Source organism: Triticum aestivum, chromosome 1A, assembly GCF_018294505.1.
Source record: "Triticum aestivum cultivar Chinese Spring chromosome 1A, IWGSC CS RefSeq v2.1, whole genome shotgun sequence".
Lineage (NCBI taxonomy): Eukaryota > Viridiplantae > Streptophyta > Magnoliopsida > Poales > Poaceae > Triticum > Triticum aestivum.
This window is the reverse complement of record NC_057794.1, coordinates 425900886-425972974: the sequence shown is the minus strand read 5'-3', so window position 1 is coordinate 425972974 and position 72089 is coordinate 425900886.

Genomic DNA, 72089 nt, shown 5'->3' with positions numbered 1-72089 from the left:
CTCATATATCATAATATGGGCATCGGAGGGCCACCGGGGGCCCACGAGGCAGGGGCGTGCGTCCAGGGGGTAGGGCGCCCCCCACCCTCGTGGGCGGTGGGTGGCCCCCCTCAGGTACTTCTTTCGCCCAATATTTTTTATATATTCTGAAACGTGCTCCCGTGAAGTTTTGGGACTTTTGGAGCTATGCAGAATAGGTCTCTAATATTTGCTCCTTTTCCAGCCCAGAATTCCAGCTGCCGGCATTCCCCCTCTTCATGTAAACCTTGTAAAATAATAGAGAATATGCATAATGTGTAATAACAGCCCATAATGCAACAAATATCGATATAAAATCATGATTCAAAATGGACGTATCAACTCCCCCAAGCATAGACCTCGCTTGTCCTCAAGAGAAAGCCGAAATCGAAAAATATGTCCACATGTTTAGAGATAGAGGTGTCGATAAAATAAAATACGGACATGAGGGCATCATGCTAGAGTAACAATTCAATCACAATTTCAAGTATGAATCATAAACTTCATTGAGAACCAACAAACTCTAACCTCAGTCATTGAGGCAATTGCAATTTATCATAACATAGGAAAGAGTCAATATAAGAGCTTTTCAGCAAGTCCACATACTCAACTATCATTTAGTCTTTCATAATTGCTAACACTCGTGTGATATTTATGGTCATGAAGTTTTAATCGGACACATAGAAAGATAGGGGCTTATAGTTTTGCCTCCCAACGTTTTGCCTCAAGGGTAATGTCAACAATAATAGTTCATGAAAACTCACATCCAATAATCTATATATATCAGGATCTTTCCAACACATTGTGCTTGCCGAAGGATAAAATATAAAAAGGAAAGGTGAATATCGCCATGACTCTTTGCATGAAGTATAAGACAACAATAAAAGATAGGCCCTTCACAGAGGGAAGCAGAGGTTGCCATGCGCTTTTATGGTTGGATGCACGAAATCTTAATGCAAAAGAATGTCGCTTTATATTGCCACTTGTGATATGGACCTTTATTATGCAATATGTCGCTTTTATTTCTTCCACATCACAAGATCGTATAAAGCTTATTTTCTCCACATTAATAAGTCATACATATCTAGAGAGAAATTTTTATTGCTTGCACTGATGACAACTTACTTTAAGGATCTTACTCAATCCATAGGTAGATATGGTGGACTCTCATGGCAAAACTGGGTTTAGGGATATTTGGAAGCACAAGTAGTATTTCTACTTGGTGCAAAGAAATTGGCTAGAATGATAGGGAAATCCAAGCTCAACATGTTGGATGATCCATGATAATATAATTTATCTCACACGAAAGAAAACATAACCCATTACGTTGTCTTCCTTGTCCAACGTCAACTCTTTAGCATATCATACTTTAATGAGTGCTCACAATTATAAAAGATGTCCAAGATAGTATATTTATAGGCGAACCTCTCTTTGTTTATTACTTCCTATTAATTGCAACGATGACCAAAACTATGTTTGTCAACTCTCAACAACTTTTATTCATCATACTCTTTATATGTGAGCTCATTACTCTCCATAAGATCCATATGATCTATTTATTTCTTTTTATTTATTATGTTTTATTTTATTCCCTCGAGATCATAGCAAAATAATCAAGCCCTTGACTCAACACTAATATTTATTATATATAGCTCACGGACTCGATTACATAGAAAGGTCATAAAGCAAAACTCACAACTAGATCATACTAAAACTTTATTCTACTAGATCAAGATATTATCAAAAGGATCGAACTAGGAAAAATGAGAAAGATAAAAGTGATAGTGATACGATACCGGGGCACTCCCCCAAGCTTGGCAGTTGCCAAGGGGAGTGCCCATACCCATGTGATTATGTTTCCTTCTTCAGGGGTGGTTATGTGATATTCTTGGCAATGATGCCCCTCAGGATATGATTCTCTTCCTCAAGATTATTGACTTGCTGCTTGAGGTTCATTATTTCCTTACGGAGCTTGCCAATGACAGCTAAAGCTCCTTTCACCCAAGGATGTTGCATAGCTGCAGGAGAACAAGTAACACTCTTTTTCATATTTTCATAAGAAAGAAATCTAACATTGGAAGGGATGACCGAGTTTGGAATAGCTGAGCTCTGTAGTTCCCCCATTGTGAATCTTGCCCGGAAACGAGAAGTAACTTCTTGATCCTCCTCCATGGCATCTATCCTTTTCAAGTCAGCTTCCATCTCTATCTCCCTTGAGGGCCCAAGGTGATAGGCATCGCTGTTTGCCCCTGGACCTGGTGTCGGATGAGACACCCGACTCTCCCCGACTGACTCTTGAGAAGTAATCTTGCTCTAATCTGTGGCAGAAACAACTCGAAACAAAGACAAGAGATATTTGCATGATACGGTGGTCAAAACCTTCGGGAGATTATATAATGAATTTTTACTGACCAAAAGAAGTATCGTGCAAGAAAACGGAGTCCGGAGAGCACACGAGGTGCCCACGAGGCAGGGGGCACGCCCAGGGGGGTAGGGCGTGCCTGATGACCCACAAGTATAGGGGATATATCGTAGTCCTTTCGATAAGTAAGAGTGTCAAACCCAACGAGGAGCAGAAGGAAATGATAAGCGGTTTTCAGCAAGGTATTCTCTGCAAGTACTGAAAAAAGTGGTAACAGATAGTTTTGTAATTGGATAAATTGTAACGAGCAACAAGTAACAAAAGTAAATAAAGTGCAGCAAGGTGGTCCAATCCTTTTGTAGCAAAGGACAAGCCGGAACAAACTCTTATAATAGGAAAAGTGCTCCCGAGGACACATGGGAATATTGTCAAGCTAGTTTTCATCAGGTTCATATGATTCACGTTCGCTACTTTGATAATTTGATATGTGGGTGGACCGGTGCTTGGGTGCTGTTCTTACTTGAACAAGCATCCCACTTATGATTAACCTCTATTGCAAGCATCCGAAACTACAACAAAAGTATTAAGGTAAACCTAACCATAGCATGAAACATATGGATCCAAATCATCCCCTTACGAAGCAACACATAAACTAGGATTTAAGCTTCTGTCACTCTAGCAACCCATCATCTAATTATTACTTCCCAATGCCTTCCTCTTGTCCCAAATAATGGTGAAGTGTTATGTAGGCGACGTTCACATAACACCACTAGAGGCTAGACAACATACATCTTATCAAAATATCAAACGAATACCAAATTCACATGACTGCTCATAGCAAGACTTCTCCCTTGTCCTCAGGAACGAACGTAATTACTCACAAAGCATATTCATGTTCAAAATCAAAGGGGTAATAATATGCATATAGGATCTGAACATATGATCTTCCACCAATTAAACCAACTAGCATCAACTACAAGGAGTAATCAACACTACTAGCACCAATCCCGGACTTTGAGACAAGAATTGGATACAAGATATGAACTAGGGTTTGGAGATGAGATGGTGCTGGTGAAGATGTTGATGGAGATTGCCCTCTCCCGATTAGAGGAGCGTTGGTGATGGCGATGGTGATGATTTCCCCCTCCGGAAGGTAAGTATCCCCGGCAGAACAGCTCTGGCGAAGCTCTAGATTGGATCCGCCAAGGTTCCACCTCGTGGCGGCGGAGTCTCGTCCCGAAAAGTTCCCTCTTATTTGTTTCTCAACGAAAGACCTCATATAGGAGAAGATGGACGTCGGAGAGCCACCAGGGGGCCCACGAGGTAGGGGGCACGCCCTAGGGGGGGCACCCTCGTGAGAAGGGTGTGGGCCCCCTGGCCTTCATCTTTGGCGAGGATTTTTCTTTATTTCTTTTAAGATGTCCCGTGAAGTTTCAGGACTTTTGGAGTTGCGCAGAATAGGTCTCTAATATTTGCTCCTTTTCCAGCCCAGAATTCCAGCTGTCGGCATTCTCCCTCTTTATGTAAACCTTGTAAAATAAGAGAGAATAGCCATAAGTATTATGACATAAAGTGAAATAACAGTCCATAATGCAATAAATATTGATATAAAATCATGATGCAAAATGGACGTATCAACTCCCCCAAGCTTAGACCTCACTTGTCCTCAAGCGAAAAGCTAATAACAATAAATATGTCCTCATGTTTAGAGATAGAGGCGTCGATAAAAATAAAATACGGACATGAAGGCATCATGGTTATTCTCATAACAGCAACATATATAGATTCTGTCATATGATTACTTATGTTCAAGTGATGATCTATTCACAATGCAAAAGTATAAATCATAAACCTTATTGGGCTCCAACAAACTATAATCTCAGTCATTGAAGCAATTGCAATTTATTATAACATCGGAAAGAGTCTATGTCAGAGCTAAAAAGCAAGTCCACATACTCAACTATCATTTAGACCTCCATAATTGCTAACACTCACGCAATACTTGTGGTTACAGAGTTTTAATCGGACATAGAGAAAGATAGGGGCTTATAGTTTTGCCCCACAACCTTTCACCTCAAGGGTATTGTCAACAATAATGGTTCATGCTCCCCTACATCCAATTAGATATATATATATATATATATATATATATATATATATATCATGTTCTTTCCAACATGCTGAGCTTGCCAAAGGATAAAATGAAAAAGTAAAGGTGAAGATCACCGTGACTCTTGCATAAGGTAGAAGATAATAATAAAGGATAGGCCCTTCGCGGAGGGAAGCAGAGGTTTCCATGCGCTTTTATGGTTGGATGTATAAAATCTCAATGCGAAAGAACGTCACTTTATATTGCCCCTTGTGATATGAACCTTTATTATGCAGTCCGTCGCTTTTATTACTTCCACATCACAAGATCGTATAAAGCTTATTTCTCCCACACCAATCAATCATACATATTTAGAGAAATTTTTATTGCTTTGCACCGATGACAACTTACTTGAAGGATCTTACCCAATCCATAGGTAGATATGGTGGACTCCCATGGCAAAACTGGTTTAGGGTTATTTGGAAGCACAAGTAGTATTTCTACTTGGTGCTGAGAATTTGGCTAGCATGAGGGGGAAAGGCAAGCTCAACAAGTTAGAGGAACCATGACAACATACTTTATCTCAGATATACAAAAGACATAACTCATTACATTGTCTTCCTTGTCCAACATCAACTCTTTAGCATGTCGTATTTTAATGAGTGCTCCCAATCATAAAAGATGTCAATGACAATATATCTATATGTGAAAACCTCTCTTTCCTTATTACTTCCTATTAATTGAAACAATGACCAAAGCTATGTCTCCCAACTCCTAACAACTTTTAATCATCATACTCTTTCTATGTGAAGTCATTACTCTCAATAAGATCAATATGAACTTTTGTTTCTTTTTATTCTTTTTCTCTTTTCTTTTATTCACCCAAGATCATGGCAAAATAGTTAAGCCCTTGACCCAACACTAATCTTTATTATATATAACTCACGGACTCGATTACATAGAGAGATCATAAAGCAAAACTCAAAACTAGATCATGCCATAAACTTTATTCTACTAGATCAAGATACTACTAATAGGATCGAACTAAGAAAAACGGTAAAGATAGGAGTTGTGATTGTGATACGATACCAGGGCACCTCCCCCAAGCTTGGTAGTTGCCAAGGGGAGTGCCCATACCCATGTGATTATGTCTCCTTCTTTGTTGTCGGTGTAATATTCTTGGCGATGATTCCCCTCAGGATGCGGTTCTCCTCCTCGAGCTTATTGACTTGCTGTTTGGGGTCCATTATTTCCTTACAAAGCTTTCCTGTGACAGCTAAAGCTCCTTGCACCCAAGGGTGTTGCATAGCTGTGGGAGAACAAGTGACACTCCTCTTCATATTTTCGTAAGAAAGAAATCTAACATTAGAAGGGATAACCGAGTTTGGAATAGCTGAGCTCTGTAGTTCCCCTGTCGTGAACCCAGCTCGGAGGCGAGAGGTGACTTCTTGATCCTCCATGGCATCTACTCTCATCAAGTCAGCCTCCATCTCTTCCTCCGTTGCTGGCCCAAAATGGTCAGCATCGCTGTTTGCCCTTGGTTCCGGTGCAGGGTTAGATACCCGGCTCTCCCCGATTGACTCTTGAGAAGACATCTTGCTCTAATCTGCAGCAGCAACAGCTCGAAAACAAAAACAGAAGAAATTTGCGTGATACGGGAGTCAAAACCTTCGGGAGGATATATAATGATTTTTTACCGACCAAAATACGTAACGTGCAAGAAAACATAGTGCGGAAGGCACACGAGGTACTCACGAGGTAGGGGGTGCGCCCACCACCCTCGTGGGGCCCTCGTGTCCTTCCCGGACTACTACTTATTTTTCCTTTTTTCTAAATATTCCAAAACGGAGAAATATTGCCTTAAAAATTGTTTTGGAGTCGGTTTACTTACCGTACCACATACCTATTCCTTTTCGGAGTATGAAACGTTCCGGAAAGTGTCCCTTATGTATTCTTCCGGGGTTATGGTTTCAATAATATTGGTTTCAACATTTATGGGATTACCTGAGATATAATGTTTAATTCTTTGACCATTTACCACCTTCGGATTTGTGCCCTCGAAGTTGTTGATTTTTATGGCACCGGAACGATAGACCTCCTCGATGACGTAGGGGCCTTCCCATTTAGAGAGAAGTTTTCCTGCAAAAAATCTTAAACGAGAGTTGTATAGCAATACATAGTCACCTACATTAAACTCACGCTTTTGTATCATTTTGTCATGCCATCTTTTAAATTTTTCTTTAAACAACTTGGCATTTTCATAAGCTTGGGTTCTCCATTCATCAAGTGAGCTAATATCAAATAACCTCTTCTCACCGGCAAGTTTAAAATCATAGTTAAGCTCTTTAATAGCCCAATATGCCTTATGTTCTAGTTCGAGAGGTAAGTGACATGCTTTTCCATAGACCATTTTATACGGAGACATACCCATAGGATTTTTATATGCAGTTCTATAAGCCCATAATGCATCATCAAGTTTCTTAGACCAATTCTTTCTGGACCTATTAACAGTCTTTTGCAAAATAAATTTGAGCTCTCTATTGCTCAATTCTACTTGACCACTAGACCGTGGGTGATAAGGAGATGCAATTCTATGATTAACATCATATTTAGAAAGCATTTTATGGAAGGCACCATGAATAAAGTGTGAACCACCATTAGTCATTAAATATCTAGGGACTCCAAACCTCGGGAAAATAACTTCCTTAAGCATTTTAATAGAGGTGTTATGATCAGAACTACTAGTTGGAATAGCTTCTACCCACTTAGTAAGGTAATCAACAGCAACTAGAATATGTGTGTATCCATTAGAGGCAGGAAAATGTCCCATATAATCAAAGCCCCAAACATCAAATGGTTCAATAACAAGTGAATAATTCATAGGCATTTCTTGACGTCTACTAATATTACCAATTCTTTGACATTCATCACAAGACAAGACAAACTTACGGGCATCCTTGAAGAGAGTGGGCCAATATAAACCAGATTGCAATACCTTATGTGCAGTTCTATCTCCAGCGTGGTGTCCTCCATAAGACTCGGAATGACACTTGCGTCGGATTTGTTCCTGTTCATGCTCAGGTACACAACGTCTAATAACACCATCTACTCCTTCTTTATAAAGATGTGGATCATCCCAAAAGTAATGTCTTAAATCATAGAAAAACTTTTTCTTTTGTTGGCATGTGAAGCTAGGTGGTATAAACTTAGCAACAATATAATTAGCATAATCAGCATACCATGGAGTACTACGAGAAGTACTTATAATATTTAATTATTCATCAGGAAAGTCATCATTAATAGGTAGTGGGTCATCAAGAATATTTTGTAACCTAGATAAGTTGTCTGCAACGGGGTTCTCAGCTCCCTTTCTATCAACAATATTCAAATCAAATTCTTGTAGCAAGAGAACCCATCTAATGAGTCTAGGTTTAGCATCTTTCTTTTCCATAAGATATTTAATAGCAGCATGATCAGTGTTAATAGTTACTTTAGAATCAACAATATAAGATCTAAACTTATCACAAGCAAATACAACTGCTAAAATTTCTTTTTCAGTAGTAGCATAATTTCTTTGAGCATTGTCTAGAGTCTTACTAGCATAATGAATAACATTTAATTTCTTATCAACTCTTTGCCCTAGAACAGCACCTACAGCATAATCACTAGCATCACACATAATTTCAAAGGGTAAATTCCAATCAGGTGGCTGAACAATAGGTGCAGATACTAATTCTTTCTTAAGTATTTCAAATGCTTCTACACAATCATCATCAAAGACAAATGGTATATCTTTTTGCAATAAATTAATCAAAGGCCGAGAGATTTTTGAGAAGTCCTTAATGAACCTCCTGTAAAATCCGGCGTGACCAAGGAAACTTCTTATACCTTTGATGTCCTTGGGACATGGCATCTTTTCAATAGCATCAACCTTGGCTTTATGAACTTCAATACCTCTTTCATAAACTTTGTGCCCCAAGACAATACCTTCATTAACCATAAAGTGGCACTTTTCCCAATTCAGGACAAGATTAGTTTCTTCACATCTCTGCAAAACTCGATCAAGATTGCTCAAGCAATCGTCAAAAGAGGAACCATAGACGGAAAATTCGTCCATGAAAACCTCACAAATCTTTTCACAAAAGTCAGAGAATAAAGCCATCATGCATCTTTGAAAGGTAGCAGGTGCATTACATAAACCAAAAGGCATACGTCTATAAGAAAAAGTACCAAAAGGGCATATAAAAGTAGTCTTTGATTGATCTTTAGCCGACACACGTATTTGAGAGAAACCAGAATAACCATCTAGAAAGCAATAGTTTGTATGTTTGCACAATCTTTCTAGCATTTGATCAATAAAAGGTAAGGGGTAATGATCTTTGTTAGTAGCTTTATTTAATTTGCGGAAATCAATTACCATCCTATAACATATGATAATTCTTTGTGGAATCAATTCATCTTTATCATTAGGAACAACAGTAATACCTCCCTTCTTAGGGACACAATGGACAGGACTTACCCACTCACTATCAGCAACGGGATAAATTATACCTGGCTCCAGAAGCTTGAGTATTTCTTTTCTTACCACTTCTTTCATTTTAGGATTCAGACGTCGTTGAGGATCATGAACTGGTTTGGCATCTGCTTCCAAATTTATTTTATGTTGACATAAAGTGGGACTAATGCCCTCAAGATCATCAAGAGTATATCCAATAGCAGCACGATGCTTCTTCAGATTTTTCAATAATCTTTCTTCTTCATGCTCTAAAAGGTTAGCACTAATAATAACAGGATATATCTTCTTTTCATCAAGATAAGCATATTTAAGATTATCAGGCAAAGGTTTAAGTTCAAACACGGGATCACCCTTGGGAGGAGGAGGATCCCCTAGGATTTCAACAGGCAAATTGTGTTTCAGAATAGGTTCCTGTTTAAAGAATACTTCATCTATTTCCCTTCTTTCATTCATGAACATATCATTTTCATGGTCTAGCAAATAGTGTTCTAAAGGATCACTAGGAGGTACGGAAATAGAAGCAAGACCAATAATTTCATCCTTACTAGGTAATTCTTCCTCACGATGTTGTTTACTAAATTTAGAGAAATTGAACTCATGAACCATATCATCCAAGCCAACAGTAACAACATTCTTTGTGCAATCTATGGTAGTATTGACAATATTCAAGAAGGGTCTACCAAATATAATGGGACAAAAGCTATCTTGTGGGGAACCAAGAACAAGAAAATCAGCAGGATATTTAGTTTTCCCACACAAGACTTCAACATCTCTAACAATTCCCATTGCTGAAATAGTATCTCTATTGGCAAGTTTAATTGCGATAACAATATCTTCTAACTCAACTGGTGCAATTTCATTCTTAATTTCTTCGTATAAGGTATGCGGTATAACACTAACACTAGCACCCATATCACATAAGCCATGATAACAATGATCTCCTATTTTAACAGAAATAACGGGCACGCCTACCACAGGTCTATGTTTATCTTTAGCACAAGGTTTAGCAATTCTAGCAGTTTCACCTTTGAACTGAATAACATGCCCATCAATATTATCAGACAAGAGATCTGTAACAATAACAATATTAGGTTGTACTTTAACTTGCTCAGGAGGTGTACAAGTTTTAATATTGCTTTTACGAACAACAGTTGAAGCTTTAGCATGATCCTTTATTCTAACAGGAAAAGGTGGTTTCTCAACATAAGAGGTAGGAACAATAGGATCATTATAAGTGACAGTCTTTTCTTCAACTTTAATAGGTGCAACTACTTTTACTTATATGAGAGGATGATATTTAAACCACTTATCCTTAGGGAGATCAACATAAGTAGCAAAAGATTCCCAGAAAGAAGCTACTATCTCAGAGTCAAGACCATATTTAGTGCTAAACTAACGGAAAATATCGGTATCCATAAAAGATTTAACACAATCAAACTTAGGTGTCATACCTGACTCCTTACCTTCGTCGCGGTCCCAATCTTCAAGGTTGCATTTAATTCTATCCAATAAATTCCATCTGAATTCAATAGTCTTCATCATAAAAGAACCAGCACAAGAAGTATCGAGCATGTTGCGATTGTTTTCAGAGAGCTCATGATTGGGGCATGAATATAACATTGATTTAAGCCTCCCCCAAGCTTGAGCGATGCTTTCTCCTTTGCGAGGCCAGAAATTATATATATAATTGCGATCACGATGAACAAGATGCATAGGGTAATACTTTTGGTGAAATTCCAACTTCAATCTTTTATAGTCCCATGATCTCATATCATCACATTGCCTATACCATACCAATGCGTCTCCCTTCAAAGATAAAGGGAAGACCTTCTTAGCAACATCATCAGGTATACCTGCAAGCTTAAATAATCCACAAACTTCATCCACATATATTAAGTGCTCATCAGGATGATTTGTTCCATCTCCTGTAAAAGGATTAGCTAGCAGTTTTTCCATCATAGCCGCAGGAAATTCAAAAGGAGTTTCATTTTCAATAGGTTCAGTAGGTTGAGGAGCAACTCTTTGCTCTACTGGAGATGGTGAAGATACCCCGAACAAGCCCCTCGGAGTATTACTTTACATAGTAACAAGTGACAGTAAATTTCAACACACTATATAAATTTTTCCTTACCAAATTCCACCTACCAAAGGCGCTACACTCCCCGGCAACGGCGCCAGAAAAGAGTCTTGATGACCCACAAGTACAGGGGATCTATCGTAGTCCTTTCGATAAGTAAGAGTGTCGAACCCAACAAGGAGCAGAAGGAAATGATAAGCGATTTTCAACAAGGTATTCTCTGCAAGTACTGAAAAAAGTGGTAACAGATAGTTTTGTAATAGGATAAATTTTAACGAGAAACAAGTAATAAAAGTAAATAAAGTGCAGCAAGGTAGCCCAATCCTTTTGTAGCAAAGGACAAGCCGGAACAAACTTTTATAATAGGAAAAGCACTCCCGAGGACACATGGGAATATTGTCAAGCTAGTTTTCATCACGTTCATATGATTCGCGTTCAATAATTTGATAATTTGATATGTGGGTGGACCGGTGCTTGGGTGCTGTTCTTACTTGAACAAGCATCCCACTTATGATTGACCTCTATTGCAAGCATCCACAACTACAACAAAAGTATTAAGGTAAACCTAACCATAGCATGAAACATATGGATCCAAATCAGCCCCTTACGAAGCAACACATAAACTAGGGTTTAAGCTTCTGTCACTCTAGCAACCCATCATCTACTTATTACTTCCCAATGCCTTCCTCTAGGCCCAAATAATGGTGAAGTGTTATGTAGTCGATGTTCACATAACACCACTAGAGGCTAGACAACATACATCTTATCAAAATATCAAACGAAAACCAAATTCACATGACTACTCATAGCAAGACTTCTCCCTTATCCTCAGGAACGAACATAATTACTCACAAAGCATATTAATGTTCAAAATCAGAGGGGTAATAATATGCATATAGGATCTGAACATATGATCTTCCACCAATTAAACCAACTAGCATCAACTACAAGGAGTAATCTACACTACTAGCAACCTACTAGCACCAATCCCGGACTTTGAGACAAGAATTGGATACAAGAGATGAACTAGGGTTTGGAGATGAGATGGTGCTGGTGAAGATGTTCATGGAGATTGCCCTCTCCCGATGAGAGGAGCGTTGGTGATGACGATGGTGATGATTTCCCCCTCCGGGAGGGAAGTATCCCCGGCAGAACAGCTCTGCCGGAGCTCTAGATTGGATCTGCCAAAGTTCCGACTCGTGGCGGCGGAGTCTCGTCCCGAAAAGTTCCCTCTTATTTTCTTCTCATCGAAAGACCTCCTATAGGAGAAGATGGGTGTGGCCCCCCTGGTAGGGGGCGCGCCCTAGGGGGGCGCGCCCCCCCACCCTCGTGAGAAGGGTGTGGCCCCCCTGGCCTTCATCTTTGGCGAGGATTTTTCTTTATTTGTTTTAAGATGTCCCGTGAAGTTTCAGGACTTTTGGAGTTGCATAGAATAGGTCTCTAATATTTGCTCCTTTTCCAGCCCAGAATTCCAGTTGCCGGCATTCTCCCTCTTTATGTAAACCTTGTAAAATAAGAGAGAATAGCCATAAGTATTGTGACATAAAGTGAAATAACAGTCCATAATGCAATAAATATCGATATAAAAGCATGATGCAAAATGGACATATCAGCGCCCTCCACCCTCGTGGAAGCCCCGTGTCCTTTCTGGTCGGCTTCTTCTTTTCCTATTTTCTCAAATATTCGAAAACAAAGAAAAATTGCCATTAGAACTGTTTTGGAGTCAGTTTACTTACTGTACCACGTACCTATTCCTTTTCAGAGTCTGAAACATTCTAGAAATTGTCCCTTATGTATTCCTCCGGGGTCACGGTCTCAATAACATTAGTTTCAACATGTATAGGATTACCCGAGATATAATGCTTGATTCTTTGACCGTTCACCACCTTCGGATTTGTGCCTTTGAAGTTGTTGATTTTTATGGCACCGAAACAATAGACCTCCTCGATAACGTAAGGACCTTCCCATTAAGAGACAAGTTTGCCTGCAAAAAAATATCTTAAACGAGAGTTGTATAGCAATACATAATCACCTACATTAAACTCACGTTTTTGTATCCTTTTATCATGCCATCTTTTAACTTTTTCTTTAAACAGCGTGGCATTTTCATAAGCCTAGGTTCTCCATTCATCAAGTGAGCTAATGTCAAATAACCTCTTCCCACCGGCAAGTTTGAAGTCATAGTTGAGCTCTTTAATAGCCCAATATGCCTTATGTTCTAATTCAAGAGGTAAGTGACATGCTTTACCATAAACAATTTTATACGGAGACATACCCATATGATTTTTGTATGCAGTTCTATAAGCCCATAATGCATCATCATGTTTCTTGAACCAATTCTTTCTAGATCTATTAACAATATTTTGCAAAATTAATTTAAGCTCTCTATTGCTAAGTTCTACTTGACCACTAGACTGTGGGTGATATGGGGATGCAATTCTATGATTAACATCATACTTAGCAAGCATTTTACAAAAGGCACCATGAATAAAATGTGAACCACCATCAGTCATTAAGTATCTAGGGACTCCAAACCTCAGAAAAATTAACTTCTTTAAGCATCTTAATAGAGGTGTTATGATCAACACTACAAGTTGGAATAGCTTCTACCCACTTAGTAACGTAATCGACAACAACTAAAATATGTGTATACCCATTAGAGGAATGAAAAGGTCCCATATAATCAAAGCCCCAAACATCAAATGGTTCAATATCAAGTGAATAATTCATAGGCATTTCTTGATGTCTACTAATATTACCAATTCTTTGACATTCATCACAAGATAAGACAAACTTACGGGCATCCTTGAAGAGAGTAGGCCAATAAAAACCAGATTGCAATACCTTATGTGCAGTTCTATCTCCAACATGGTGTCCTCCATAAGCTTCGGAGTGACACTTGCGTGGGATCTGTTCCTGTTCATGCTCAGGTACACAACGTCTAATAACACCATCTACTCCTTCTTTATAAAGATGTGGGTCATCCCAGAAGTAATGTCTTAAATCATAGAAGAACTTTTCCTTTTGCCGGTATGTGAAACTAGGTGGTATAAATTTAGCAACAATGTAATTGGCATAATCAGCATACCATGGAGCAGTACGAGAAGCATTTATGACATTTAATTGTTCATCAGGGAAGCTATCATTAATAGGTATTGGGTCATCAAGAATATTTTCTAACCTAGACAAGTTGTCTACAACGGGATTCTCGGCTCCCTTTCTATCAATAATATGCAAATAAAATTCTTGTAGTAGGAGAACCCATTATATTAAGTCTAGGTTTAGCATCTTTCTTTTCCATAAGATATTTAATAATAGCATGATCAGTGTGAATAGTTACTTTAGAATCAACAATATAAGATCTGAACTTATCACAAGCAAATACAACTACTAAGAATTCTTTTTCAGTGGTAGCATAATTTCTCTGGGCATTGTCTAGAGTTTTACTAGCATATTGAATAACATTTAATTTTTTATCAACTCTTTGTCCTAGAACAGCCCCTACAGCATAATCACTAGCATCACACATGATTTCAAAGGGTAAATTCCAATCAGGTGGTTGAACAATAGGTGCAGAAATCAAGGCTTTCTTAAGTATTTCAAATGCTTGTACACAATCATCATCAAAGACAAAAGGAATATCTTTTTGTAATAGGTTAGTCAGAGGCCGAGAAATTTTAGAGAAGTCCTTAATGAACCTCCTATAAAAACCGACATTACCAAGGAAACTTCTTATACCTTTGATGTCCTTGGGACACGGCATCTTTTCAATAGCATCAACCTTAGCTTTGTCAACTTCAATACCTCTTTCGGAAATTTTATGCCCCAAGACAATACCTTCATTAACCATAAAGTGGCACTTCTCCCAATTCAAGACAAGGTTAGTTTCTTCACATCTCTGCAAAACTCGATCAAGGTTGCTCAAGCAATCATAAAAAGAGGATCCATAAACAGAGAAATCATCCATGAAAACTTCACAAATCTTTTAACATAAGTCAGATAATATAGCCATCATGCATCTTTGAAAGGTTGCAGGTGCATTACATAAACCAAAAGGCATACGTCTATAAGCAAAGGTACCTAAAGGGCAAGTAAAAGTAGTCTTTTCTTGATCACCAGCTGACACAGGTATTTGATAGAAACTAGAGTAACCATCTAGAAAGCAAAAATGTGTATGTTTGGATAATCTTTCTAGCATTTGATTAATAAAAGGCAAAGGGTAATGATATTTTTAGTAGCTTTATTTAGTTTGCGGAAATCAATTAAAATCCTATAACCTGTAATAATTCTTTCTGGAATCAATTCATCTTTATCATTAGGAACGACAGTAATACCTCCCTTCTTGGGGACACAATGGACAGGACTTACCCACTGACTATCAGCAACGGGATAAATTATACCTACCTCAAGGAGCTTTAATATTTCCTTTCTTACCATTTCTTTCATCTTAGGATTTAGCCGTCGTTGGTGATCAATAACTCGTTTGGCATCTTTCTCAAAATTTATTTTGTGTTGACATAGAGTGGGACTAATGCCCTTAAGATCATCAAGAGTATATCCAATATGGTGCTTCTTCTAAGTTTTCCATAATCTCTCTTCTTCATGCTCTGAAAGGTTAGCAGTAATAATAACAGGATATATCTTATTTTCATCAAGATAAGCATATTTAAGAGTATCAGACAATGGTTTAAGCTCAAACACAGGATCACCCTTGGGTGGAGGAGGATCCCCTAGGATTTCAACAGGCAAGTTGTGTTTCAGAATAGGTCCCTGTTTAAAGAATACTTCATCTATTTCCCTTCTTTCATTCATAAACATATCGTTTTCATGGTCTAGCAAATATTGTTCTAAAGGATCAGTAGGAGGCACGACAATAGAAGAAAGACAGATAATTTCATCTTTACTAGGCAAGTCCTCATCACGGGGTTGTCTACTAAATTTAGCAAAATTAAAATCATGAGACATATCCCCCAAACCAACAGAAACAATATGCTTATTGTAGTCTATCTTAGCATTAACAGTATTCAAGAAGGGTCTACCAAATATAATGGGACAAAAGTCATCTTGTGGGGAACCAAGAACAAGAAAATCAGCAGGGTATTTAACTTTCCCACACAAAACTTCTACATCTCTAACAATCCCAACTGGTGAAATAGTATATCTATTGGCAAGCTTAATTGTAACATCAATCTCTTCTATCTCAGCAGGTGCAATATCATGCATAATTTCTTTGTATAAGGAATGAGGTATTGCACTTGCACTAGCACCCATATCACATAAGCCATGATAACAATGATCTCCTATTTTAACAGAAATAACAGGCATACCTACAACAGGTCTATGTTTATTTTTAGCATCAGGTCTAGCAATTCTAGCAGCTTCATTGCAGAAGTAAATAACATGCCCATCAATATTATCGGCCAAGCGATCTTTATCCATAGCAATACTAGGTTCAACTTTAATTTGCTCAGGGGGTTTAGGTGTCTTAATATTACTTTTGTTGACCACAGTTGAAGCTTTAGCATGATTCTTTATTCTAATAGGGAAAGGTGGTTTCTCAATATAAGCAGCAGGATCATCATAAGTGACAGTATTTTCTTCAACTTTAATAGGTGCAACTACTTTTACTTCAATGGGAGGATTATATTTGAACCACTTCTCCTTAGGGAGATCAACATGAGTAGCAAAGGATTCACAAAAAGAAGCTACTATCTTAGAGTCAAGTCCATATTTAGTGCTAAATTCATGGAAAGCATTAGTATCCATAAAAGATTTAACACGATCAAACTTAGGTGTTATACCTGACTCCTTACCTTCATCGAGGTCCCAATCTTCAAAGTTGCGTTTAATTCTTTCCAATAAATCTCATTTGAATTCAACAGTCTTCATCGTAAAAGATCCAGTACAAGAAATATCGAGCATGGAGCGATTACTGAGAGAAAGCCGAGCATAAAAAGTTTGAATAATCATTTCTCTTGAGAGCTCATGATTGGGGCATGAATATAACATTGACTTAAGCCTCCCCCAAGCTTGAGCGATGCTTTCTCTTTCGCGAGGCCAAAAATTTTATATATATATATATATATATATATAATTACGATCATGATGAACAAGATGCATAGGATAAAACTTCTGATGAAATTCCAATTTCAATCGCTTGTAGACCCATGATCCCATATCATCACATAGCCTATACCATGTGAATGCCTCTCCCTTCAAAGATAAAGGGAAGACCTTCTTCTTGATAACATCATCGGGCATACCTGCAAGCTTAAATAATCCACAAATTTCATCCACATAGATTAAGTGCAAATCGGGATGTGATGTTCCATCACCTGCAAAAGGATTAGCTAGCAGTTTCTCTATCATACCCGAGAGAATTTCAAAGTAAACATTTTTAGTAGGTTGAGGAGCAACTCTTTGCTCTACTGGTCGGGTGAAGATACCCCGAACATGCCCCTCAAAGGATTATGTTCCATAGTAACAAGTGACAGTAAATTTCAGCACACTACACAAATTTTTCCTTACCAAATTCCACCTACCAGAGGCGCTTCACTCCCCGGCAATGGCGCCAGAAAAGAGTCTTGATGACCCACAAGTATAGGGGGTCTATCATAGTCCTTTCGATAAGTAAGAGTGTCGAACCCAACGAGGAGCAGAAGGAAATGATAATCAGTTTTCAGTAAGGTATTCTCTGCAAGCATTGAAATTATCGGTAACAGATAGTTTTGTGATAAGGTAATTTGTAACGAGTAGCAAGTAATAAAAGTAAATAAGGTGCAGCAAGATGTCCCAATCCTTTTTGTACCAAAGGACAAGCCTGGACAAACTCTTATATAAAGGAAAGCGCTCCCGAGGACACATGGGAATTATCGTCAAGTTAGTTTTCATCACGCTCATATGATTCACGTTCGGTACTTTGATAATTTGATATGTGGGTGGACCGGTGCTTGGGTACTGTCCTTACTTGGACAAGCATCCCACTTATGATTAACCCCTATTGCAAGCATCCGCAACTACAACAGAAGTATTAAGGTAAACCTAACCATAACATGAAACATATGGATCCAAATCAGCCCCTTACGAAGCAACACATAAACTAGGGTTTAAGCTTATGTCACTCTAGCAACCCATCATCTACTTATTACTTCCCAATGCCTCCCTCTAGGCCCAAACAATGGTGAAGTGTCATGTAGTCGACGTTCACATGACACCACTAGAGGGATGACAACATACATCTTATCAAAATATCGAACGAATACTGAATTCACATGACTACTAATAGCAGGACTTCTCCCATGTCCTCAGGAACAAACGTAACTACTCGCAAAGCATATTCATGTTCATAATCAGAGGGGTGTTAATATCCGTAATGGATCTGAAAATATGATCTTCCACCAAGTAAACCAACTAGCATCAACTACAAGGAGTAATCAACACTACTAGCAACCCACAAGTACCAATCTGAGGTTTGGATACAAAGATTGGATACAAGAGATGAACTAGGGTTTGAGATGAGATGGTGCTGGTGAAGATGTTGATGGAGATTGACCCCCTCCCGATGAGAGGATCGTTGGTGATGACGACGGTGATGATTTCCCCCTTCCCGGAGGGAAGTTTCCCCGGCAGAACAGCTCGGCCGAAGCCCTAGATTGGTTCCGCCAAGGTTCCGCCTCGTGGCAGCGGAGTTTCTTCCCCAAAGCTTGCTTATGATTTTTTCTTGGACGAAAGACCTTATATAGCATAAGATGGGCATCGGAGGGCCACCAGGGGGCCCACGATGCAGGGGCATGCGCCCAGGGGGGTAGGGCGCCCCCCACCCTCGTGGACGGTGGGTGGCCCCCCTCAGGTACTTCTTTCACCCAATATTTTTTATATATTCTGAAACATGCTCCCGTGAAGTTTCAGGACTTTTGGAGCTGTGCAGAATAGATCTCTAATATTTGCTCCTTTTCCAACCCAGAATTCCAGCTGTCGGCATTCCCCCTCTTCATGTAAACCTTGTAAAATAAGAGAGAATAGGCTTAATTATTGTGACATAATGTGTAATAAAAGCCCATAATGCAATAAATATTGATATAAAAGCATGATGCAAAATGGACGTATCAATGATCCGCGGAGACAATCCTCCATCATGGGATCCTCCGATCAGACTCGGAATCCTGGTGCACAAGACATTTCGACAATGGTAAAACTAATCCAGCAAGACCTCCCGGCGTGTCAACACCCTGATAGTAGCCGCGCGTATCTTGTTTCAGGCCACGACTGGATAAGCGAAGCGTACAGGATCCAAATACCCCAAGTTGCCTAGGGGTGGTCCCGCACGGTGCTCTAGTTTGGGACCAACATGCCCCCCTGCTACGTAGAAAGAATCCCCGGGTTCATGACGCACTATGCCAATTAATTATTTAGTTCAAGTATTATTATGGCAAATGTTAAAACCAATGTTGGGCCTTGCTGGAAGAGCTTTATTCAAAGCGAACTGTCAAGAGGGGCCCATAAACCCTCACCATGTTAGGGACGCAAAATCAAGGAACATAACACTGGTATGACGGAAACTAGGGCGGCAAGAGTGGAACAAAACACCAGGCATAAGGCCGAGCCTTCCACCCTTTACCAAGTATATATGTGCATTAATTAAAATAAGAGATATTGTGATATCCCAAAATATCCATGCCCCAACATGGAACAACCTACAACTGCACCTGCAACTATCAACGCTATAAGAGGGGCTGAGCAAAGCGTAACATAGCCAAACAACGGTTTGCTAGGAAGGGTGAAAAGGTTAGAGGCTAATCATGGCAATTTGAGAGGCTTGATAAACAAGTGGTAGGTAGCGCGACACATCGATAGCATCGAGATAACTAGCATAGCAAAGATAGTAGTGAGATCCAAGGTGATGGTCATCTTTCCTGAAATCCCGCTAGGAAGAAGAACGAGTCCATGAAGAAGACGATCCCACGTAGTCGAACGAATCCTCACAATCGCAACGAGATAGGAACTATCGAGAAGGAGCACAACTGGAAAGAAGCAAGCAACATGGTAAACACACAACACATAAACATGACATGATGCTCAACCAAGTATGATGCATGGCAAGGCTATATGATGCTACTCATGGTAAGATATGATGCCTATAAGAACAACACATCAAAGCAAGTTTAAATGAGGCCGGAAACAACATATAACAATTCCCGTAAGTCCTCATATGTAAATTTCGAAATTGGTACTGATCTGAACAAAAGCTTATGTTGAAGTTGTTAAACATCAAGTTAAAGTGCACCAAGATGATCTACACGGTTTTCTAGGCAAGTTACATATAAAGTTCGTTTAATTTGGAGCTACGACCGAGAAGATATGAGCAAAACAAGTTAAGCGTGGCATTGATTGCAAAATGCAAGAAAAACAACATCACAAACACTCCAAAATAAGGATGCAACAAGGCAACATGAAACTACATGCAAAACTAAGCAATTTTCATATAGAGCATGCTCCAAACAGAGCCACGGTTCAACACATACACTCAATTCAAGTTTCAAACACAATTTGCCCAAAACATCAACTAAGCACTTTGCAATCAAGGAAACAACATGCTACAGGAAACATATGGACACAAACTTGACATGCACTCAAAGTACAGATTACATGCTCCAAATAACATTAAGGTTCAAGTTCATAGGCATCAGGATTAATCCAAGATGATCAATGCGAAAAGCAACTTGATAACACAGATTATGACTTAGTGAAAAACAGAGCATATGCATGAGAAATAACATGTTGACATGTTGGATGCATGAAACAATGATGCTACAGTGCAAGAACATAACAAGCAAAAGCATGGCATGCTAGTGCAGGTTGAACATGGCAAAACATGGTTACTAAGCATCTCCATAAGAGCCCTAGATCAATGGCAACCAACAAGACAAGATGCAACGAGATATGAGATGATTCTTAGACTAGAGGAAATCTGGGAATGCAAAACAATAACATTATGATGCTGACTTTGGAGGAACATAACAGCAAGCATAGAAACTTAAGTAATCATGCAAAAGACATGGGCATGTAGTAGACATGATATAATTTAACTTAGTCCATGGGCACAAGTTCCTATGAAGAATGGAGTAATTACTATGATTCATGCAAAAAGGAACATGTTGCTAACAGGATAACAGATTTAGCATGATGGCAACTTGAGAGGAAGAAAGAGACAAAGCTACAACAAGTTATATGGTAACCAAGGGCATGTCAACAAATTACACATAACAAAGAGCAAAAAACATCAAGGCATCATAACCATATGTGTCATGGAATTGTCACGGCAGATGTCCTAGTGAAAGGACATAGTCATAGGGCCATCGCAACTAGGAAGCTTAAAGGGGTTAATCGGGACAAAGGACACGAGAGGTTTTATACTAGTTCGGCCCCTTACAATGAAGGTAAAAGCCTACGTCTAGTTGTGTTTGGAATTGTTGTGGTTTCGAAGACCAGGGAACGAATATGCTTGTCCTGGCTTCGAGTTGTTGTCTCCTCACCTAAGCCGTCGTCGGGTCGTCCCCTTATATTACACGGGTTGACGCTTGGCGGCCTACAGAGTCCTGACCGGCTTATAAAACGTGTCCGGCTCGGTGAATTCTTTTACATGCCTTTCTTTACAAGTTTTTCCTTACAATGGTAGTTTACAATATTGGGCCTTAAGCCGCCTCTAGGCTTAGGCCTTCTATAAGTCTTAATAAACTATCGCCTTGAATGTTACTGGGCTTCTTTTGTAACCCGCCATTGGGGCTGACCCGGCCCCTCCTAGGCGGGTCTTACCTGGTATCTATATTCCCAACATTAGGCCCCAGGTTGACTTTGAACTTTGTTCCTCGCCAATCTTCAATACTTAGATGAAATCCATCTTCCTCTCTCTGTAAAAAATCTAAAACTCGTCGTGACCTCATCTTCTGAAAACACAAAAAACTATTATGACGTCATCCTCAACAGATCTTTATCTTTTAATGTCTTCCGGGAATCGAGGCGTCCGTTTAGTTGGATAGTCATTATTTGGGTCTTCCTCGATTTTCGCACCCGCCTGTTCACTTATCTCCTTATAAATAGGCACGCCCCAGTCTTTCGCATTCTTCTCTTTCTCTGTCTTCTTCCTCTCGCAACCCTACCGCCGCTCGATCTCCGCTGCCGTCGCAGAGCTCCTCGTCTCCATTGACCTTGACCGCTGCATCAACCTAAATCAGTCCAGAGAACAGCGGCGACCTCCGCAGAAGATCCGTGGTTGTAAGTTTTCACCTTCCTGCTCCTCAGATCCGCATTAGGGTTTCTAAGTTTCCTGTGTGTTCTTCATAGTTCGTCATGGGTTCGTTGTAGTTCTTCCACTGCAGCTTCTTATTGATCCAAAAAGAAACATATAATCATCCGGTAGTTGTTTTGTGCCCATCCTCGATACTAGTAGATTCCTTCTTATGGTAAAAAGGGTTTCATTAGAGCTCACAAACTCTTCTCTGCCAGACTTTTAGGTCTAGAATATTTTTCATTTTGAACGATCACTCGATCCAGAATAATATCAAGAATTTAGGAAACCTGTTTGCCTCAACACTTAGCCAATTCTGTTTTCCTTCAAATGTCTGTAGTCATGGCGGCTTATGACGCCGGCTTACTTTTCCCTTATATGACATTAGCCCTTACTTAAGTCGCCATTACCTATTTGCACCATCATCATTTAACTGTTAATTTCACCATTGAATTGAACCGGCACATTACTTTCTTTTCAGTTCGTCTTTTGATCAACATGCCATCAAAAGCACCGACCGTCTGCAACTGGGTCCCTTCCATAGTAAACAAGGACAACTTGAAGGAATTCTTCACCATAGGTTTTTTGCCAGGGAAGAATGTTATGTCTTACCGTGCACCTAACCCAGACGAGGAATGGCCTAACCCCAAAGATGGTGAAGTTATTGTCTTCTCCGACCACATGAATCGGGGCTTTTCACCACCCGGCTCAAAGTTCTTCAGAGATGTTCTCCATTTTTTCAAACTCCACCCTCAAGATCTCGGGCCCAATTCCATATCCAATATCTGCAATTTCCTAGTTCTCTATGAGGTGTACCTTCAAGAAGAACCGACTGTGGAACTCTTTAGAGAGTATTCTTATCTGAATCGCCAGAACAAGTGTACCAATGGCCCCAGCTTGGAACTTGGAGGTATCTCAATTCAGCGTCGACAGGGCGCCATTTTCCCCCTAATAGTCTTGCCGAGTCATCCCAAAGACTGGAATCACACCTGGTTCTACTGTCAAGACACTTCACCAGCCAATGAGAAACCACTGTCGGGTTATCGCGCGTATCATCTAGATTCCAAGTTTGCGATCCCTGACAAGCTTACTGCCGCCGAACGCAAAAATCTTATTCCATCAATTAAAAGGATTAACGCCTTACTGGGAAACGGCTTAACCGAAGTTGATTTGACTCGTTGCGGTGTCTAGTGGCGGGTCATCCCTTTAAGCTGCCGATCCAAATTGATGTATGAATATGGTGGAGGCCCAGATGACTCTCTTCGTCACAGCTCCATTCAACAAACTGAAGAAGATATTGTTTCAATGTCGACCCTTCTGGTGAACGGAAAATATGAAGACTGCAGTAAAGTCGGGTTAAACCCCTTCTGCAAATTTAACCCGGCGCCAGAGGTAAGAAACCCCTGACCTCATTCTCTTTGTATTTTCGTCAGCAGTTTTAAATACCTGCATGACCTTGTTTACTTGTTCACAGGCTAAATCTGACTTCTGGAAAGCCAAGTATGACCATGAAGCCGCCAAGAAGGCTAGAGCTGCCGCCATAAATGCCAAGAAAACGACCCGGAGGTCCAAGAAGCAAAAGAGCACCGCTGAGGACCTGTTAAAGCTTGATGATATTTCTGAGTCGGAGGTAGCCCTTGATCCCCTTGGCCAGTTTTTTAATAACCTTATTGACACCGACTATTGCCAGGACAACACGGGGGCCAGTCAGGCCATGGAAGAAGAGGTAACTATTTCTAACGACTCAGCCCATTTGCCAAGACAGAAACTTCGACTGGTAACCCAGAAAGTAAGGTTTTCACACCCTTTGGCTTATTTGGACCCTCATTTTCTTTTGAAAAAGCAGCAACATGAGAGCCGCCGTCAGGCCCGGAACGAGGATGAACCGCCTTCTGTTCTTCAACAAACTCCTCAAAAACGCCACATTATGGTCCCTTTTATCTTCATCTTTTACTTTTGATTAATGGATCTTCTCCCTTGCATTACTAACTTTATTTTATCTTTTGCCGGAGGTGTCTCGCTCTTCTGGCGGCTCATCTCAAACTCAATTTCCGGCTTTCAAGACTGCCCATGGGTAAGGAAAAAATCATCTTTCCTCCATGTCTTTCAAACTGCATTTTTGTACTAACTGTCTCATAACATCTTTCGTAGTGGCCAAGCCAAGTCCAAGAAGGCCAAAGTAACTAAATCGGCGGAAGACCTATCAGTCCTTGATCCTGAACCGACCATGCCAACTTCTCCCCCTCGAACTGAAGCACCCGAAGACCCGGCTGCTGACACTCAATTAGACCTTCCTGAGCCGTCAGCTAATGACACCGTTGTTAACCCCTCTACTGCCGAACCATCCAGCTCGGCTAACCCGCCATCATCTTTTGATCATGATGTTCTGATCACTGGAAGCTATTTTGTTGAGCCGGGGACTCCCACCGTGTTAGCTCGACACACCGCTAAACAAGAAGCCCTGGAGAGACAGAAAGTGCGTTTTGATATCTCTCACTGCAGTCATCTGAATGCTAATGACATATTGTCCAGCTATCTCAGCCATGTTCATTCCAGCTATGAGTTAGAGATTGAGATGGTCAAGCAACTTCAGCTAAAATATGAGGTATGTTCTCCAGTTTACTTATACTCTGCCAACCCCCAAGTCTTCAGATGATGATTCTGAATGATCTGGAGACTTTATGATATAGATGGATACTTTCTCTCTAAGTCTTTCAAAAGTCCAACAGAATAGTGCAAACTTCACCTATAGTCCCCAAGGGCCGGTTCATTTGATCATAAATGAGCCGGTACTTAATTTCATAACTGTCTTGTGCCAGTCCCAATAAATATTGTAATCTGATTTAATCTTGAGAGACTTTCTAAATGTCATACATTAGCCCCCAAGTGCGAAGTGTTGTTACTTTGTAAGGTACTTGGGACTTGAAATATATAAAATTCATAAGAAATTGTTTTAACAGACATTAGCCCGCAAGTGTCAAGTGGTATTGCAGTGCAAAGTACTTGAGACTTGAATCTTTATAACTTTTAGTTTAAGCCTTGACACACATGTGTATGTCTTGTAGAACACCCTATCTGAATTGGGCTCCCAATTAACTGAGGCAAAGACCCGGCTGGCGGATCAAGAGGCAGAAATCAAGTCTGTTGATTCTAAACTTCAATTGAGTCTTGCTGAGACGGAAAAATTGAAAACCAGCTTGACGGCCAAAAAGAAATCATGGGCCGAAGAAAAGACACAACGCGCTGAAAAAGCTGAAGCGGCTCTTGAGGAGGTTACCACGGAGCTTACCAGCTTAAAGAACCGGGTGTCTCAAATGGTTTCCGCCATCTTTGGTAACCCATCTGTATTGATCTTTTTGTACCTTCTTTCGACCCGGAATATGAACCGCCTGCTGACCCCTTGTTTAAAAAATATGTGCTGGCCCGCGAAGCAAAAATCTGAGCCAAGATAATGTGACTAAACTAAAGGCGGTCTATACCTTAGTGGAACAGTTGTACACTGGCACTCAACGGGCACTTGCTGCTATCTCTCCTGCCAACCAAGGACCCAACCGGCTGAGTGATGTCTTGAAAAAATTGTCAATCTTACCCGCTAGGTTTCAAGAAGTCAAACGATCCTATGCCAGAGCCGGAGCCTTGACTGCCTCGAGCCGCTCCAAAACTTGGGTGCCAGATCTAGACCCGACGGATGTAGCCAGGGGGTACCCTTCCGTGAAGGAAGACGGGTCTCTATTTGAGCAGGATGACTTCGTTGCTTGCGTGAGGGGAGTTCGACCTTAGGCTACCATTCTTGGAGATGAGACCAACATTGACAAATATTAGCCGGGTTTTGATTTGGAGAATAAGAAGATGGCGACTCCCTCTTACAAGGTGACAGACCTTATCCCGCCGGTTCGTCAACATACGTTTGCTCCAGAAGTTGATCCGGCTGGCCTGATTGATGATGAAGCAGAGTTCATTGCCGTGAACGGCTTTGACTGGTCCAATCCCAGCTTCCAATTAACAGAAGGAGGTGAACCGGCGAGGGAAGAGTGAGAACCATCTTTGTGGGCTCTTTAAAGCCTTGTAATAGATTTAGCTTGAAACAACTTCATATTTTGCCTATGCCATCGTGCATAAGATGCCGTGTGTGACTCTTTGCTTCCTGATGTCAATATATGTGTCACATTTATGGTTATCTCTATAATATTTTGGCTATGTTCCTGTAGAAAAGGAAAAATCTGGCTTGGCGGTTTAGCACCGAACAGGTCAGAATACCCGGTACATGACCAATGGTTTTATTATAGTAGAAAAACAGAACCAAACGTGAAAATAAACAAGGTTGAAACAACCTTTGATTAACACAGAAAGAAACTGTTCATAAATAAACGCCATACCTGTATCTTTTGTATCTGGACCACCGGTTTACATGACCCAGTCATTTTTTTGAGAAGTCAATGCTTCTTCATGCCTGATGATCATCATGCCTTGGCGGCTTATTGTCAAATAGTCAAGCCGGTGAAAAGACTGTGCTGATCGTTTAAAATTGAGACAATAAAAGACCAATAAGGCAAATAACAATTTGCAAACAATATAAATTAACCTTGTAACTGAAATTTGGGGGTTTCTGATTCGAATACGATCAGTAAACCGGACCAAAGGGGTTAAGCTAAGATTTGAATACGATCATATAGCCCCTAGTGGCTTTTGGCGTTGTGCTGATCAAGAGGGTATCGACAGCTATGTTCTCTTTGGTTCGAATACGACCTATGTTTGAACAGGAAGCCCCCAAATGACCTTGAGAGGTTTTTAACGACCCTGATTCAAATACGATCCAAGTTGGACCCAAAAGGGGTTAAGCTATGATTCGGATATAATCAAGAAGCCCCCTAGTGAGTCTAGCTTTGAGCCGATCAAGAGGGTTACGACAGCTATGTTCTCTTTGGTTCGAATACGACCTATGTTTAAACAGGAAGCCCCCAAATGACCTTGAGAGGTTTTTAACGACCCTGATTCAAATACGATCCAAGTCGGACCAAAAAGGCTAAACTTGATTCAGATATGATCAGCTCCTTAATAGTCATTTATATAGTGAAAAAGAGTAGAGGTATATAATCTTTGAAAAAGGAAAAGGACAGAGGTCCTGCTTTATTACTTATCATAGTATATACAATGTCAAAGTATGTACATGACGAGAGCCGGTGGCTCAGGTGTAGTATGGCCGAAGTTGAGCAATGTTCCACGGCCGGCGGGACTCCTCCTCCGACTTACGTGAGTCTTTGTGCTCTCGAACATCGATGAGGTAATACGACCCGTTGCTTAAATTCTTGCTGACCACAAAGGGTCCTTCCCAAGGAGGGGATAGCTTGTGTGCATCTGACAGGTCCTGGATGAGCCAGAGCACCAGGTCACCTTCTTTAAATGTCCTGGATTTAACCCGGCGGCTGTGATAACAGCGCAGGTCCTGTTGATAAATTGTGGATCGAGCCGCTGCTAAGTCTCTCTCCTCATCTAACAAGTCAAGTGCATCCTGTCGGGCTTGCTCGTTATTAGCTTCAACGTAAGCCGCCACACGAGGCGAGTCATGACGGATGTCACTAGGCAGCATCGCTTCCGCTCCATAAACCATGAAGAAAGGTGTATAACCTGTAGACCTGTTAGGAGTGGTGTTGATACTCCACAGCACCTAGGGTAACTCCTCTACCCAACAACCCGGCGTCCATTGTAAGGGAACCATAAGCCGGGGCTTGAGACCTTTTAAGATTTCCTGATTTGCTCTTTCAGCCTGACCATTGGATTGAGGGTGAGCTACAGAAGAAACATCAAGCCGAATATGCTCCCGTTGACAAAACTCCTCCATAGCCTCTTGGGATAAATTAGTGCCATTGTCAGTGATAATGTTGTGCGTAAAACTAAAGCGAAATATCACCTTTTTCATGAACTGAACCGTCGTGGCAGCATCACACTTATTCACCGGCTCTGCCTCAACCCATTTTGTGAATTTGTTAACTGCCACTAAAAGATGTGTCTTTTTATACTTAGACCTTTTGAAAGGTCCAACCATGTCAAGCCCCTAGACTGCAAACGGCCAAGTGATTGGAATCATCCGCAATTCCTGAGCCGGCACATGCGCTCGTCGTGTAAATTTTTGACATCCATCACATCTACTAACCAGATCCTCTGCATCACTGTGAGCTGTCAACCAGTAAAAACCATGATGAAAAGCTTTGGCCACAAGAGATTTTGACCCGGCGTGCTGACCACAATCCCCTTCATGGATCTCATGAAGTATTTCTTGGCCTTCTTCAGGAGAAACACACCGCTGAAACGCTCCAGTGATGTTGCGATGATATAACTCTCGATCGGAAATTTTCATTTGACTTGGACCGCTAGGTTATCTATCGGGCCAGGGTCTCATCCTCTGGCAACTCGCCCCGGGTCATGTAAGCCAAGAACGGTACTGTCCAATCTGGGATGACGTGAAGAGCCACCACCAACTATGCCTCCAGGTCAGGAACGGCCAAATCTTCCTCTATACGTAACTTAGTAGACGGGTTATGCAAAACATCCAAAAAGGTGTTAGGTAGCACCGACTTACGCTGAGATCCCAACCGGCTTAAGGCATCGGTCGCTTCATTCTTTCTACGGTTAATGTGTTCCACTTGATAACCCTTAAAATGTCCTACAACAGCGTCGACTTCATGATGATAAGCCGCCATGAGAGGATCCTTGGAATCCCACTTGCCTGACACCTGTTGAGCCACCAAATCTGTATCGCCAAGGCACCGGACCTGGCTCAGACTCATTTCTTTAGCCATTCGAAGACAATGGAGCAAGGCTTCATATTCTGCTGCATTGTTAGTACAAGGAAACATCAATCGCAGCACATCACAAAACTTGTCACCTCGAGGGGAAGGTAAAACAACTCCAGCCCCCGAGCCTTCCAACTGTCTGGACCCATCAAAGTGAATCGTCTAATATGTGTTGTCTGGTTTCTCCTCTGGCATCTGCATATCTGTCCAATCATTAATGAAGTCAACCATCGCTTGAGATTTGATCGCAGTATGTGGCACATACTTCAACCCATGAGACACAAGTTCAATGGCCCACTTGGCGTCTCGTCCAGTAGCTTCTCTATTTTGAATTATGTCTCCCAAAGGAGCGGATCTAACCATAGTGATTGGGTGACCCTGAAAGTAATGTTTGAGCTTCCGGCTTGCCATGAACACCCCATACACGAGCTTCTGCCAATGTGGATATCTTTGTTTAGATTCAATCAGCACCTCACTGACGTAGTAAATCGGCCGTTGAACCGGATGTTCCTTGCCAGCCTCCTTGCGCTCCACCAAAATGGCCACACTAACACCTTGTGAGTTAGCAGCTACATATAATAATAGCGGCTCTTTCTCAACTGGAGCAACAAGAACCGGCAGCTCAGCAAGTTGTTTCTTCATATCCTCAAAAGCCGAGTTTGCAGCATCACTCCAAACAAAGTCATCCGTCTTTTTCATCATCTGATACAAAGGCATCGCCTTCTCCCCTAACCGGCTTATGAACCGGCTTAAAGCAGCAACACGACCCGCCAGCCGTTGAACGTCATTGATGCACACCGATTTGGCCAGGGAGGTGATTGCCTTAATTTTCTCCGGGTTAGCTTCAATACCTCTGTTAGACACCAAAAAACCCAAGAGCTTGCCAGCTGGGACTCCAAAAACACACTTGGCCGGGTTAAGCATGATTTTGTAGACCTGAAGGTTATCAAAGGTCTCTTTCAGATCTGTTACCAAGGTTTCCTCTTCTCTGGATTTCACCAGTATATCATCCACATAAGCATGAACATTACGCCCAATCTGATTGCGAAGGCAATTCTGTACACATTATTGATAAGTCGCCTGGGCACTTTTAAGCCCAAAAGGCATAGACACATAGCAGAAGGCTCCAATCGAAGTGATGAAAGTTGTTTTCTCCTGGTCCTTAACTGCCATCTTGATCTGATGATAACCTAAGTATGCATCCAAAAAACTCAAACGCTCGCAACCCGCCGTAGCATCAATGATCTGATCAATACGAGGGAGAGCAAAAGGGTCAGCCGGACAAGCTTTATTCAAATCGGTGTAATCCACACACATACGCCAGGTGTCGTTCTTCTTGAGTACAAGCACCGGGTTAGCCAACCACTCCGGGTGAAAAACTTCAATGATGAACCCGGCCGCCAAGAGCCGGGCCACCTCTTTTCCAATGGCCTTGCGCCTTTCCTTGTTAAATCGTCGGAGAAACTGCCTGACCGGCTTAAACTTCGGATCAATATTAAGAGTGTGCTCAGCGAGTTATCTTGGGACACCCAGCATGTCAGAAGGTTTCCATGCAAAGATGTCCCGGTTCTCTCGGATGAACTCGATGAGCGCGCTTTCCTATTTTGGATCCAAGTTGGCACTGATGATGAACTGCTTGGATGAGTCGTCAGGCACAAAATCGACCGTTTTAGTGTCATCAGCTGACTTGAATTTTAACACCGGTTCATGCTCCGTAGTTGGCTTCTTTAAAGACGTCATGTCTGTCGGGTCAACATTATCTTTATAAAACTTTAACTCCGTTGTTGCACAAACAGACCCAGGATAAGCGGCATCTCCTTCTTTACACTCCAGGGCTATTTTCCGGCTTCCATGTACTGTAATGGTGCCTTTATAACCCGGCATCTTGAGCTGCAAATATACATAACATGGCCGAGCCATGAACTTGGCGTAAGTCGGCCGTCCAAACAGAGCATGATATGGGCTTTTGATCTTAACCACCTCAAGAGTTAACTTCTCAGCCCTGGAATCATATTCATCCCCAAAGGCTACTTCCAGTTCAATCTTACCAACTGGTACACCGACTTGCTAGGCACAACACCATGAAAAATAGTGTTGGATTGCTTAAGACTCTTATCAGTCAATCCCATCCGACGGAATGTCTCATAGTAGAGGATGTTGATGCTACTGCCTCCATCCATGCGCACTTTAGTGAATTTATATCCACCAACCTGAGGTGCTACTACCAAGGCTAAGTGACCCGGATTATCAACCCAGGGAGGACAATCTTCTTTGCTACACACAATAGGTTGTTCTGACCACCTCAAATAACGTGGAATCGTCGGCTCAACGGCATTGACAGCCCTCTTATGAAGCTTATGGTCCCTCTTGCAAAACTAGTGGTAAATACATGGTACTGCCTACTATTCAACTATTTTTGGTTGCTCTGATATCCGGACTATTGCTGCTCATTACCTTGGCCGGGTTGTGGATTATAACCTCCCTGGTTACCTAGATGGCCCTGACCGTGCAAACTGCCTCCACCTAAACCGGCGCCCGGGCTATGAAAGCCGCCTCCGCCTGAACCGCCGCCAGGCTCGTGACTTCCATCAAATGTGTTGGAATTTTTAAATGCCTTCATGATTGTACAGTCCTTCCACAGATGGGTGGCTGGCTTCTCCCGGGTGTCTTGTCTTGGACAAGGTTCACTCAATAGTTGCTCGAGGGTGGGACCTGACCCGCCTATCCGAGGGGTTCCCTACCCTTGCGCCGTTGGTTGTTGCCCTGTGCATTGGTGTTAGCCACAAATTCGTCAGCCTTACATTTATTACCTCCTTGGTTTGTCGGGTTATGCTGGTGACCCTTGTCGTTGCCGTTCTTCTTTCCCTTCCCTGTTTTTTCTTCATCAGACACAAGATCCTTGGTACTATCAGAATCAGCATACTTGACCAGAGCCGCCATCAACTGGCCCATGTCATTGCAGTCACACTTGATCCGCCCCAGCTTCGGCTTCAGAGGTTCAAAACGGCAATTTTTCTCCAACATTAAGACTGCCGAGCCGGCATTCATCTTATCATATGAATGTATTATCTCCTTGACCCGGTGCACCCAATGGGTTGTGGACTCACCTTCCTCTTGCTTACAATTAGTCAGGTCCACGATTGACATAGGTTGTTTGCATGTGTCCTTGAAGTTCTGAATGAACTGGGCTTTTAATTCCGCCCATGAGCCGATGGAATTGGGGGCAATCCTTTCAACCAAGTGCGAGCCATTCCATCCAACATCATAGTGAAGTACTTAGCCATTGTTGCATCGCTGACTTCCAATAGCTCCATCACCATCTCATAACTCTCAATCCAGGCCCCAGGCTGCAAGTCGGCCATGTAATTAGGCACCTTACGAGGCCCCTTGAAGTCTTTGGGAAAGCGCTCATTACGTATAGCTGGCACCAGGCAAGGGACACCTCCTATTCTTGTGGCTACTCCTTCCTCAACAGAGGTTGCTGGATAAGCTGGAAAAGCCTGATGAGCCGCATGTTCAGCTGCTAGTTGAATCGCCCATTCAGCCCCTTGACGGATCCTCTCCTGATCCGACAAGTTAAGGGCTCCGCCCTATGCCGGCTCATGCCTGCGCGGTTGGTTACGGCGTTGAGCGTTGCTTGACATTTCGGCTGAGTCCATATGCCTGCTATAGCTCGGGCTCCGGCTTGGGCAAGGGGTCGAGTGGATTCTGTCTTGACTGTAAGAGTACGCATCTTGCTGCGCTAGAGCCGTCTGAAGAAGTTCTCGCACCCTTCGTGTTTCGATTGCTGTCAGAGAATCGCCGTCCATCGGGAGAGCTGCCAAACGAGCCGACGCAGCAATGACATTCTCCAAAGGATTGGAAAAGTGTCCCGGTGGTATTGGTGTATAATTAGGCGGAGCGGTATTCGTACGAGGCGGCTCCATGGCCCGTGGCTGAACCGGTGCTCCGGGTGTCGTGATCTGATTTGCCTCTGGCGGGTTACTTGGGCCAGCCCCAGGTGTGTGGGAAAGGTTCCTGGGATCGAATGTCAGAGGTAGACGTGACTGAGTTTTCTGGTGCCTTCTCCTCATGACCTCGTTTGACGTGTTTAGATCCACCGAGAGCCGGAAAGTCTCCGCTTGAAGTTGCTGAGCACGGGCGTCCAAAGCCGGCCGCTCTGCAGCCATCCCGACCTCTTCTGCCGCTAAATTTTCCTTGGCCTGTGCCATCTCTTCATGTATCTGTGCCACCTCCGCGTCATGCCGGGCCTTATCCGCCGGTTCCACCACAGCAGTCAATAGAGCCGTCAACTTATCCATGTGGTCCATTAGCATCTGAGCCGGGGGCACGCGGGATCTCCTGACCCGGCCGTTGCCGACCCGGTGGTTGTTGCTGCTGCTGCCATGGAGTTCTGCCTAGGTTGAGTGCCAGCCATGAAGACTCCGGCTCGATTCAGCGGCTCAAAGGGGTCCGGAATACTGCTGCCATTGGAACAGCCCCCGAGCATGCCATCTTGCAGTTGGTACAAAGAATCTGCCTCGCCTGTTGATGACGTAGCGTCAGAACAGATGGCCGTCTCATCGCCATCCGTTGATCCTTCAGAGTATCCACCTCCATGGACGCAACCCACGAAGGCATGCCTCACGGCGGGTTGAACCCGGTCGGATCTCGTGCGCTGAGCCATCTCGACGAGGTTGGTGTGGACATCCGGCTCAGGGCCCAATTCGCCGATCTGGCCGATGAAGACATGAATTCCACTGAAGGGACCCGGTACCCGTACTCAATTGAGCCGGCCACGGGGCCCCAACCTTCGTCGTCGATGTAGAGTTTGTCGTGACGACTCTTGGTCATCCGGCCCACGGCGTATCCCTTGAGCCCTTCGAAGTTACCCTTCAAGAACTCGAATCCACCATGCGCTAGCCCCACGGTGGGCACCAACTATCATGGAATTGACACGGCAGATGTCCTAGCGAAAGGACTTAGTCGTAGGGCCATCGCAACTAGGAAGCTTAAAGGGGTTAATCGGGACAAAGGACACGAGAGGTTTTATACTAGTTCGGACCCTTACGATGAAGGTAAAAGCCTACGTCTAGTTGTGTTTGGAATTGCTGTGGTTTCGAAGACCAGGGAACGAATATGCTTGTCCTGGCTTCGAGTTGTTGTCTCCTCACCTAAGCCGCCGTCGGGTCGTCCCCTTATATTACACGGGTTGACGCTTGGCGGCCTACAGAGTCCTGACCGGCTTATAAAACGTGTCCGGCTCGGTGAATTCTTTTACATGCCTTTCTTTACAAGTTTTTCCTTACAATGGTAGTTTACAATATTGGGCCTTAAGCCGCCTCTAGGCTTAGGCCTTCTATAAGTCTTAATAAACTATCGCCTTGAATGTTACTGGGCTTCTTTTGTAACCCGCCATTGGGGCTGACCCGGCCCCTCCTGGGCGGGTCTTACCTGGTATCTATATTCCCAACAATATGACTCATGAGCTAGTAGGAACCATCAAGACAAGTTTGAATGTTACAACAGTTTCGGCAAGTGTAAAACAACAACTTCAGCATAGCATATTTGCAAGCTTGGAACAGAGGTCATATGAAGTCTAAATTATCAAACTTGGCATGTGGACAAAGTACTCTTAGCCTACTTCAAATCATGTAATTGGAGCACCTCCAAAAGAGACATAGTTTAATTAATAACAAGCTCACAACATGGCATCATGAAGTTAATAGAAAATGGTAACATCATTTAGGCATATTCATGGCAATGAAAACATATGCTATAGGACATATATGAGGCATCAAATGGCATGGCATGATAGAGCTAACATGAACATCAAAACATGTCAACTAGGCATCTCCAAATTATGCATGGATAGATGGTAGCATCAAACTAACATGGCATCACAATGTAACAATTGCAGACTTAGAAAAAATCACCAAGTATCAGCAGCAACATCAAGTAGCACACTTCACAAGCTTGTGCTAGTCACAACAAGGCACATAAAAATACATAGATTGCCCCTCTGTAAAGATGGCATGAAGATGCTCCTAAACCATGTTGACATGATGCTCAAAAGATGAACACACAAAATACTATGAAAAAGACAAATCAGCAAGTTATAACAATTTTCAGTAGTTAACAGCACATGGCACTCTTGCAACAATGATTAAGGCATCAAGATTAACATTAACATGCATGCAAATGACACTAGCATGTAGAGCATTCATAGATGAACAATTTGACATAACATGCACGCAAAACGGAGCAATATGCGTGAAGTTACGACATGATGAACATGCACACATGATGTTGGAATCTGGGGACTTGGCAGAAATTATACCCTCCGAAAAAGTCTACGCGGGACGAGGAGAAGCGGGACGGAGGGATCCGGGCATGGAGGCGATGTTTGGTTCGGCGAATCGGTGGATCTGGTCCACCTCCAGATCTGGCGACGGAGGAGGACGCCGGCGAGGCTCTCTGGCGAGGGGCGAGGTCGGCGCGGGCGAGCTCCGGGAAGGGCGGCGGTGGCGTGGCGAGGCTCCGGCGGCGAGGCGTGGTGATGGTGCGGGCTGGCGCTGTGGGCGGCGAGCTGCGGGGCGGCGGCGTGAGCTGGCGGCCGCGCAAGGCGGAGGCGCGGGCGGCTCGGGCACCGGCACAAGGCGCGGCCCAGTTCGGCCCATTGGCGGGCCGGCGATGGGCCCCGCGGGCCCGCGTGGTGGAGACGGCGGCGGGGTGACGTGGTGCCTTCCGATTCGTCGAGGACGGCGGCACTGGACGCGTCCGATGCGGACGGACGTGTCCGGCGGCGTGGAGGGAAGATGGAGGCTAGGGTTTGGACTACGAATTCGTACGGGGAGGACCTATATATAGGTATCGGGAGCTAGGAGAGGCCAAATGAGGTGCGGTTTTCGCCCACACGATCGTGATCCAACGACGCAGAGCATGGACGGGGTTTAGATTGGCTAGTGGGCTGTTATGAAGGGGTGCTGGGCTGCAAAGAGAAGGAGGGATTTCGGTTAACGCGATTAACCGTTGGGGCATCACACGACCTCCAAATGGAACGAAATTTGACAGGCGGTCTACCGGTGATATACCAAGGCCACTCGACAAGTCTCGGCCCATGCCGAGAATGCTTTTCTCCCGCTCACGAATCGAGAACTGGAAGGCGCAAAGGGTGCATGTGAGAGTGTCGGATGTCGAAACGGACAATGGAGAAAGTGATTGAATGCAAGTTTTGAAAAATATGATGATGCAATGCACATGATGACATGGCAAAATGCAACACGCAAGCAAATGTCATGGCAACAACAATGAATAACTGGAAGACACCTGGCGCATCGGACTCGGGGCGTTACAGAGAGATACATAAAATCATGAGAGAGATACTTTCCTTTTCTCTAGAGGGCTAAAAATGAAATTATGAGGAATTATAAGAAATGCAACCGAGGCAGTATTCACCAACTGTTAGGTAGTTCAAAGAACACCAGAAGGAAAATTTACATCCAGGTCCATAGACCACTTAGCAACGACTACAAGCACTGGAGCTAGCCAAAAGGCGCATCATCGTCATCACCCATACTTCGTCGGAGAAGTGCAAACATTGTTGTGGTAGATAGCCCGGAACAAAAATACGATGCAGCTTGTTAGTTTCCAGCTGAATATGTTTGATGGACCATTGGTATGCGCTTATTTTGTGTGCAAGAACAATGAATCTATTTGGTCCCAATTGCCTATAAACCATAATATGTTTTCCAGCTGTCCTAACTCTTGGTATCAAAGATGATTCTTTTCTACAGAATTAATCAAGTCCATACATCAAGGTCTGTAGAAGGTATGGTTAAGTTTAAAAGATTCGACACTATCTGGTGTGTAGTTCCAGATTTAGAGGAAAAAACCTTCTGGTTGAAATCATAGTATTAATTATACTTCAGTGGTAGATTTAATTTTAATTTTGCCCAAAAATCGTCCCAATATGATGAGTGTAATGCATGTGTATGTGAGCATCTATGTTAAAAAAGGCCATGATACGGGTTCAAGTACAAAGAGTAGGAAAATAAAAAAGTGGGATTTAAATTATTCCAGCTAGAAAAACAATTCATAATGCTCCCAAGTGGATATTTATTTCCAAACATTATTCTTGGTCATTTTCTTGCTACAATTATATGATGCATTCGCAGTGACCACCACGGCAAGTCCCACCTCCATAACCATCTCTGTTGCAGATATCATTACAAAATGAAGGATCCGTACATGGAGTGTAGGGTTCACGGTGCCCCTCGACACCAATGTTAGCTTCCTTTCCTAAAACAATAAAAAATAAAAGGTGCCATCAGAAACTTTTGTTGTTTGTATTTAAACTAGGATTCTGTGAAATCAATGTACTATGAAAATAGTAGGACAGTTGTGGAGTGCTAATACAAACACAGGAAGAACAACTACTGGCTTGTATATAATTATTATGTACTATGGAAACCATACGTACCATGACATAACTGTAATGGTGATCATAAAATCACAAGGAAAACACCTCTTTCATTCCATGCCATTGTTAAATAACACTAGATTTAAAGTACTATGAGGCGTGATAACTTTCAAATAAGGCGACGAGCACGACGCACAAGTTTGCACTACGAGGAAAAATAGTTATATATCTATTTTTAAGAGTATGAGGAAAAAGATACTTGCCTATCATAACTAAACACCTCACTCTATTAGGAATGGTTGAAAAACTTTTCTCTTGCAAAAATACTTCCATATATTAACTTGAATGATCAAACTTCATAAGAAACATTCATATCATTGGCAACAGAGAATGATGCAATAGGATCAATTTTTTATCTAGCTCCAGGAAACCACAAATTCATATATACTACAATTGATAAGCTCTGGTAAATAGAAATGTACCTATCTTCCTTCCTAACGCTTCACTCGACAATAAAGTGGTTGAAACCGTCAAAAGTGCCATCAAGCACAGAACACCAGTGTTGATCCGGATTAGAGCCATAACGAAATTGTTTAGTGTTCTCTTCTCCTATGTCCTTTTGGTTGTGGACTTGTACTACTTTGTTGGTTCCTTCTGCTATTTATATAGAGGCATGGCTGATTCTTGGAGTATCAATGCTTGCCGTTTTATTCATTCCTGCTTTTGCTTGTTTCCTTTTTACAATTCACCATAATTAATAAGGATCCTCAGATGATACGCACAACATGGAATATCCTGTAGGTATCGATTGACAGACTACAAATATATCCATAAGGAGTTTATTAGTATTCAATATACACAATTAGGGCATTTATTGCCTCCTAAAAATAACCATATGAAATTAATTAGTTTTCATAATAACATTGTGACATTTTATTGGCTCCCAATATTATATACAGACGGAATTAATTAGTAATACTCCAAACCAAGATTATGGCATTTATTCGCTCCAAAATTACAAGAGAAATTAATTAGTAGTATTTCGTAACAAGATACATAGTGTATACGAAAATGTGTCATCTTGATAGTTTGGTATTAGTTTATGTATTTGGCACCTATGATTTCTGAACAACACACAGTGCGTTGCACGTACGGTCTGGCTAGTGCATAGTCACCTGATATTTGACTGAATTTGTTATTTTGATTTTTCTAGTCAACTATGCAGGTTTCAGTTGGGGCGGTGGCATGCTTTTTTTCCCGCTGGCGGGGGGGGGGGCGGTGGCGCATTTCATTACTCGAGCTATAAAAGTTTTACAGTCATCGGTAATCATAATGCTAATCTCCTTGGGAGCGAGCATGTGTAAGCCAAGAAGCTGTGTGCTGCTATCCGTGACCAATTGCCGCCATTACATGCCCAGCTTTATTCTGCCCATGACTAATAATATTATGGATTTCAGTGTTGCGTTCGTTGAGCAGATGCACTATCTCTGCAACTTGGTGCATATTTTTGGATCGATCACCCAGCCCAACTTTTACAAAGGTGATGATCTTGGCACAGTCCGTCCCAACCTGAAACAGGGCTTCACACCAATGCAGAGTTAGACGGAGACCTATCCCATGGTGACTGAGGCAACCTGAATTACTTGAAAACCACCTCTTGGAAAATGACGATAGTATCTCGGAGCAAGCTTTCACTCCATTTTTGCTCAAGAGCGGCTGGACAGGGCGTTGCGGGCCATTATTCACAAGTACCATGTACACACAGATCACCGGCCAATTGTCCTTCACTGGAAATTGCCCGTGCATTGCAACAGGCGATAGTGTATTATTTAAATATCAAAAACTAGGACACATATGCAATTTCAAAATTCCAAACACATATATGTAATTTTTTGAAGGAACATTTACACATGTATATAGTTTTTTTATACTAGGACAATGCCCACTCGCTGCTACCGTAGATCTCAAAAAATGCCTCAAGCACATTATAGCAAGCACTAAAGTTTCACTTCCCACATCCCACCTATTTATCAACCACTGTGATTCAGACTTAAATTTTTAAGATCAAATGGGAAGGTCAAATTTAAGCTCCTAACGACGAGAAGCGAATGATATGGTGCAATATGATAGATCCACATGCACATTCCATTGTCGACTTCTCTTGTACCATTTTCTTCTTCACCAACAATACTTGCATCTCTACTTTCACTACTTGTCGACTTCTCTTGTACCATTTTCTTCTTCACCAATATATCTGCTATTAAACCCCTACTATAACACTTTTTTATTAATATAAGAGTGGTGTTACAAGTCGATGTACAATGTGAATATGGCTATGTGTATGCCTATGATAGATTTACAAATAATCTAGCTAAGTTTGCATCCCTTCCTTTAGGCTTGGTTTTGCTTTCCTCATGACTGTGCCAAAGTGTTCCTTGAAACATGCATTGTAATATTCTAAGCTCTTTGTCTTATGGTAAAAATAATGATGTTTCTGTGCTTTCAGATGGACCAGCATCCAGCAATCAAGCATGCTCTGAATGGTTGTATGTTTGTTCCAGTTTTTTGCTTTATCTAGCATTTCGTTGATGCTATGGTCATTGTTCCATTCAATCCGAATAAACATCCAGAAATTGTGGCTGAAGTCACATGGGAAAAATAGATGCTTTAGGTGTTATTTTGGCTCATCATCACAGAGGACACATTTGCTTGATTCAATATAGAAGTGTTTCCTCGCTAGCAAGTCTCTGGTATTTAGCCTATCAAGTAGCAGTAACCAGAAGAGTTTTTTCGCTAAGCTTCTAGATTTCCAAATCCATTGGAATGGTTAAGGGGTATCTGGTGGGTTTCCAATCAATTCTAGATAAATCCTTTTGGTGGAATACCTTGTAGATGACCAGTAGAAGTGCCAATTGTCTCTGCTATTGTTGCTTGCAATACTGATCATGTTCCTCAAAGATATGCTTTGTTGTACGGCAACAGTTGACATGGGTAGATGAAACATTTCATATAGACCTTCCGTAGCTATATCATGTGTAGCAGCAAATGTTATATCCTTGTTTTTAGCATATGAAAATAGTTGGGGGAATTTATTCTCAAGATTATCATCCTCCCATTTATCGTACCGTAACCTGAAAGTAGATCCATCACCAACTTTGCAAAGTTACATGCTTTTGAAATCATTTAGAACAGAGCAGCAGTCTCTCCACCCATGATCCAACTTTTGTTGGATAAGTTGGTAGCTCACCATTGTTGTAGTATGAGTTCCATAATATTTGCACCCATGTTATGTCATGCTTATTAAAGAACTTGTGTATGAACTTTGTCAGACATGCTCTATTCTGAGTTCTGAGGTCTAGTACTCTAGGCCACCAGCTTTTTGATTAAACATACCTTCTCCCATTTGGCCAGACATTTGCCATGTTTGTTGATATTCTTCCAATACCATAAGAAGCACCTGCCAGATTTTTCAAAATGATCTAGGATGGTAAAGGAAACTCTGATGTTGCACATTGCAAAAATGGGCAATGCATTGACCATGGCTTTAAGATGGACTAATCTTCCTGCATATGACATTATAGGTGCTATACCAGGTACCCTGACATCTAATCTTGACACCATGGGCATCAAATCATCAATTTTTGGTCTTGTGGAGCCCATTGGTAAACCAAGATATGTGAAATGCATGCTTTATTTTTTACATCCAAGTATGTTGGCAAGTTGCAGAGCTCTTTCATCTTTTATGTTGATTGGTACAGGGGAGGAATTACTATAGTTTACCTTAAGCCCGGTGAATTCACAGGAGATTTTATATATGTGTACCAAGTGACTGAGTTGTTGATGATCAGCTGGCATGATGATCAATGTGTCATATGCATACTATATGATGGGGTAGTTCATACAACCATGGTTCTTAATAGGAGTAGACAGGTGACCTTCTTGCCATGATTTATTAAATAAACTTGTAGAAGCTCAGTATTAATGACATATAGTAGAGGGGACAATGGGTCTCCTTGTATGACTCCTACTTTGCATTTTTTAATCTTACCAGGCACTCCATTGAGAATAACAAATGCAGATGCCGTTATGAGTACACTACAAAAAAAAGACACATCCGTGAAATTTTGGGCCGAACGAATTTTTTTTCTATCATACATATGACACTTCTATGACGATAATTGTGACAAAACCCGGTATCATCATAGATGTGGTGGGCTACTACTTCTATGACAAAAAATCATGACAGAAAATGGGCTTTTCGTCCTGGGCGGGCCGGAGACGCGGCTGCATGACATTCTTTGGGCCGTCCATGACGGAAAAAACCGTGGTAGAAGTGAGGGGAGGAAAATTTCGGGGAATTCCCGGTTACGGTGGGAGGTCGGGGGCCGAGCGATGCGCGTTTCTCTCGTACATGTATGCGCGTGTGTGCGAGGCGTTGGCTCTAACTGAACCCGAGCGAGGCGTTGGGCTCTAAATGAACCCGAGCGATTGCACTGCAAGCTACGCGTTACTGAACCCGAGCGATTGCACTGCAAGCTACGCGTTACTGAACCCGAGCGATCGATCGATGGCTGTTAACTGAACCCGATCGAGCGATTCCTTCGCTACTGCTGCTAACTGAAGTCGATCGATGCTGCCTCTGGATGAACAGTGAGCGCTGTGGGGGGGCTTGGATGAACAGTTCCCGGTGGGGGTGGATGAACAGGACCCCGTGGTGTTTCCTCTGGATGAACAGGACCCCGATCGATCGAGCCGGTTGGGGCTGGATGAACAGGACCCTGTGGAGGGCTGGATGAACAGGACCACCCCGTGGAGGGCAAGATGAACAGTAGACGGTGGAGGGCAGGATGAACAGTAGCCCATGGAGGGGTGGTTGAATAGGTGCCCGTGGAGAGGGCTGGTAGAACAGTAGCCGGTGGAGTAGCGCGCGGTGGAGGCTGGATGAACAGGAGCCCGTGGATGAACAGTCGCATGTGGAGGCTGGAGGAGGTCGACGGTGGATGAACAGTAGCTCGTGGAGGCTGGAGGGGGGTCGATGGTGGAGATGAACAGTATCCCATGGAGTCCCGTTTTGCGGTACGCCACACTCCTCCCGATGAACAGGACCCCCATTTCGACCGTAGCGCTCCAACACAAGTCCGTTTCCTCCGTTTTGCGGTATGCCACACCCCTCCCGATCAACAGGACCCCCGTTTCGACCGTAGGAGGTCCGTTTCCTCTGTTTTGCGGTACGCTAGACCCCTCCCGATCAACAGGATCTCGTTTCGAACGTGGTCGGTCAAACACAAGGCCGTTTCCTCCATTCTGCAGTATGCCAGGCCTCGTTTCCGTCGCCTATTCCGTCCAAGCCCTCCCGATGAACACGACGCATTCCGTTGCCTCCCCATGAACATGACGCATTCCGTTGCCTCCCCATGAACACGACGCATTACATTGCCTCCCCATGAACACAACGACGCTGTTTCTCCGTTCCAACCCAGCCATGTACACGAGCCCTGGCCGTACATATGTGCGAGTAGGCGTTCGAGACCCCGCCCGTATGTACACATGCGTGGCCGTATTTTCTTTCTTGCACCTTGGCCGCTGTACGTACGTGTACATGCTACGTGCGCGCCTCTACTACGACACGTGTGCGCCTCTACATCGACCAGTATATATGTACGTACACGTTCGCGACCAGAATGACAATGCTACATACGCTTCGACCAGGTGGGTCCCGACTGCCAGGCACTTCCTTGCGTGCGAAGATGTAGCAGGTGGGTCCCAGCAGTCAGGGGCAAATGTTTTTTTCGCGAAATATGGTGGCCCGTCCGGTGGGTCCCCGCTGTCAGGTGGAGGAATAATTTTTTTGCGCGTAATAAGGAGCACTTCCTTGCTGTGGCCGTGGACCCAGCTGCCAGCGTCTCCACGCACAGTACTCTTCCGATGGAAGTCGGTCGTTGACCACATTGACCACGCCGCGCCGAGAGCGCCACGGCAGTGGACGAACGTGAGGCCTAGGAAGGGGACAACGCGGAGCCGGGGAAGACGCGGCAGTGGATGCCCACGCATAGAGGAGAACGAGGGTTCACTGGTTCGCTGTGGTGTGAGGCTGCCGTCGCCGCAGAATAACAGGGGGTGTGGGTGAGTAGAGGGATGGCATGGCCAGCGGTGGGAGTAGTAGGGGGCGGTGAGGCCTCCGCCGCATCGCAGCCGGCCATGGGAGGGAGGAGCACGAGGCATGACCGGCGCTGGTTTGGGCGGCTGGAGCAAGAAGACCAGAGGTTGAAGAAGCACTACGGCTGTTGGATGGACATCGTACGATCACTGGAGCTAGAATCATGCATATTGACTAAGTTGACAAAGCCCTCCGTCCCCGTCAACTTAGTAGGCCCACAAGTCAGCCTCTCACCAAGGTGGGTCCCAGCTAGCAGGGGGTATTCATTTTTTTGTGCGTAATAAGGAGGCACTTCCGATGGGTCTGAGCTGACAGCAGGGAGAACGTTTTTTCGCGAAATACGGTGGCCCGTCGGGTGGGTCCCAGCAGTCAGGGGCAAATGTTTTTTTCACGATATACTGGTGGGCGTCCGGTGGGTCCTTACTATCAGGTGGAGGACTAATTATTTTCCGCGTAATAAGGAGGCACTTCCTTGCGGCTGCCGTGGACCTAGCTGTCAGCCTCTCCATGTACAGTATTCTTCCGATGGAATTCGGTCGTTGACCACATTGACCACGCCGTGCCGAGAGCACCACGACGGTGGATGACGGCGAGGCCTAGGAAGGGGACGACGCGGAGCCGGGGAAGACGCGGCAGTGGATGCCCAGGCGGAGAGGAGTACGAGGGTTCACTGGTTCGGCTACGCTGCCGTCGCCGCAGAATAACAGGGGGTGTGGGTGAGTGAAGTGGAGGGATGGCCTGGCCAGCGGTGGGAGTAGTATGGGGGCGGTGAGGCCTCTATGGCAGCACAGCCGGCCACGGGACACGGGAGCAGGCGGCACGACCGGCGCTGCTTTAGGCGGCTGGAGCAAGAAGACCAGAGGTTGAAGAAGCACTACGGCCGTTGGATGGACATCGTATGGTCAGTCGAGCTAGAATCGTGCTTATTGACTAAGTTGACAAAGCCCTTCGTCCCCGTCAACTTAGTAGGCCCACTATACTGGGTCCCAGCTAGCAGGGGAGTATTCATTTTTTGTGCATAATAAGGAGGCACTTCCTTGTGTGCGAAGATATAGCTGGTGGGTCCAAGTTGTCAGCGGCGGTAATGTTTTTTTCGCGAAATACAGAGGCCGTTTCGGTGGGTCCCAGATGTCAGGTGGAGGAAATCATTATTTTGCGCGTAATAAGGAGGCATTTCCTTGTGTGCGGCCGTGGACCCAGCTGTCAGCCTCTCCACGTACAGTCCACTTCAGATGCATGTCAGTCGTTGACCATGCTGACCACGCCACGCCGAGAGCACCAGGGCGATGGACGACGGTGAGGCCTAGGAAGGGAACGACACGGAGGCAGGGAAAACTCGGCCGTTGTTTTTGTTTCCCACGCGGAGGGGAGTACGACTGTACGAGGGTTTACTAGTTCATCTGCCGTCGCTGGAGAGTAACAGCAGGTGTGGGTGAGTAGAGGGATGGCTAGGCCAGCGATGGGAGTATGGTGGGCGGTGAGGCCTGCGCAGCAGTATAGCCGGCCGCGGGGAGGAGGGAGCAGGCAGTCCCGCCGGCGCTTGTTTGAGCGGCTGGAGCAGGAAGAGCAGAGATTGAAGAAGCACGACGGCCGTTGGATGGACATCCAACAGTATACAGGCCATCTGTCGAAAGCCTCAAATCTGTGGAAAACAACATACAGCCCATCTGCCATTATTTCAAATAATTTACAACCCATTTTCTAATTCTTACGGGTTTTTTGGAGCCCATATTCTTTATGTTAGCATTACAGCCCATATTGTGGCCACGGTTAAAAAATTATACGAAATTTTGCATATGTCGGTGCGGTCTGAACTGTTTTTAATCCCGAAATTTCGAGTCACATTCAGACTGATTTTAAAAATAAATGTATATCAATATAAAATCCAATAAATTGTCCATGCATAAAAATCAATGCAATTTAAAATCTCGAAATGAAAAAAGATATTTGAAAATAATTGCTGGTTTGATGTGTTTTAAAAATGTACAGCCCATTTCTCATTACTGATAGGCCATTTTCTCGGCCAGCCGAATGAAGCTCTCCTCGTCTTGAAAGATTTGCAGCCCAACAGGCCTGATAAAGCGACTTACTTGACAAATCACAAAAGAACTGGGCTAGCCATTTTCAGAAATAAAAAAACTACTGGGCTGGTCTGTGGTAAACATAAAAGAAAAGGTTGTCTAGACAGGCCAGAGTGTCCCGCACAGCCCAGTTGACACCCTGCTTCCATCTCAAAAACAAATTAGATAAATGCCACTCCAATTATGGCGATTCATAAAAATGCCACTGCAATTTCCAAACTTTGAAAAATGCCACTGCAATTTTTGCAAACTTTGAAAAACGCCACTGCAGTTTGCAAACTTTGAAAAATGCCACTCCAGATTTCGAAAAATGCCACTAGAAAATGGCATTTTTCAAAGTTTGGAAATTGCAGTGGCATTTCTCGGATACACCAGATTTGGAGTGGCATTTATCAAATTAACCCAAAACAAAAATAACTGGGCGAGCTGCTGGGTCCCTGGTGTCAGCCGCTCGTTGTGCAATTCTCTCGTTTATTGACTACGTTGACAATGGCATGGGACCCAGATGTCAGAAATCCACTAGGAGGAGCCATTTTTTATTGGCTTGAAATAAGGAGGCACTTGCTTGCGTACTGCCATGACCTTGGAGGGTCACTGCTGTCGTCCTCTCCACGTACAATCATCTCCTGATTGTGTACACGTCAACTTGCTAGGCCCACAAGTCAGCCTCTAAACCGTGGAGGACAAATACAACCCATTAAAAATAAAACAGCCCATTCCATACATTCAAACGGAAAGTTCAACATTCAGACCAAAGTAACAGGTCTGATCCACATATAGAGTACTGAACTTCCACGTTGACAACCATCATAGCCAAGTTAACTATCTACTCCCACTAACACTCTAGTAACGTACAAGTACTAACTTACTCTTAGCTAACTAGACGATGCCGGTCGCCATCTGCTGTCCATGCTAAACGCCGGCACCGGCGTCCTCTGCCTCGCCTAGGACTTGCTAGAGGTGCGATAGGGCGCGTTGCTCGCACGTGTTGGCCCTTTCCATGCCAGTGTGGTCCACCGAAGCTTCGGCTTCCAAGCGGGAAACCCACTTGACGAGATGGTAGTAAAAATCAGCGTCGCGAACGTGTGTATGCCTGACAGCCTCAAGGGCTATTTGCCGGGCGCCGGCCTCCACGTAGTCGGCCCAGTTGCGGGCGCTCTGCTCGCGACTTAGAGCGTGGGTGCGCTGCTGCTCCATGTCCCGCTGGCGGCGCAAATCGGCGATACGCTACTCCTCCGCCAGGCGGTCGCGCTCCAACAACTCCTGCTCCTCCGCCATGCGGTCGCGCTCCAACAACTCCTCGATCTCCGCATTGCCATCTAAAGACAAATAGAATGCCTCCTCCCTCCGTCTGCCTTCCGGTGAAAACCCAAACACTAGTTCCGGTGGTGACCGCCTCCGGCATCGCCTACCGCGGACGGGCGGGGGCATGGCGGACGTGGCGAGCGACGTCAGGCCGGTCAGGGCTTATGAGGATATGGCGAGTTGGGTCACGGTGGCACCTGAGAAGGTCGGGAAACAGTACTTATAGGCGGAAGGTAGCTTGACGGTCATCGAAATTCAATGCATAATGGCTTAGCGTGCCACCTTGCCGTGGAAAACTAGAGAAACTGAAATTATGACTGTGTCGTCCCGTCCCGCCGGATCGCACGCCGGCATGGCGGTCAAACGAGTGCACTCGAATCACCTCCCTCCTTGTCAATAATGATTCCATAGATTTAAAGCGTATCTTTATTCGCATCAGTTAGCTGCCTTAATTACGGCCGGCTGCATGCAGGCACTCAGAATCGCTTGCAGGCAGTACGGGAAGCAGCATGCAACAAGTCGCAGCCGAGGGCACGCATGCAGCCACTTAAATCGCTGGTATTAATTAGGCTTAAACTTCTGTATGCCGTTAATTATTGCCATGCCTTGATCTTGTTGCTTTGCTCACGGGACTAATAAATCCCGGACGGAGGGAGTACCTTGGTTGGTGAGAGGTTTGAATTAAGCCTGCAAACCGGAAAGGATGTACTCCCTCCATTTTTATTTAGTTTGCATATTAGCTTTGGTCAAAGTCAAGCTTTACAAACTTTGACCAAGTTTATATACAAAAATATTAAGATATACAATAACAAATCAACAACAAAAATATTAATATATACAAAATATTAATATATACAATAACAGATCATATACAAATATGTAGCTCAAAAAGCAAAGATCTAGAAAAAACATCCGTTCTTCCTACTAACATGGATGCTTCTCTTGGCCAACATTTAGTACAGACTGAAAGACAAATTTGTTTGTGAAGTCTACAATTCCTCTTGCAAACGTAAGTGGTTTCACCAACAGCTGGAACCATGAGAATGAACCACACATGATGGAGGAACATCCACTGCAATATGATTTGGTCTTCTCTCGATCACACCGTGAGACTATTTTTGAAATACAAACTTTAACTTAGGCAAAATGATGCCCATTGTATAATCAGACCAAAGCAATGAAGCACCTAGTGTTGTCCAATAAATAGTACAGTACTACTTTTCTGCAGTCCATGAAGTGACTATCCAATCTTTCTGTGTCTATTTTCAAATGGCACTGCATGCAGTGACTATACTATTCTCTTGTGCAGTTCAACCAAAATTGCGGACACTTTGTTTGTTTGCCAAATAGCAACGGGCAGACATCTCTGTCTGCACAAATATCAAGCAGCTAGTAAACATATACCACACCTTGTATTTTCGGTTTAAACATGTCTCTTCCGCTTAGCATCTGTCATGTTCTGCACTGGACAATCTGATACAGTTATGTTTTGCCCTGGACAATTTCATACTGAATTGATTTGCTGGTTCAGAGCAGAAATATAGCGCCTATTCTTCATCAGACCAAGGATATCCATGTTCGCAGTGATGGAAGAGGTGAAATCAATACAACCGAAATTGAGCATCCAATCATTGAATCCTGTCCTGCACCTCCAATGTAGGTCCACCCTGCCAATAAATTCACATGCAAACCACTAGTATTACTATCTAATGACAGTACAAAAAGAGTAGCAAGATAGTAGCAAACCATGTACCTTCGTAATGAACAGCTCATAGTGCCACCAATTGGATATAAAGGTTTGGAAAAAACATGCTCCTAATGTTGAACCAGTTGGACTTTTTGTGCAGTTCCACTAAAATCGAGCATCCCTGTTTGCATAGATATTGAAAGTGTGATTACTCTAAAAGTGGCACTAGTTGAAGCATAGACTCACAAATATAAGCATTCCAATTTCATAATGGGAAAAGGTAGCAAGACTGTTTCTAACCACCTGTTTGAAGGAATAAATAAAGCAACAGCGGCTGATGTCAGGAAGGCATACATAGTTTTTTCTGAAAAACTGAGCCATTCCTGACCTTTCCTCTTCTTTTAAGCAAATTTTGTGCAGTTCTACTAAAATAAAATGCCATCACCGCCTTGACAATTCAGTGACACTGTACAAAAGGAAATGACTTAACATTACATCATGATGTCAGGTATGTAGTCGACAGGCATTAGAGACAAACATACAGACCTCCTCCGATAACATAATGAACATTAATTTTAACAAAGGTGTGACTAGCTTTACCGGGATAATTTGAGTGAACTCTACACCCTTTGTTCCTTAATATAAGACGTTTTCGCGGTTCAATTTAAAGTACCCAAACGTCTAGTATTTAGAAAAACAGGTAGTAGTTTTCTTGAGCACATATCTGGGAAAGCTTGCCACACTTTATTTATGTCCATACGCTAATGCAACACCATTCGAATACTACAAATATACACTAATCCAGTGGCTAGTGCAACAGTAGAGTAGTTAGTTTATTACAGGGTACAGTACAATGGTTTTACTGAACAGATTTCAATAAACTCTAGCACTGGAAGGTTTCTATAAGAATTAACAATACAAAATGTAAAGGTAACAAGTTTCAGCATTGGTATACTAGCTCTGCATGAGCATTAAACCAAATACAAAAGTCTGAAGGTAACTAGCATTATTAACTAATGACAGTATAAAAAAATTGCAAACCATGTACCTCCAAGGTAAATATCATTTCGAACTCGGGGGGACCTTAAAAATTGCTATCCCAATCTTGATAATCGATCAAACATAAAAACTTGATCGAACGAATCAAGAAAACAGCCGGAGGAGGAGGTGCCCACTCTTGACCTTTCCTCTTGTCTTCATAATTGTCTGTGCAGTTTAACCAAAATAAAATGACATCAGCGCCTTGGCATTTTGGTGACACTGTACAAAAAAATTAACTTATCTCATGAAAGTGAGGTATGTAATCTATAAGCATTAACAGTGCAAAAATCTGAAGGTAGTAACAAGTTTCATCGTTGGTATACTGGCTGTGCAACAGCATTAGAATGCCTTAGACTGCTGGCGTTGCTTAAATTTATCGGTGGCATTAGACTGAGAGCGGCATTAGTTAAATGTGGCATCACTTTAGCAGTAGCATTGCTTGACTTGACTGCTGGCGTTATACTAACAGCAAAAAAGTGGCAATAAGAGCATGGGAGGCCCATTCGGACAGTGGGCGCACCAGTACGATGTACCTCCACGGACGCAGAGTGGTGAGGGAGGTATGGTTGCCCAGAGCAACAAATATCCAGGCAGCATATGTGGATTACGTCCCATTTTTGCTCTCTTTAGCCACCTTTTTCCTATGCGAGGACAACAAACCGATCGACCTGGTCATTCTCTATTGCGTTGTCATGCCTTTCTACCCTTCTTCAACCAAGAGACACGAGACTCGTTCCTTAGCTACTGATTTTCCCCTTTTCAACCTAGATGCGGGTTCGATGCCTACTCTCTTGGACAGTACAGTCTCCCTTCCTTTCCTTATTCAACCCAGACATGGATTAGTCTGCATGAAGTAGGGTTTCCTTTAATAGTGCAAATTATGGTTTTCGTCTGCGTGGCCAGCAGAGCAGAGGATAGCAAATTGGGAAGATGGTGGAGTGGAAAAAGATCCACATGCAACGACGTGGCAGATGGGGCAATAGAACAAGGTTATGGTTCGAAAAGAGGTAGCATACCTGAGGGTCGGCGGGAAGTGGCTTCGCTCGTGGTCGTCGTCCTCCGCACACACTACGGCAGCGAGCTTGGGGACGGAGGCCATCCCGCGGGCGCTAGGTCTGAGAGGACGGCCTTGTCGTCAGTGCGTGACCTCGCTCGCCGACGACGAGTGCGTCAACGCTGCACGTCCTTTTCTTCCCCGGCGGATCTGTGACCACCGGTGAGGAGGGAGAGAGGGGCCGTCTTTTTTAGATCTGGAGAGAGGGTGGTAGTGTGAGAAGCAAGTGGGCAGCCCTTAGCAAGAAAGCGCTCAAGCTCCAGCCTATATATCTTTTTTATACTACTAGTACTGGAGGTGGAGTAGTGGTAGAGTAGTTTATATTTTCTCTGCGTACAGTACCAGTTAGTCGTGCTTCAAAACTGATCGGCACGCCATTAAAAAAATAAAGGTCGATAACTAATGCGGCACCTCGGGCCAACGCGGCCAGATCGCATTTTGCACGAGAAATTACACACCATGTTTCGTTGACATGTGGTCCCGTTCCAACATATCAGTGAGACGACGGCGAGTAGTAGGAGTATTTCCGAACGGACGTGTAGGCCGGGGCGCCTCTTCGTGAACCGTGGCAAACTCGCAACCGTCCACCGACTCTTCGCCTTTCCCTCTCGATTTGGAACTGCTGTCGCACGCTCTTCCTCTCCCTCCTCCATTTTCCTTCAGCCCTTCACCCTTTCTTCTGCCATTGTTCGATCGTCTTCTCCATGGAGGGAACAGGCCGGAAACGACCCCGTTATTCTTGCCCCGATCTGAAAGATGACGTGGTGGAGGAACTCATTGATCGGTGCGACGTCATCACCTTGGCTAGCATGGCAGGTTCGTTCAAGCCCATTCTCGACTCAACTAATAACATCATTACAAAGAACCCAAGAGTCAAGGAGCGGTTTGATCTCCCCTATCTTCTTCGCCGTGACCCTGATGATGACTGGCGCCGGCACGACGGAGGCCTCGCCCTGTGCAAGTTGATGCCGCTTGATAATGATACGTATGATGTTAAGATGCCATCGCTTGAGGGCAAGGCTTGGGCGGGCGCAAATGGAGATTGGGTTGTTTACATTGGGTCCAACTGCGAGTGGGAACTTGTGAATGTGTACACTCGTCACCGGGTTCCACTTCCAAAAATCTCAGCACACTGCCCAGAGGTTGAGCACACCGGTAATGTACGCACGTTCAAATACGATCATGGTGACTGTATTCTACGGAAGATAGCAATTTGTCGAGTTCCCAACCGCTCTTGGAATTACAGCGACTATGATGTTGTTGCTATCTTCGACAAGCTTGTTGCCTTCCTTGATGGTTTCACTCGATGGATATTGCTCAAAAATCAGTTTCTGTACACGGATGAGTACTGTGATGCAATTCAATACGAGCGCCTTGTGTTTGCTGCCACCACTCGTGGCACTGTTTTTGCATGGCATCCTCATAGTTTCGGTACGTTTGTCTTCCACCGTAATTATAATTGTTTCATCCACATGCATGCGGGTTAGCAAGTTTCCCTTTACTAATTAACCTTCTTCTTGTGTTTCCAAGGTCCTGTGAACATCCCACCACCTATACTTGAAAATTTTATAACCAAGGGGGAGATGACGATGGTGATGATCACGAGCATGAGGACGAGCAGCGCCCATATACTCTGTGGCGCCTGGCAACTAATTCCGATGGATCACCTCTTCTTGTGTGTATACAGCCCACTGATGATGTTACTGGTAAGGAAGCAGGTGTCTCCCATGGTCGCACTCTCCGGACCTATTCCAACACCCGTTGCATGGTATTCGGGATGGATACTAGTGTGCTAGCGCCAACTCCTTCTCCCTGGTACAGAATTGATAGTCTTGGAGAAAACTCGCTCTTCCTTGGACAAAACTATCCGATGATGGTGAAAGGCGATCCAACTGCTGTTGACACATTTATGAGAAGCAACTGTGTCTATACCTCGGACATTTGTGTGGTTCCCTACCCTGGTAGGGATATAGTAGGCCGCTTCAGCCTGGATGATCAGTCCTGTGTTGGTTTCCAGATCGACAATCGATGGCCCGTCCCAGAGAATCACTTGTGGTTCAAAGCAAGCATTTCCAACGCCGAGGAATGGTTGAGTTGAAGTTCATTTCATTGCTTGTTATTTGTTGTGTGGTGAAAACTTTAGTATTTATAATGTATCCTCGTTGTCGATGTGGGTTGATGACCTGTTGTATGTAATAAAATGATATGCGTGTGATAAACTTACTAAATTTATGAATGGCTTTCGAGTCGCTTCTCTGAGTGAGTGGTGCGACGAGGCAAAAAAATATTTTCCGAATACATAATTGTACGTGCATTGCAACAGGTTATCGGATGAGGCCAATCAACAATAGTAGTACACTATTTGTACTAGCTTCAGATGCTTCGCGCGTCGGGCGGGTGTTTTTACTATAGCCATATGTTAATGTGTTCGCTGTACGTAACCAGCACCTCGAATCCTCGATACTAGTACTATATAGTAGGAGTAAGTAGTAGGGAGTAGTAGGGTGGCATGGGCCAGAACAAGCATTCACGTCCAGGAGTACGGCACACGCCACCACCACGACATCCATCTGACACCATATTATTTCTTGGAGTCCGTGCTAGAGCAATCTCTTCAACCTCGTCGTTTCTCTAACTTCAGCCATCGCGCGGCGGGCGAGGTGGGGGTTTGCCGATAGTCGGTTTCCTTAACTGCGGTCCCACTTGTAAGGCCAACTCCAACGCACGACCCCAAACGCACCTCCGTTTTGCACGGACTCCAACGATAATTTTGACTAGAAAAGCAAGACCAAAGAAAACAAGAACCACAAGAATACATTTTACTACTCCTGTAAGTTGGATTAGTGCCTTCTCGATGCATTCATTGTTGATCTGCGGAGGCTCGATCTTGCGTCTGTGCTAGCTAAAAGTGATAGAACATCTACTAAATTGCGCTCTATCAATATATGGATGTACTCTTCTTCCCAATACAAAAACTTGCATCCATTCTACTCCCTCCGTTGCACAATACATGCCTTCTATTTGTCAAAATATATATGTATCTAGACATGTCTTAGTATATAGGTACATCCATTTTTGGACAAATGGAAGTCAAGTATTTTGGAACGGAGGGAGTACACAATAAAATTTTAAGTTAGCACAACTAGTCTAATCCGAGAGCAGAACCGAAGATTTGGTCGGGTTCTTCCTCCTTTTGCCGACACGTGGGACATCCAGCATCCAGGTCGTGTCATGAAAGAAAATAGAGTGGTAGTTGAAGCCACGAGATGTGCATCTTGGGTTAAACTGTAAATAGAATCTTACTACTCTTGAGTAACTCCAAAAGCGGCCACCGAAGATCTTTATTGGATTTGTTTTTCATCACCAGCACGTCGAGGTGAAAGATGTGCAGGTTCAGTGGGTCCTCTTGCGTTTTCACTGACATGTGGGGCCGCATGTGAGCAAACAGACGATGGGCTCCGCGCGTCCGCTGGCTGGCTGAGAAGAGAGATAGAGGAGGGCTGAGCACGGACTGCAGGAAATTTGTTCTACGTACCTCGATATAGGCTCGATATAGTGGGGTGGCATGGGCCATAACTCAGTAGCATTCACGTCTAGCAGTACGGCACACGCCACCCACACGAGTCCCATCCGACACCAATTTTCTTGGAGTCCGTGCTACAGCCATCTCTTCTCCCTCCTGTTTTCTCAGCCATCGCGCGGTGGGCGGGGTGGGGGTTTGCCGATAGTCGGTTTGCTCAACTGCGGTCCCACTTGTAAGTGAAAATGCAACACCGCACGCATTCCCGCTTGAGCGGCGTGCCGGACCAACCGTGTGGGGGTGCGACGTGAACACGGCAGGCTTTTCCTTTTGAACTCGTAACTTGTAAATTTTGGTTCTGCTCCATGGCGCGACCGATAGATAGAAAATAACGATTTTGCCTAGAGTAATGAGAAGTTTGGTTCTGGCGCCGTTCATGCATGGAGTACGTACGAAAATTATGAAGTTGATGCGAAAGGTAAGATAATTACTGTAGTATCATATACTACTACATGGATTTGACGGAAAGATAAAAATACATACGGATCCATCAACGTTCAACGACATCCTCACGCCCTAGTGCGCCAGGTCACCAACCGACGTGTGAGGAGCAGCGGTGTTGGCGGCAAGCTCAACATGCTTCTGAATAGTGTCGTCCAAGGTTGCCCTGCGCTCCAAGAAGGCCAGCGTCCTATCGTCCTCCTCTTGCATGTAGTAGTCCTTGTGGACGATTTGCGCGTAGATGTGGGTGATTATGTCGATGGTTTCTTGCTGCGCAAGGCGCTACACAGCGAGCGCGACCTCGAGGTGGACATTCTCCGGCGCGAGGGCGGGCAGTCGCAGGGCCACCAGTGCATCGAAGAGGTTGTTACCATAGTGGCCGTTGAGGGTGGCGGGCATCGCAGAGCCTGGGCGCGTCGGCTGGAGGCTTACGTCAAACTCGTCTACAAGCTTCTTGACAACGGTGAACTTGTCGAGGAAACCGATGAGGACCTCGTCGAACAAGGAGACAAAGCTGTCGTCCAAGCGGCCCCTCGCCCTGGCGGCCTCAAGCAATACTACCTGGACACGTTCCTCGGTGCCGGTGGACGTGGTAGTACTCCTAAATCCAGACGGTGGTGCTACTAGTACTAGTAGTAGTACTACCAATGTAGTAGTAGGAGTACTAGCACTGTACTACCCGTTGGTCAAATTATTACGTGCTGCTCCTCACAGTGAAGTGACAAGACCCTGCGCCGGAGATGACACTTGAGTATAGGTGCCGTGTTCGGCATACCATAGTCAGCCTCACCTCTACAGTCACTATCATCATGGCTGTAGAGCTAGCCTGCTTACAACTAGCCCTGTTCGACATAATTTCCCGTGCGTAGATGCCTGTGCATTGCACGGAACACCAAAATTGGGGGTGGACGGCTCCGGCAGCGGCCATCGCGCCAGATTTTTCCCCGGCCTTCTACTCCTAGATGTATACACATGTGCTGGTGTGTGTTGTGTGCTGGGTGTGCGCGAGTGCGTCCTTCTGTGCATGCCGGCGCGCAGTGGTGAATTGTGCGCGAGTGCGTCCTTCGCGTGCAAGAAGTTTGTCCTCAATGTGCCCTCAATTTACTAGCGTGCGGGGTGCTACCCCGAGTGGTTTCAACTTTGTTTACTTCACCGCGTGTCAGATGGGCCTCTAGTTTACTTTTTTTCACCCACTGCCACATGGGCCAGCACATGAAGATACAGAACATGAGCTGACAAGGCAGCATGTGGATTGGTTGACCAGTCAACTAAACAATATATGAAGCTATACACTGACACAGTGAGCGTATAATCCGTCGGTATAGAGAGTTCGAGTGAGAGGGGAGGCCCGTGAGAGATAGTAGAGAGAGAGAGAAAGAGCTACTCCCTCCGTTCGATAATGTAGTTCCAACATTTTTTTAAGTCAAACTTTTGAAACTTTGACCAAGTTTACAAAGAAATTACTTATATATAGATATCAAAGATAAATGATAGTATGAAGTAAGTACATGTTGTGATGAATCTAATGATCGTTCCAAATGTAAATGTTTTTCTCCACATATACCTGGTCAAACGTTTCTGAGGTTTGACTTTTCAAAACATCCATATGCTTATGGACGTGACAGAGTCCCTAACAAGAGAGAGAGAGAGTGAGTGAGTGAGTGAGTAGGGTGCTACCCCGAGTGGTTTCAACTTTGTTTACTTCACCGCGTGTCAGATGGGCCTCTAGTTTACTTATTTTCACCCACTGCCACATGGGCCAGCACACGAAGATACATAACACGAGCTGACAAGGCAGCATGTGGATTGGTTGACCGTTCAACTAAAAAATATATGGAGCTATACACTGACACAGTGAGCGTATAATTCGTCGGTATAGAGAGTTCGAGTGAGAGGGGAGGCCCGTGAGAGATAGCAGAGAGACAGAGATAAAGAGCTACTCCCTCCGTTTGATAATGTAGTTCCAACATTTTTTTAATTCAAACTTTTGAAAATTTGACCAAGTTTATAAAGAAATTACTTATATCTACAATGTCAAAGATAAATGATAGTATGAAGTAAGTACATGTTGTGATGAATCTAATGATCATTCCAGATGTAAATGTTTTTCTCCACATATACCTGGTCAAACGTTTCTGAGGTTTGACTTTTCAAAACATCCATATGCTTATGGACGTGACAGAGTCCCTAACAAGAGAGAGAGAGAGAGAGAGAGAGAGAGAGAGTGAGTGAGTGAAAAAAGTGTGTGTGCGTGTGTGAAATAGACATGGACAACACACGATAAAAGTAGAGAAAAATCGTGTGTGTCTTATGCAAACATATCACACATGCATCTTCGACAACGGAGGCAAGGTGAGGAGATAGTGTGTGGTTGTTTGGAACCGAGAGAGCAAGACCCCTAAGCTAGCACGTGGCCAAGAGGGGTCCGACAAACAAGGGGGAGAGGTCGAGAGAGACGTACGGAGAAAATGCAGACATGGGGAGGAGAGAGTGTATGTTTGTCATAGAGAGATCCCCTGGAGATCGTGATGGGACTAAGTGGGAGATCGAGTGACAAGGTGTGTGCGTGATAGAAGATGCCCTGAGAGATATCGAGATAGACGTATGGATGGAAGGAGACAATACGTGTGTTCCTATTGGCTAGTAAGAGATAATCATACTTAGGAGGGGGGGTGCTTGCGCCTATGATGGATTGAGGGATTATGGTACTTAGGGGGGTGCGTGTCACATGGAGAGAGAACAAGGGCGGAGAGTGTTGGATGGGTCTATATGTATAGCGCGAGCGAGACATGTGTATGTGTGAACCAGGGAGATATAAGGCAAGCTTGGCTTGCGTCCTAAGCATCTTTTGCCTGGCCTGGGGTTGTGGCTGGATTTCATGCACGCTTGTTTGGTTGCTACCCTGTGAAAAAAAGCCCGCCTGGCCTGGGTTCCCTTGCACTTTAATTAGCCTGGCTGAACTCCAGACACTGCAAGTAGCCTGGCCCAGGCGACCGATTTCGAATGCCTGATCATGCTTGGTCGTGTGGCCATGAGGCTAACGGCAACATGGATGGATATTAGCATTAAATAATTGATGCATGGATTGATTGATGGGACGTTGATGCTTTCCCTGGCCCAAGCATGAACCAAACGCTTCAGCACCACACAAGCCTGGCCAGGCAGAAATATTTTACATCTCGCGTCCACACCAGGCAGTACCGGCCATCAAGGCATGAGGGTCAGGTCACGAACCAAACTGACCAATAAAGTTTGAGAGAGATCGAGGAGCTCCGATAAGGCTGAGTGGTGCGTCAGATAACTGGGAGGGGGAAAGAGATATTCCATCCTCTCGATAATGCAGTGCATGTAAATTTTTTAGAAGTCAAACTTTGGAAACTTTGATCAGGTTTACGCAAATGTTATCTATATCTACAATACCAAAGATACGTCATACAAAACTACATCTCATGGTGAATCTAATGGCATATGTTTGTCGTACTAGATGTAATTCTTTTTCTCCACGTACATGGTCAAACTTTGTGATGTTTGACTTTTCAATAAATCTATATGCTATGGACAAAGGAGAGTGCCTCAGTCAAGACAGATCAAGTGCGTGTGAAGGAGAATGAGTAAGTGTGCAAAAAGAGTATGTGTGTGAAAGAGAAAGTGACAACAAACGATAAATTAGGGAGAGAGTGTGTGTTTTTTCGTTTCTTATGCGAACATATCACGCATGCATCTCCGAGATGGAAAAGCGAGGCGAGGAGATACATGAAGATAGCCAGTGTGTGATTGTTTGCAACGGAGAGAGACACCCCTATAGCACATGTCCAATAGAGGTGTGGCCAACAAGGAACAAAGGTCGAGAGGGGCACATGGATGGCATGGACGCATGAGGAGGGGGAGAGGGTGTGTTTGTGATAGAGAGATCCCGTCGAGATCATGAGGGGACTATATGGGTGGGAGATCGAGGGAGTGCGTGCGCGATAGAAAGATGCCCTGAGAGAAACCGAGATAGACCATGCACATGTTTGTGATGGAGACTAAGATTAGCTAGTCATATACATATAGGGGGGACTGCGTGTGCGTAGAATTGAGTGAGAGACCATCATACTTGGCTAGCTGGGCATGAGATTGTGTATGTGCGCGTGAGATGGAGAGAGAACGAGGGGGAGAGAAAGAGTTCTATATGGGCCTATCGAGTGCGACTGAGATATGCATGTGTATGTGTGACCCAGGTGGATGGAGAGTTTGAGAGAGGGGGGAAGAGCTCTAAGACGACATAGTGGTGTGTGAGAGAGACCTATAGATGGTGTATATATGCATGTGAACTAGAAAGACCCCCCACACACACAAAGAGAGAGAGAAAGAGAGAGAGAGAGATGGATAGAAAGGGGGAGGGACGAACAAGGTTTTTGTGTCGGATGCGTGCGACAGAATTGAAGATTGTCGGAGAGAGAGAGAAAGAAAGAGAGAGAGAGAGAGAGAGAGAGAGAGAGAGAACAGGAGTCCGGGAGAGGGGGAGGTCGCCTTTTATGCATCAAAGACTGATATAAACCATGTTTCGATATAAACTTGCATTCAAATATTTAAATTGGAGAACATGTTGTCTGCAATCCACAAATGAACAGATATATGTGTATATCAAACAAGTTCATTAATTTGACTTTCAACATGTTCATGGAGTACTATAATACTGTACAACATGCTACTCGATTGAGGTGTTCAATTTTGGATTTAGTTCACTATTTTGACCTACTTAATGAGCTATTTCACTGAATTGAGATATTTCATTTTCGGTTTGATTCGCGTTTTTGAGTGGGTCAACTATTTGTCATATAGTAAATCGCTAGCAACGAGCATGTAAAAACACATTACTCCCGAGCATCATCTCTCCATCTAAAAAGAAGTGGCAAGCTAATATTTCAAATTTGATCCGAATCGACTTGGTAAGGTAGACGTGGATGCTCGTTCTCACAAAATTTGAACAAACCGTTAAACATCCTCTCTGCTCGGTGGAATTCGCCTGAGCAAATAAATGGGAGACGCAAAATTACCGTCCTATGTGGGACACGCATCAATTGGCCCGTTGTACATCGAGGGTAGGTTCGTAACTTCATCCAAGCGCGCCTTCTCCTCAGCCGAAATGACATGTGCCGAATAATTCATAAACCATGGTCGGCAAAACACGCTCTCCTCGCCCGAAATAGCTCGCGCCCACTATTTCAAAACACGCTCTCCTCGCCCGAAATCGCTCGTGCCCACTATAGTTCAAAACACGCCCTCCTCGCCCGAAATCGCTCCCGCCCAGAGAAGCAAAGTTACTCTACTATCCTCGACCCTCAGTACACAGACCCAAGACGAGAAGCCTATAGGCAAGGGTAGAACTATAACTCCCCCTCACATTTCAGACAAATGCGTCTGTAAGACATGGTTCCACTCCCCTCCCAATTTCCCCCGCCCGCCCCCATTCATACCTCGTGGGCGCCAAATCACCTTCTCCCCGGGAAGCTCCCTTCTCCCAAGCCGCGAAACCTCAGCCCACCTCCATGGCGCCCCCACCGCACCAATTTCACAGCCGCCCTCCTCCCTAATGCTGGAGACGCTGTCCATTTGCCGTCGTGCACTGGGTCGTGCGCCTCTTACTCTGTGCTGCTGGTGCTGCCTCGATGACGGCCGCATGAACCGTACCGGAGCCGATTCACCCCCGCTGTTGTTCACGGCGCCGGAGCAGCTCCAACTTTGGATCCGTCCAGAGTCCTGGCGCTGCTTCGGCGTAGCCGTCGACCGTCGCGACATCGCTCTTTCCCTGCCGCCGGTCGCCGCCGGCCTCACCGACTCGGCAGTTGGACCTGCCTACTTCACCATGCTGCCAGATAGGTCGCACCCTCATCTCAAATCACTTTATTTAGGCGTCAGTTGTCTGAATTTTTATTCTGGGCCAATCGATTTGCAATTGGAAGCAGAACCCCTCGAGGCGGTGGAGCTCCTAGGTTACCGGTTGGCTGGTGTCTAACGTAAGGGTGCGGGGCCACAAAGTTCGCTGCGGAAGCAGCGCTTAGATGGCTATCTTTTAGAGTTGCGTGGGTTGAAGGTACTGCCGCCACCGGATCTGGATGATAGGGAGTCTTTGTGGATTGGCCGGGGGGCAGCGCAACCATGGCAATGCGGTGGGGTGGGGAGCAGGGTTTTGGCCGGGGCCACAGACGGCGGAGGCAGGCTGCTCTGTCGTTGGTCGCTGGCTCTTCGGGGAAGATTCCGAACAGTGTCAGCTGGGAGGCACAAAACGTCCAGCCATCCGGCGTAGATCGGACAGTACCAAAATAAAATAAAATCGTGTGACCCCAATTTTGTCTTCAGTCAACAGACGTCTGACCACTCTCATACCTTGATGTTGATCTCTTAGTGTATTTCTTCAGATCAAAGAGACATGTCGTTCTTAACATTATGTGTTATCTGCATCTTCAGACACACCGTCTTCCAACTCACCGCAGCTGCTCCAACAAGGGAAGCATACACCAGAAGAGAGCTATAGTTCCCACTCAATAGTTCCCTGCATCGAATGTGCGTGCCCGACATGCACAGCCACAACAACTGCAGGGCCATCCACAAGTCAGCACATGATGCTCACTCCTATGGATGGCAGCCAGATAGGTTGTACCCTCATCTTACTTGTGTGCAACATTTATGGCTTCGTTATTCATCTAAGCATGGAAAATAGATCATCACATTTCACTGTATATTCATGCTGATCTCTTACGGGTCTTGTTCAGGAGTTAACGCTGTTCCATAGTTCAGCTAAGATACTTGTTCTTTAGGTAACATTGTTCCATAGTTATCATCAATCAGCCAATGCTATCCCACAGGCTGGTGATTATAGTATTATACCACTTCTAGTATTTCCTATGTTGTTCTTTAATACTTTTGTGTGCCATCTAGTTAATCTCGAGTACAAACGATACATATTCTGTAGCTTTCATCTGTGTTCTCCCTTTAGTTTATGAGACCTGTTGCTGCTAGTTAACCCCAGTCCTACTATTTATGTCGTCTCCTACAGGCACTCATTACATAAATCTAACTACTAGTTGTCTTCCATGCATGTCAGATATAATTGCACACGCTGATATATCCACAAGAACCTCACGGAGCAATGTAAAGGCCAATAAACTTGATGTCAATGATACCCAATATGATGGAACATGTAAAGGCAGTTCTTCAGAAGACTTGCAGAAAGATGCTGAATCCTCTTCACCCCACAAGGTCCTTGCTCTATCTTGGCCTGTGATATGGGTACAACATGCATATAATGTCCTGGAGTGTATCTACTCTATTACAATGCCATGTGCTTAGCATGCTGATCATGCATGTAAATATGTCATGCCTTCCTGTTTTTCAGTACCTATTCCATTCATGATAACATGTTTTCAAATTTAAGTACTGTCATTCTACTCTATCGCAATGCCATCTGCTTAATTTGGACATCATGCTTCTGAATATCTTATGCATTGTTATTCATCAGTATGTACTTCATCTGTCTACCATACCATGTTTTTACATTGAAGTGTTGTTCTGGTGCTCTGTTGCAATGCCATCTTATTTTCCCAATCATACATGTGTATGTTGCCTTAGTTATTTCTGTATGTATTCCGCTAGCATACAGTTTCACATTCAACTAGTGTTTTTTTGCTGTGTTGTCCTGTCGTATCCCTAGCTCTTACACCATACTCCCTCCGTCCGGATTACATGTTGCCGAAATGGATAAAAAGGGATGTATCTAGAACTGAAATACGCCTAGACCCATCCATTTTTTCCGGATGGAGGGAATACATGTCAATATGTCATGCCTTTATATTCTTCAGTACCTATTCCATCTCTTTGCTGCCGTATGTTTTATAATTAAATCACCATTCTTCTATACAAGGCATGGAAGGGGAAGACGACTATGTTAGAATCTGAAGGGTTACAAACAAGGCCTTTGCAAAAGATCCAAACGTCAGGAGATAATAAACCTACGCCAGTTTTTAAAGATACTGCTCCAGTACAGAGAAACCCAACTCCTACTGATAATAAGCAGATTCCAATGGCCAAAGAACTAGTCCGCTCCAGTCCAGCAAAAATATGTCAACTCAACTCTAAGAAGCGTGTGTGTATCCTTGCATCATGAAATTTTATAGCATGCTGATCATATTTTCTACATGTTTATTACCCATCTCTCTTTTAGAAAATAAGCTTAATAGATAGAAGAATTTCTGCACTGGTATCGTTTGTGAGGAAAGATTCTTGCAGGAATTCTTTGTACTTCAATGCAGATGTAAGCAAGGTTGTTAGAATCGTGATTCTGTTATACGATTCTACGACTTTACGATCCAACCTTATACATCTGATTCTAGGATTTTAGTTCATAAAATCTACGTTTCTACGATCCTGGTAGTGAAGATTCTATGATTTACGATTCTACCATCAGAGCTCCGATCCGATTCAAAATCGTGATTCTGACAACCTTGGATGTAAGTACCTGTTGTATATCACTATATTTTTACATCAGCATGTATTTTGTTAATCGGCGTGAATCCAACCTTTATCTGATCTAAATTTAGTTGTAGCAAAATGTATGATTAAAGGCCAGAATGTTGATTTTTGTAAGGAAAACTGCCTGGTAGTTTTGCATCCTGAGCGGCATGAGTGTACTATCTCATATTAGTGGGTTTGATTACTTTGGTTCTGCAGTGGGTTTTCAGTGTTTATTTACTGTGTTGTCTTGTCGTATCCCTAGCTCTTACGTCATACTCCCTCCGCCCGAATTACATGTCGCAGAAATGGATCAAACTTGTTGTATCTAGAACTGAAATACGCCTAGACCCATCCATTTATTTCCAGATCGAGGGAATACATGTCAATATGTCATGCCTTTCTATTCTTCAGTACCTATTCCATCTCTGCTATAGCATGTTTTATAATTGAAGCACCATTCTTCTATATAAGGCATGCAAGGGGAAGACGGCTATGTTAGAATCTAAAGGGTTACAAACCAGGTCTTTGCAAAAGATCCAAACGCCAGGAGATAATAAACCAACTCCATTTTTCATAGATACTGCTCCAGCACAGAGAAACCCAACTCCCACTGATAATAAGCAGATTCCAGTGGCCAAAGAACTAGTCCACTCCAGTCCAGCAAAAGAATGTCAACTCCATTCTAAGAAGCGTGTGCGTATCCTCGCATCATGAAATTTTATAGCATTCTAATCATATTTTCTACATGTTTCTTACCCGTCTCTCTTTTAGAAAATAAGGTTAAACGATACAAGATTTCCTCCATTGGGATCGTATTCGAGGAAAATATCTTGCGGGAATTCTCTGTGCTCCAGTGCTGATGTAAGTACCTGTTGTATATCGCTATAATTTTACATCAGCATGTATTTTGTTAATCGGCCTGAATCTAACCTTTATATGATCTAAAATTAGTTGTAGCAAAATGTTAAATGTGCCAATGTTGATTTTTGTAAGGAAAACTGCCTGGTAGTTTTGCGTACTGAGATGCATGAATGTGCTATCTCATATCACGCACATTACTGAATTGTAGTGCTTCTCTGGTTGCCCATTCATTCATTGTGTCAATGTTGCTTTCGTATTACCTTACCTGGCTGATGATAGCTGTGCCATATTGTGTTAATTTGGTGTAGGCTAGTTGCCCAAACGTTCGTTGTGTCGATGTTTCTTTCCTATTATCTGACTTGGCCAATGATAGCAATGATAGTGTGTTAATTTTGTGCAGGCTGCTGAAGATAAGAAGACAAACTCTGAAAACAGCAAGGCAACCCCATTGTTTCTTTCCAGTAAATCTAGGCCAGGTAATATGGCAATAACTCATGATTAATCTGTTTGGTTCCCGTCCTAATTTATGTTATGATGCAGTGCTCAAGACACTCTCCACTATCAATAATACAAGCCTGCCAAATTCGCCATCTAAATCTGTTCAGTATCCTCTGTCTCGAATGTGACGGAATAAATGTATGTTTGTGAACCAATTAATGGCTGAAGCAATGATGGAAATGGTGGATAAATCAGAGGTGCAGAGTCGTGCGACACAACAACTGATCAATGTTTTCAGAGGCAGTGTGGCAAAGCAGCAAGAACTTGCCCACATGCTTATGGGCGTCATCTGTGCTGAGGTTGCAGATTGTGACGTTGTAGATGGTTAGGTTCTGCTCATTTATTTGCACTGGCATCAATCTTTGATTGCCTAGTGGATGTAATTTCCTGTAATATATTCTGGATGTGCAACGTTATTCCCTGTATGTCGTACCTTTGCTCGTCGTAATGGGCTCAAATTATCTAATTTGGCCTAAAGACATGAACAAACTTTAGTGGGCCCATTAAGTTAATGGGTCGTTAATAGGCCGAAAGTTAATGGTCGGCCCTCTTACCCCCCGGGTCGTTAACAGGCCGACATCGAAGCGGGCAACAGGTGGCCCCAATTTATTTCACGGGCCGTTAACAGGCCGATACTAAGTTTGGGCTACATATGGCCCAACTATATTGTAGGCCTTTAGCAGGCCGAAAAAGACAGCAGGCTTGTATTGGACCATGAAGAGCATGGGCCGCTAAGAGGCCGAAAGTCAGGTCGTATTGTAAACGGCCCAACTGTGTTGTGGGCCTTTAGTGGCCCGAAAGAGAAACCGGGATGGTATTGGACCATGAAGGGCATGGGCCGTTAAGAGGCCAAAACTAAGGTCTGACTACAAATGGCCCAACTCATTTATGGTCCGTTAACAGGCCGAAAGGCACACAGGGCCGGGAATTGGCCCAACACTTAAATGGGTCACTAAAAGGCCAAAACTCAGGTCCAACTACAATTGGCCCAACTAATTTATGGGTCATCAACAGGCTGAAAGTGACACCGGGCCAGAAATTGGCCCAACACTTAAATGGGCCGCTAAAAGGCCGAAACTCAGGTCCAACTACTAGTGGCCCATCAGATTTATGGGCCGTCAATAGGCTAAAAGACACACCGGGCCGGAAATTAGCCCAACATTTAAATGGGTCGCTAAAAGGCCGAAAGATGTACATCCTAAAAATTAGCCCATCCATTAAATGGGTTGTTAACAGGCCGAAATCTCATCGGGCCGATATTGAGCCCAAATATATAGTGGGATGTTAATGGGCTCGAACTGACGATGGGCTGCAATGGTGTCAAATCTTTAATGGGCCGAATTGGCACATCTCGTATGGGTCGTGGGCTTAAATGTACCTGACACAAGTAGGCCTTATATGGGCCGGCCTGCTAATTTTTACTGGGACGACCTTTTTCACCGGAATGGGCCACTGTTGGGCCATGCCACGTGTCGACTTATCATAGGCGCCTCCTGTCCAATGAGTGGATGACATCTGTCTCAACGATGAGCCGACACGTGTTTCCTCTAGCCAATGATGATTTTACACGTGGAAAATCCCCATTGGTCGGGGCTGTTAACGGGTTATCGGATCCAAAACCCGACCCGATAGCTTAACGGTGTTCCGTTACGGTGGATGCCACATGTCGGTCACCCTTGACGAAAGCACTTCTGTGACGCGCGATTTATCGTCATGGAAGTGGACACTTCCGTGATGATAATTTTGGTAATGTCATGGAACACTTCTACGACAGCACAGGTATGACTATCTTGATTCTGTCATAAATTTGTCATGGATGTACATGCATGACAAAAAAAGTGACCTACTGTGACAAACACGTATCATCACGGAAGTGTATTTTTTGTAGTGGTAACTGTTTGATCGACCCAGTCCATTCATCAAAGCCTAGGTGTTTAAGCATGTATAGTATGGCATTCTAATCCAATTTGTCAAATGCTTTTTCAAAATCAATTTTGAAGATGATGATCTTCTTCTTGGATTAGTGGCACATATGGATATACTCAAAAGCACACGCAAGGTGGTCTTGAATGGTCTTTGTTTTAATAAAACCGTACTAGTTTACACTGACCATAGGAATAATGACCTTTTGTACTCCGTTTGTTAAAATTTTGGTGAGTACTTTGATTCACATGCTCATCAGGGAGATGGGCTCGAAGTCATTGGGGGTCTTAGGATTTCCTTATTAGAAATTAGAGTTATGTATGCTGAGTTGACTGGGGATAAGTCTACTTTTTCATCATGAAAGTATTAGATTAGCTTATAGAAGCTTTCTTTGATAGTATGATGGCATTTCCTCAACAATAGTCCATTAAAGCCATCAGGGCCTGGTGATTTATCATTTGGCATGGACTTAATCACCTCATCAACCTCCTCCTTGGTGAAGGGCTTCTCCAGATGTTGTAGATGTTCATGGTTGGCCAATTCATCAATGTTTAAGTTTTTTATAGTAGTTTCTCTTGTACAAATTCTGTCTTTGAAGGATTGCCATGAAATATCAGTTTTCTGTTCATGACCATGGACAATATTATTGTCAGAATTCAGTAAGAAGGATATATAATTATTTCTGAATACTTGAGTAGAAATGGCATGGAATTTTTTGTATTTTCACCAACCAATTTGGCCCATTTGATATTTGCTTTGATTTTCTAATATTTTCTCTCAGCTTCAAGGAGCTTATTGGTATGATCAATAAGTATCTTCCTGAAGTTCTTTTTGGGCCTGGACAGTGGTCTTTGATCTTCTGCCCATCAAGTAACTTGACATAGAAACAACATGTCTCCATGGTCAGGTTCAGCTGTCATAGCTTTTTACTCGAATTTTTCAATCCTTTTTTTATTGACTTAAATTTGGAGACAATGTTTTTTGCTGAGTCACCAAAGTGAGCATAGTTCAACCAATGGTTTTCTACTATTTCAATAAAGCCCTCGAATTCAATCCAGAATTCCTCAAGTATGAAGATATGATATTTAGGGATATGGCTATCAATTTGTACCTTAATAGGGACATGATCAGATGAAATCTTAGCAAGAGGAATTGCTAGAGCATTCAAAAATTTGCTAGTCCAATTAGAGCTTGTGAAGATCCTGTCTAGTTTCTCAAATAGAGACTGGTCCTGCTTGTTGCTCCAGGTGTATTTTCTACCTTTGAGAGGGATCTCCATAAGGTCTTGATTAATGATAATGTTGTTGAATATCATCATACTATTTGGATTTCCACCGTACCTGATTTATTTCTATCTTTTGGGCTTCTAATGAAGTTGAAATCTCCCACTATCATCAAGTGCTCCAATGTACTTGAGTCAAAATTTCTGACGAAGTTCATTACATAGAGCAAAAGACAATGGCCTTTGATAAAGGTTCTGCTAAACATATAGCAGGGCAGGTCCCATTTGCAGAAATTTTGAGTATTCGTTGGAACTGTCATACTGAAGTGCAGTGGATGACACTTCATGAAGTTCCATCCTGCAAGACCCAGTACCAATAGTCTACAATGTGTTAATGGGGAGCACCGGAGGGTTGGTGCCTTCTTATCCACAACAAAGGCATCAAATTTGGGGCCCAAATTCAATGCAACTTCATTTTTCTTCTTATTGATAGTTTTTGCTTCAGACTGTGGAGCTTGCATCTTCTCCTTGCCCTTTTCTTTAGCAGCCACTACAGATTGTTTATCTTTAAACCCCATGTTGATCTGAGCAATCCTCCCACTTCTCCTATAGAGAGACTCATCCACAAGGACCTATTTCTTCCTCTTGTTGGGTCCATTCACAAGCTTGCTAGTTTCAGCAAAATATTCCTTGGTAATCTCAACAATGCTAGCAGAGCTCTCAAATGTAGGTTGTTGCTCCTGGATAGTACTGATCTAAAGATAACACCTTTTGCTAGTCCCATTAGTACCCTCCACATCAAAAAGGTTAAATTTGGCATTTACAATCTTGGCTCCTCCAAGTTTGGGAATGATATCATGGGCATTGGAGACCAGATTGTCAATGTGGCCTTGCAGTGCAGCAATACTACCCGACATGTCATCATCTCCATAGATATTTGGGTAGTATTCAGAGCTACCAACAGCAGTATTGGTCTCATAATTCATAGCAGTGTTGCTTGGGACAAATACTGGGCTGTTGGCCATGGTAGGAGCAAAGTTGTCCAGCACAGGGGACTGTGTAACAGGTATGAAGTCATCATTTGCTTGGGCAATATCATCTTGTATAGCTGCATTAGGATGGTTCTAACCTACAACCACTACAGGAATCAGCTGATTTTCCGTCTACCATGGCAGACGACAAATGACCAAAGCGGATGGCAAAGGTCTTTGTCGTCTGCCGCTAACGAAATACTTTTCCAGCATTGACAGTTATGCTAAAGAGCCTCTTTGCCATCTGTTTTAGCACAGTGGACAACAAAGACCTTTGCCGTCAGCTTTCCTACCCAAGCAGACGACACAGAAAGTGGACGGAAAAGAATAGACGTTAGCCACGTTAGGTGGCAAACGGGAGACTTTGCCATCTGCCAGCTGATGCCAAACGTGTCCTCCCTTTTGTCGTATGCTTCTTTACGTTAGTAGACCCGTGGTTGACGTCAGTCCTCCCTGCTCTTTGCCATGTGTCGCTCTTTTACTTTGTCGTCTGTCGCACTTCTTTTTGCTGTCTGCCATAGACGGCAAACCACACCATCCTTCGCCGTCCGCACACACAGAAAAGTGACCAATTGGGTCAGCCCCAGTGCTCCCAGGTTGCACAGGTTGCTGCCATGTGGCCACTTTGCCATCTATGGCAGACGGTAAAGACCCCTTTGTCGTTCGTGGCAAACGGCAAAGTGCCTATATTGCCCCATTTCATTCTATTTTTTGCTATATCCAAGCATTTTCATAGCAAAATATATGATATATATATATATATATATATATATTTCACAGGGCAAGTTTTGTAGCAAATATATGAGATATCCAACACATAAGTTTCATCCATACATACATAGTTCCATCCATACATACATAGTTTCATCCATATTACAATAGTTTCATCCATATACCAACTTCCACATTGTTTCATCAATACAAATTCAAAACAGAAAGTAAAAAACAAGCACTCCATCAATGCAAGCTTCCGTGAAGTGAATGAAATCTGCAAAATGGGAAATAAGGAAGTTAGAAGAAGAAGAAGACTAGAAGAAGAAGAAGAAGAAGAAGAAGAAGAAGAAGAAAAAGAAGTATATGACATTTATGAGGTTACCAAGGTTATGATGCCATTTTTATCTAAGTAAGCTAAGTATATGACATTTATGAGCTTAGCAAGGTTATCATGCCATTTTTCACATAAGTGAGGTAATTATGCCATTTTTGAGTTAACTAAGCATATTATGTCATTTTGGAGGAAACAAAGCTAAGTATAGGTCATTTTAGAGCTAACTTGGGTAAAATAGGTGATTTTGGAGCTAAGTAAGCTTATTATGTCATTTTGGATGAAAATAAGCGGAGTATATGATATGTACGAGCTTACGAAGGTTACTATGCCATTTTTAACCTAAGTAAGGTAATTATGCCATTTTTGACATAAGTAAGCTAAGTATTGGTCATTATTGAGCTAACCTAGGTAACTAAGCATATTTGAGCTAACTTAGCATATTTGAGCTAACTTAGATCATTTTGGAGCCAACTTAGGTAAAATGGATCATTTTGGAGCTAAGTAAGCTTATTATGTCATTTAGGAGGAAATAAGTTAAGCATATGACATTTATGAGGTTAGCATGGTTATTATGCCATTTTTTACCTAAGTAAACTAATTATGCCATTTTTGACATAAGTAAGCTAAGTATATGTCATTATTGAGCTAACCTAGGTAACAAAGCATATTAGAGCTAACTTAGGTCATTTTGGAGGAAACAAAGCTAAGTATAGGTCATTTTAGAGCTAACTTAAGTAAAATGGATCATTTTTGAGCTAAGTAAGCTCCTTATGTCATTTTGGAGGAAAATAAGCTAAGTATATGATATTTATGAGGTTACAAAGGTTATTATGCCATTTTTTACCGAAGTAAGCTATTTATGCCATTTTTGACATAATAAGCTAAGTATATGCCATTATTGAGCTAACCTAGGTAACTAAGCATATTAGAGCTAACTTAGGTCATTATGGTAAGCATATCAGAGGAAATAAAGCTAAGTATATGTCATTATTGGAGGAAATTTCGCCACAACAATGATTTCTCTTACAGAGCTGAAGATCAGACCTCTAGGGTTCCTCCCAAGTAGGACAGAGAGCCTTTGAGATTGTCTGGATAGGGAACGTATGTCGATGGAGAATTTTCCCAGCCAATGACCACTTCGTTGGTTCACCCTCATCGACGTCATCTATCACCAGTGTAGCTTCCTCTTCCTTCAGACCTAACTTGCCCATCGCCTCCTCTAGCCATGCCCTCACTGCGCGTGGCAAGAGAGCGTCTTCCTTCCCATTGCTAGAGACGAATGGATCAATCCCAACACCACCCCCGTATGCGCCCCACCAATCCAGATCAGTCGTGCGTTGTCGGTGTCAAAACCGGCGGATCTCGGGTAGGGTGTCCCGAACTGTGCGTCTAGGATCGATGGTAACAGGAGACGGGGGACACAATGTTTTACCCAGGTTCGGGCCCTCTCTATGGAGGTAAAACCCTACGTCTTGCTTGATTGATATTGATGAATATGAGTGTTACAAGAGTGGATCTACCACGAGATCGTAATGGCTAAACCCTAGAAGTCTAGCCTATGTGGGTATGGTAATGAATATATGTGTTGTCATTTCTGGACTTTCCCCTTTGGTTTATATAGACACCGAGGGGATCTAAGGTTTACATGGAGTCGCTTACATAAGAAGGAATCTTCGGTCGCCAAGCTTGCCTTCCACGCCAAGTAGAGTCCAATCCGGACATGGTGCAGTCTTCGGCCTTCATGTCTTCACAACCCATCAGTCCGGCCCATAGATAACAGGCCGGACGCCCGACGACCCCTTAGTCCAAGACTCCCTCGGTAGCCCCTGAACCTGGCTTCAATGACGAGGAGTCCGACGCGCAGATTCGTCTTCGGCATTGCAAGGCGGGTTCCCTTCCTTCCGAACTTCAAGATAGTCTTCGGATGCGATGACTGTATCCGGACCTATCACACATGCCATATATAACCGCAAAGAGAACATATATTGTTACACGAGTCTAATCCGCTGACAGCTTTTACAATATGACATCGCGTTTGTCCGGCCGTAATTTTGAACCGTTTTTCGTCTGCCGCTCCACGTTGCGAGACACGGTTGTCATTGGCACGTCTTGTCAAAGCAGAGATCATG